The 71,068-nt window shown below is 48.5% G+C and overlaps 1 protein-coding gene across 1 annotated transcript; it reads right to left on the reverse strand.

The window, feature by feature from the left end:
* Positions 1–4,922: 4,922 nt before the first annotated feature.
* ERICH6B (glutamate rich 6B) lies at positions 4,923–47,159 on the reverse strand. Its single transcript, XM_024755631.1, has 8 exons — positions 46,847–47,159; positions 32,123–32,178; positions 23,004–23,140; positions 20,646–20,754; positions 11,902–11,987; positions 11,598–11,750; positions 5,881–6,106; positions 4,923–5,231 (listed from the first exon to the last, which is right to left on the reverse strand). Exons 1-8 carry the CDS (start codon positions 47,157–47,159, stop codon positions 4,923–4,925), a joined length of 1,389 nt encoding a protein of 462 aa, XP_024611399.1.
* Positions 47,160–71,068: the final 23,909 nt, after the last annotated feature.

Consider the following 71,068-nt stretch of genomic DNA (forward strand, 5'->3'; position numbering starts at 1 on the left):
TTAATCAGGTGAGTTTATTGATTGATTGATTGATTGATTGATTGGCTGTGCCACACGGCTTGCAGGATCTTAGTTCCCCTACCAGGAATTGAACCTGGGCCCCGGCAGTAAAACCGAGTCCTAACCACTGGACCACCAGGGAATTCCCAGTCAGGTGAGTTTTAATTATCATTGCTTAGACACACACTCATTTGCTGAACTATTTGAAGTAAGTTGCAGGCATCATGACATTTTACCCCTAAATACTTCAGCATCCATCTCCAAACAGTAACCCTAATACCATTATCACACCTAAAAGAAAAAAAAAAATCAGTGATATCTACTGTGTAGCCCATATTCCACTTTCCTCGATTGTTCCCCAAAATGTTTCATAGCTTTTTCTTTTCCAGGTTCATACGTGTTAACTTGGTTGTTCCATCTCTTTAGTCTCTTTTAATTTAGACAATTCGTAAAGTTTTTGTTTGCTTGTTTTCATGGCAATGACTTTTTTTTTTTTAAATAATGTGTGGACTCCTTATAGAATGGACCAGAGTCTGCAGAATGCATTCTTTTCAAGTACATGGAACATTTGCCAAGACAGATAAATGCTGGGCCGTAAAACAACAAAACAACCCAAATGTGATATACAACAGTAGTTCTCAACAAGGGATGACCCCTGCCCCCTGCTACCAAGGGCGCGTTTGGCAACGCCTGTAGACATTTTTGGTTGTCATGAGTGGAGTGTGTGGGGTATTACTGGCTTCTAGTTGGTAGAAGCAACTAGAACTGCCAAATGTGCACAGGCTAGCCTCCCACTACACGTAATTATCCAGTCCAAAATGTGGATGGTGGCAAGGTTGCAGAACCCTGTGATATATACAGCAACCCCCAGTTCCTAGCACTTGCTATCCCCTCACCTGGCTTAGTTGTGTTCATACCAACAAATGATGTCTTTTACTTACTTGGTTTTTTTTTTTTGGCTGCGTCGGGTCTTAGTTGTGGCGTGCAAACTCTTGGTTCCCTGACCAGGGATCGAGCCCGGGCCCCCTGCATTGGGAGCGAAGAGTCTTAGCCACTTGGCCACCAGGGAAGTCCCTACTTGTTTTTTTTCTGCCTCCCCCAGTCTGGATTGTAAGCTGCCCGGGGGAGGAGTTTTGCTGTGTTTACAGCTGTATACCTAGTGCCTAGAACAGTGCCTGAGGTAGATGCTCAGTATCTGTTGAAAGAATCCACTTGGGCCCAAGTCATACAGCCTTCCTCCCCATCCCATTCCCACCAAGTCCCACCTGTTCTCTACCCCCTCCTGCCCCCTCTATTTCCTCCCCTCCACTATTTCCAATGCCATTGCCCTGGGTCGAGGCCCTCGTTTTCAGTATTCCTTGCTGGGAATATTGAAGTATCCTTACTACAAGAACCTAGTCTTGTTTTTTTTTTTAATATTTGTTTATGTATTTATTTACTTATTTGGCTGCATCAGGTCTTAGTTGCGGCACGTGGGATCTTCGTTGCCGTGTGCGGGATCTTTCGTTGCAGCATGTGATTAGTTGCAGCATATGGGATCTAGTGCCCTGACTAGGGATCGAACCCAGGCCCCCTTCATTGGTAGCGTGGAGTCTTGGCCTCTGAACCACCAGGGAAGTCCTAGTCTTAGTAACACTCTCCTTCCCCTTTGCTAAAACTTTCAACTCCTGATGCACACGGGCTGTTCAGACTCCTGCATATCTATCTGCCCACACTTGTCTCCTTACTACTCATCCTTTGTATCTCTCAGGGTCCTTGAGGGTAAGCAACAGAAGGCATCGTGTCGAACTGGAGCAGAAAAGGGCTTTATTGGAAGGAAATGGGAGCGCAGGGGACAGACCAGAAGCAGGAGGACCAGAGGAAGGAGAACAAGGAAGCATTACAGATGCAGGTTTTTATTTTTTCAAAGCAGGAAGTGTCGGTCCACTGCTGTGGCAGTGTGCTAGACTTGGCATCACTGCAACTGCTCTCATCTTGGCCAAGCTGACTTCCTGTGTGTGTGTGATTTTTCCATGCTTCACTGAGTGCTGGGGCAGGGAGGAGGAAGAAGCTCTGTGCCAGTTATCGATATAGTGCCCCTCAGCTCCAAATCCACCCTTTTGGGCCCTGCTTTGAGATTCTGGAGCTGGACCCTGAGAACATTTCTCCGTTGCCAGCTGGTGCAGAGTTAGGCTTGGTAGGGTGCTGGCGCTACACTGCAAGGCACAGGGGAAGGGCGTCTCTTTCCGTTTCTGGTGTGGGTTTTGCTTTCTGCACCGCGCTGGCAGCCGTGTGTTGGGGGGTGTCTGGTGGCACTTGTTCTCCAGTGAGTTTTCCTGGTATCCAAGCAGGAAGCGTCTTGTGAACCAGCTTGTTGTTGCAGGTGCAATTGGTTAAGATACTGGAGTTGGGTGGGCCCCTCACCCAGTATGACTGGTGTTCATATAAAAAGGGGAAATTTGATACAGGGACATGCACACAGGGAGAGCGCCATGTGAAAACTGCCAAAGACAAAGGAACTACTAGAAGCTGGGAGACGGGCCTGGGCCACATCCTTCCCACGCTCTTGATCTCGGACTTAGGGCTTCCAGAACTGTGAGATGATACAGTTTTGTTGTGTAAGCCACCCAGTGTGTGGTCCTTTTTGTTACAGCAGCTCTAGCAAACTAATACAGAGGGTGGGGGCTGGATTTTTATAGTTCCCGGTCATCTGGCTACTTTCGCTATTTCCTTCACAATCTGTGAGGTAACTCCGTTTTCCTTATGAAACAGTCCCTGGGTGCTGGGTAATTGTGTCCGGCCGGTGATAACACTCAAACAGAGCAGCAGCTACGAGAGAGGCTGGAAATGCCTAAAATCTACGTGAAATACTGTGTCTCTATAGACGTTGGCAATAGAATATTGAAAACAGGGAGCTGACCGAGCACAATGCCTCTGCGAGGCCACCTGCTGACAGTCTCTGTGTTAATGGGGTGAGTCATGTCTTCAGGTTTTGGGGAAGGAGAAAGACCGGGGAGAGGCACTGACGGATGATAATGAAGTGCCCACATCTGTGAAGCGCCACGCTGAGCGCTCCACTGACGCCGCCTGCTTTCATTCTCACTCCAGCTCTGTAAGGTGTGTTGCTGATTGCCCTCCTGTTCCAGAGGAGGAAACGGAGTCCCAGAGGGGCTCACTGCCATGGCCAAGGTCGCACAGCTAGCGGGCGGTGGCACCGAGACCCCCACCAGGGCTGTCTGCTTCCCGGGCACACGAGGGAGGAACGTCGGGGCTCTGAGATGCACGCAGGCTCGGGAGGATTTGTTTGCTGCGAGACGCGACTCCGGAGCTCCTTGTCTCCAGGGCCTGGTAAGAGAAGGGACCTCTGCCCACACCAGCGGAGGTGTAAACCAACAAGGTCCCTAGAATGGCTGTGTCCTGAGTCAACCCAAGTACTGTGCGGCCTGTGACGGTCTGCTCCCCAGCGGTCACTACCTGGCAACAAAGTACCTGTTGTCTTAGCTGATGACGCTACTTGCCGACAAGGTGTGATGGTCGCACGGGGGAAGTGACCGTGCAGCACCCCACTACTGCCAGCCTGACCACCCTGGTCCCACCCCAGGTGCGCAGTTGTCGGGATTTGGGGTGAGGACAGGACTTTGGTGAGGGCAGTGTGGGATTGGCTGGAGAGCGGGGCCGCGAAGGTGGGGCTGGGCTGTCTGTTCACAGCCGGGATCAGCTGGTTAATTGCTAGGCTGAGCCGGGAAGGAGGTGTTTCCTATACTCTTTTGGTTCAGGCTGTAGTTGAGGCCAACCTGGGAAGTTTGCAGTGTCCCAGGGACGTATAAAAGGCACGCTATCGGGGATTGCCCAGCTCCTGAGTCCCCCTTTTCTAGAAACTACTGCCCCTCTCCATGCTTGACATCGACTAGGAGCCTAAGACGTAACCCCACCCTCTCTTACCACACTGCATCATACCAAGGGTGGCCTCCTGATCAAGCCAGGCCAATAGAGACCACTGGGATCTTTTGAGAAAGACTAGGAGACAAAGCCATGTGAACTGAGATACATAGAAAACACGTCTTTGGGCTTCCCTGGTGGCGCAGTGGTTGGGAGTCTGCCTGCCGATGCAGGGGACGCGGGTTCGTGCCCCGGTCCAGGGAGATCCCACATGCCGCGGAGCGGCTGGGCCCGTGAGCCATGGCCGCTGAGCCTGCGCGTCCGGAGCCTGTGCTCCGCAACGGGAGAGGCCACAGCAGTGAGAGGCCCACGTACCGCAAAAAAAAACCACATCTTTGGAACAAGACCAGTGTCGCAGAGCTGAGAACAAAAGTCCTCCTGGCTCCTGGAGCCTTCCCACGTGCCAGTCCTTTATGAGACCCATTGCATCTTCCATCCAGATTACACGTTTCCCATTTTGCTTTACCTATTTGAGTTGGTGAATGTAACCAGTGACCAAAAGGGGCCTAGCTATTGAAGAGAGTTTAAGGGTGGGTCCTTTTGGGCTCCTGGTTTGGGGGACTGGCTGCAGGCTGGTGCGGCTTTGCTGACTGGGTGTCCCTCTGTCTTGGCGGGGGTGTTTGTGAAGCTACTATTTCTAGACCCATTTTACAGATCAGAAAACGGAGGCAGAGAGCTACTTGCCCAAGGTCACACAGCCAACAGCGGGCAGAGCTAGGCTTTGAGATAGTCTGTGTCCTGAGTCAACCCAAGCATGGGAAAGTCACAAAAGAACATCTGCATTCATACGGTCAGTAGAAGCAAGCGGGACAGGTGTTGACATGTATTGTCTACTGAAACAGTTTGCTTCTAATGCTGGCAGGACGCATGATTAAGTCTCTTCTGTGCCCAGCCACAGACTCTGTCAGCCCCTCTCTGCCCCTGAAAAGCTTTTTTTTTTTTTTCTCCAAATCAAGGAGCTGTGATAGGTCCCAAATTACAAACCAGCTCCCATAAGATATGAACTAGGGCTTTGGGGGTTTCCTCGGGGCTTTGGACACCTCCACCTTCCCGAAACGTTCCGCACGTGCCGAAGCAGCACAGTTTGGTGACTGCCCCGGCTTGGAAGACGAGAGTTCCTCCTCCAACTCATATTGTCTTGTTGGCAAGATCTTGCTGCCCTGTATGAAGCATTCCAAATCACAGGTGGTCAGTGTACTCAGGATCGTCCTCATTTTCCCTAGAAGGATCTGGATCTTCCGAGCCGTTGAACTGAGTTCCATCTCCAGGACTGCTTTCTTTTTCATTTCGCTCAGCACCGCCGGGGTAATGTACTGTGGGAATTCACAGGCGGCTCGTGAGGATTAATGCTACCTGGGCACCAAGCTCCCCCCGCGTCAGGATTAGGACCCTGTGGCCATGACTGAGCCTTCCCTGGAAACGTCACTCTCTAGGGCGAATCTGTGAACCCAGCCCTACCACCGGCAACCTTGCTGCTGCTTCCCCAAGACACTCACTTGGCCTGTGCCCATGGCCACATCCCAACCTGACCCCCCAAACCAAAGGGTGGCCAGCTGCTGGGCCCTGGTGTGACCTGCCTTCCAAAGGCTGTACCCTCCTGGGGGTGTCCAGCTTCTCCCCTTGGATTCCCTAGCACAGCAGGAAAGTGAGGCCCTCACGGTGTCTGCCTACCAGCCCCACATCCATCTGGGGCTCCCTTGGAGCGTGTCTGGGTCTTGCTGGGATGCGAATGTCAGTTTCCTCAGCTCCGAATCTTACGTTAAATGATAAGTGTTCGGAAGTTAAATGATTGCTTTGTATATGGTCAAGCCTCGAGTCAGGGAAGGGGGCCTCGTTTCCCTAGGGGTTGGAGTGTTGAGAAACATGGCCTGGAGGCCTGAGCATGGACCAGTTCAAGCCAGCAGTGGCCTGCGTGCAGGTAGTTCCCCACCTGGCAAGAGACGTGGGGAGTTGAGACCTTACCTTGTACTTGGTGCCTAGGTTTAAACAAATGTGCTGCTTCTTGTGGATGAAGCGGAAGATGATCTTATCCTGGCTCCTTATTTGTACCTTGATGTACTGGTTGATTTTCAAGGAGATGGGCTGGACGGGGGGTGCATGGACGTGGCGGTTCAGATCCCACCAGTTCCAGGCCTTCTGGTACTTGTCTCTGGTGAAGTAGTATCCCAGGTTTGGGCTCAGGTTCAACCTAGACCAAGAAGGCATCAGGCAGCCACAGCAGTGGGCCCCGGGGGTGAGGGCACAGCCTCTCCCAGGGCTGCAAGCCCGCCCCTCCTTCCTCCCCTCCCGCCCGTGCTCTTTCCCCCCAACATGGGGCCTTGGCAGGTGGGAGAAATGCCAACAAGGAGGTGAACCATCTAGGCGCAGCCCTTCGGCCCTGCCCTGTCCATGTTGTCTCCTCTGGTGCTCCTGGCCCCTCACACCCAATTGCTCCTTTCAGTTCCCGGGTCACGCATGCTCTCGAACTCCTCATGGCTTTGCCGTGCTGTTCCCTCTGCCTGGAGAGGTCTCCCCACCCTGCTTGGCGTGGTTTCCTCCTGCTTATGCTGTAAGCCCCGGCTTAAATGTCACCTCCTCAGAGAGGCCCTTCCTGAAGCCCCGAGTCCCGATATGACTATCTCCATCTCTTTGTTAATTTCCTTCCTATAATTTACTAATACACATTGATTCTCTTTATTTGGTGTAGTTGGGTTCTGTAAAGTTGCCTCAAACAGAGTTAGCGAATACTGAACCGCTGCTCCCTGGGGAAATAGGTGTGTGTATCTATCACACATAGATAACCGTACATACTAGAAACAACCCATCCTGGTAGATTCCAGCCGGCGGCCCCAGAGCTGAAGCTGCTGGCACCACGTGCCCTGCTCCTCCTGGCTCCATCCTCTGGTTCCCTCGTCAAGAGCTGAATTAGGAAGGCAAAGCAGCTGGGAATGTGCGCACCAGGCAACTCAGATCCTTCAGTGCTCTGTGCGTGTTTGTGACTCTGTGAAATGCGTGCATTTGCATCCTTCCCCTGGGAGCGATGGTTCAGGGTTTGCTCGTCCATGTTCTGCAGATCTTATAGAACAGAACTATCTCGAATAATGAGAATCGACTGGGTTTGCTTATCATCCGTCTGGCCCACTAAAATGGAAATGTAACTTGTGGTCCGGAGGGAAGGGTCCACCTCTGTCTGGCTCCCGGGTGGCCCCTGCCCCGCACTGCGCCTGGCGCCCGCGGAAACAGCTGTGGGTGAGTGAGGGGTGGTGGGCTCCTCCCTCTTTCAGCCCAGGCCCTGCTCTCCTTTGAGCCGTCCCTTCCTGGCATTTCAAGCCCACCATACCCCTCTGCCCTGGCTTCTGCTTTTTGAATCCCGCCAGGGCCGTCTTGAGAACTGGTGCTGATGGGCAGCAACTTCTCTCGGGAACCAAATGCAGAAGGGAAGAGAATCTGGGACCTGGGTTAGTCAGGAGAACGTAGGGTTTGGGGGAGCCCGGATTACTCAGGCCACCCGCCAGGCCTTGTCTGGGGGTGTTCAGGGGCCTTGTAGGACGCTGGGAGGGAGAGGCCAGCTCAGGCCTGCTAACGGCTGCCTTGTTCACTTCCAATAAGGAGAACTTCTTCTGGTCACTCCCCAACGCTAGGTCCTCCTGTTGCTTCCCACTGCCCATCGAGCCGAGTGCAAACTGTTAAGTCCCTTCACCACGGGGCCCAGCCTGTCCAACCACATCCCTCTTTACCTAGACAAGAGGCTGTGATGCATGTAATGAATTAAAAACTCAGGGGCCGAGTCCCTCTGCGGTGGGAGCAGTCTTCTCGGGTGCCGCCACCCGCTCTGCCCCGTGGTGTGAAGTTTCAGGTGTGATGGGTGTGAGGCTTTACACAGAGACAGTCCCTCTCCCATCCAGGTCTCTGATGCCTGAAATGCCATCCGTGGCGCCACTTTGGTTGAAGTCACATGAGATGAGAGCTTGACCCAGAGAGGGAAGATGCAGTTGCCCTTGGGAGAGGCAGTAAGAAAGCCTTGGCAATGAACTGCTTACAGCTGAGCACGGGGGGCCGCCTGGGGCCTCCCGGCCGGCCGGGCCCTGCCAGAGAAGCCGGGGTCGGAGCGCTTCTCTTCTCCCACTCAGTCTGCCCGGCCAGCAGCAAGAAGGAAGGGCAAGAAAAAGCAACAGTGACACGTCTGTGGAGGCTTTCCTGCCATGGGGGCCCCTGACGGGCGGCGGGTGAGAGCGGAGGCCCTCGGGGGCCCGGGCCCTGGCCTGTGGCCCTGGGGGCAGGATGCTGCCCAGGCCCCTTGCTAAGATTTTCGGAGCCCACTCTGAGCAGAACCGATTCTCTTTCAACATCCCACAGCCTCTTGGTTGTAAGCGGCCCAGTTTCCCCGTGAGGGAGGAGTCCAGGGTTAGAAAGAGAGGTATGTGTCCCGCTCTGGAGAATCAGGAGCTGTGAAGTGGTCAACACAGTCTCCGAAAAACTTCCAAGGCAAGAGGTCTGCAGGTCCCAAGGAAAGAGACAGGAGATGAGAAGTTAGGGGCTCCTGGGCCGGGAGGGGACCACGAGGCGAGTGCCTGGGCCTGGAAGCTGGGCTGCCCAGAGGAAGAGAGGTTGAACCACTGGTCACTGCTCTCCCCCAGGACAGGACCTCTGGGCCCATTTCCTCGTGGAGTTGAGGCTTTCCTGGAGTCCCAGGAACGGTCTGTGGTGTCACACAGCAGCCGCCCCCTGGAGGGGACGGGATGTATTGCCTCGGAGTCCCCTGTCTTTATCTTACAGCCCCGAGTGGGTGCCACAGCCCTGGGAGACGGGTGGGCACACCGGCCTGGGCTCCAGCACCAGCCAACCCCTACAATCCCCCGGGAAGCTTTTAAAGAATGCAGAGATCTCCAGGCCCCGCCCCAGACCTACAGAATCAGAATCTCGAGACGGGGGGCAGCCGTTCCCCAGCTCCGAGCACCATCGTTCCCCTTGGGTTTTTTTTTTTTTTTTTTTTCCCCTTGGGTTTTGATGTGCTGGAATAAGATGTTGTTTGTCTCGCAAGCTTCATTTGATAATTTAAAAGAATGCTTTACTTCAGGCTGAGTCAAAATTCCATAAAACTGCTCGCCTGTGATTTTATGTATGGCTTGGGGCGAACGACTCATCATTTTCTCTGTCCCTAAGTTTCCTCAACAAGAATGTGAAAGTAGATTTTCCCTAGGTCTCTTGTGGCCATAAAATTTAAGTGTCGTTAGGGAGAAGAGGCCCTACTGTATGTAGCAGATGCTATTGGAGATAACTGACTGAGTTTCTGGTCCCCACTCCCAGATGCTTCTTGTATCCAGTGCTTTCTTCCCCCTTTTAGACATCAATTTCCTTCTTTAAAAAAATTTTTTTCATTGACATAGAGTTGATTTACAATATTGTGTTAGTTTCAGGTGTACAGCAAAGTGATTCCGTTTTATATATATATTTTCAGATTCTTTTCCATTATAGGTTATTACAAGATATTGAATATAGTTCCCTGGGCTATACAGTAAATCCTTGTTGTTTATCTATTCTATATATAGTAGTGTGTATCTGTTAATACAATACTCCTAATTCGTCCCTCCCCCTACCCTTTCCCCTTTGGTAACCATACATTTGTTTTTTTTGTCTGTTTCTGTCTTGTAAATAAATTCATTTGTATTATTTTTTAGATTCCATATATAAGTGATATCATATAATATTTGTCTTTGTCTGACTTACTTCACTTGGTATGATAATCTCTAGGTCCATCCATGTTGCTGCAGATGGAATTATTTCATTCTTTTCTATGTCTGAGTAATATTCCATTGTATAAATATGACACATCTTCTTTATCTATTCATCTGTTGATGGGCACTTGGTTTGCTTCCATGTCTTGGCTATTGTAAACAGTGCTGCTATGAACATTGGGCTACATATTTCTTTTTGGATTAGAGTTTTCGTCTTTTACGGATATATGCCCAGGAGCAGGATTGCTGAGTCATATGGTAGCTCTATTTTTAGTTTCTTAAGGAACCTCCATACTGTTCTCCATAGTGGCTGCACCAGTGTACATTCCCACCAACAGTGCAGGAGGGTTCCCTTTTCTCCACACCCTCTCCAGCATTTACTGTTTTTAGATTTTTTAATGATGGCCATTCTGACTGGTGTGAGGTGATACCTCATTGTAGCTTCGATTTGCATTTCTCTAATAATTAGTGATGTTGAGCATCTTTTCATGTGCCTATTGGCCATCTGCATGTCTTCTTTACAGAAATGTCTATTTAAGTCTTCTTCTTTTGATTGGGTTTTTTATTTTTTTGATATTGAATTGTATGAGCTGTTTGTATATTTTAGATATTAAGCCCTTGTCGGTTGCATCATTTGCAAGTATTTTCTCCCAGTCTGTAGGCTGTCATTTCATTTTGTTTATGGTTTCCTTTGCTGTGCAAAGGCTTATAAGTTTGATTAGGTGCCATTTGTTTATTTTGGCTTTTATTTCTTTTGCCTTGGGAGACTGATCTAAGAAAATATTGCTATGATTTATGTCAGAGAATGTTTTGCCTATGTTCTCTTCTAGGAGTTTAGTGGTGTCGTGTCTTATATATAGGTCTTTAAGCCATTTTGAGTTTATTTTGTGTGTATGGTGTGAAGGTGTGTTCTAACTTCATTGATTTACATGAGGCTGTCCAGCTTTCCCAACACCACTTGCTGAAGAGACTGTCTTTTCTCCATTGTATATTCTTGCCTCCTTTGTTGAAGATTAATTGACCATAGGTGTGTGGGTTTATTTCTGGGCTCTCTATTCTGTTCCATTGATCCATATGTCTGTTTTTGTGCCAATACCACACTGTTTTGATTACTGTAGCTTTGTAGTATTTCAGACATCAATTTCTATACAAAGTGCCCTCCAGGAAGGGCAGATACCCCTGAGAACAAAGTAGTCAACTAGGAAATGGTGTTGAAAAACCTCATAGCAGAGAAAATATTCTTAAAAACCAAAGCCTGGAGAATGAAAATCTTTTTTCGGAATTAAAAAAATTTTGGCTTTGACTATCAAGAAGTATAAAGTTGGTTCAAGACAATATGCATTTCCCACTCCATGACCAATTAGAGCAGAAGGCAAGGGAGAAATCCTGAAAAGACAGAGTTCTTACACCAAAGAGGTGGAGAAAAATTCTGAAGCGACTGAATTACCTCGAATTGGTAAGATGAGGTTTCCCACCATTACCAGAAATGGGAACATAACAACTAAGCTAGTTACAATGAAATATTTAGAAGTTATGTTTTTAAAATACAATACACGCCCCTCCAAAGCACTCACCATACCCTCCTCTTCGAGGCACCTGGAACAGAGGGTCATTGGGTCTTTCTAAGGTAATTCTCATGAAGTTTGATTCTTAAATGATATAGAGAGCTGAAACCAAAAGGGTCCCACCTTACTCCAGCTTTGAGTCCGTGATTGCTATTTCCTGGCGGGGAAGCAATGGTGCGAAAAGGATAGTGTGTCATCTGAGGTCAGGGACCTGTCTTACTGGCCCATCGTGATACCCATCTCCCCATGTGTGAGTCGGATGAATGAATTCATAAGTGAATGAGAGACAGAAAGAGAGGCTTAGCCAGAGAGAGGACAGCTGGGCAGACTGGGAATCGAAACCTTAATCACACTGCTTCTCCTCGGGGAGGGGTGTTTGAGACTCATGACTCAAGCTTACCAGATGTTTCCATTTTCATCATAGAAGGTGGCATGGCCAGAGTTGTTGATAAGGGCCCGGACACACATATGTTCACTGTCTTCCAGAACGATGTATGTGAACTTTCCCTCTTTTATACTGAGGATGAGCATAGCCAGGTGTCCTGATGGATAACTGGGAGATGGTTAAGGCACAAGTAGTCCCTTGGGGTCCCCTGGAGAGGGCAGAGCCCTGCGGAGGACGCAGACCCCAGTAAAACCCATGCCCCAGCCCCGAATCACAGACTTTTCAGACATCATATGTGTCCCTGTGCTCCAGTGGATACTATATCTGGCCTGATCCATCAGGAAAGAGAATTTGGAAGACAGTCTCACTGGGGTAGAGAATGATTTTTCCATCACCTTGATGTACCTAGGAAGAAGAGACAAGCCTGTGAAAAGTTCGCAGGGGCTGATTGTCCCTAATCAGAGCATGGTGGTGTCACTAGAAGGCTTGAGATCAGTCTACTTACTCTCTGATTCCCGTATGCCACCCACCCATCACTCCCCCACCCATAACCACCACCAACTTGCTGGGGATTCCAGGTGGGAATCTTCTCAGGGCCTCGGTTTACCTGTCTATGTGACAAGCAGGCTGAGATGGATCGCTCTGTGCACGTGTGTGTGCAGATTTTATTTTATTTTTAAAAATTTATTTATTCATTATTTATTTTTGGCTGTGTTGGGTCTTTGCTGCTGCGCGCGGGCTTTCTCTAGTTGCAGCGAGCGGGGGCTACTCTTCGTTGTGGTGTGCAGGCTTCTCACTGCGGTGGCTTCTCTTGTTGTGGAGCACAGGCTCTAGGCACGCGGGCTTCAGTAGCTGTGGCACGTGGGCTTAGTAGTTGTGGCTCGTGGGCTCTAGAGCACAGGCTCAGTAGCTGTAGCGCAGGGGCTTAGTTGCTCCACGGCATGTGGGATCTTCCCGGACCAGGGCTCGAACCCGTGTCCCCTGCATTGGCAGGTGGATTCTCAACCACTGTGCCACCAGGGAAGTCCCGATATAATGTTTTAAAAAAACCTCTACTGTCTCTTAGTCCTGTCTTTGTCTTCATTCTTTTTTTTTTTTTTTTGCCGTACGCGGGCCTCTCACTGTTGTGGCCTCTCCCGTTGCGGAAAACAGGCTCCGGACACGCAGGCTCAGCGGCCATGGCTCACGGGCCCAGCGGCTCCGCGGCATGTGGGATCTTCCTGGACCGGGGCACGAACCCGTGTCCCTGCATCGGCAGGGGGACTCTCAACCATTGCGCCACCAGGGAAGCCCTGTCTTCATTCTTTATAGTATTTATATCTTTTCTTTTTTGTTTTTCTGGATCAACCTTGCCTAGAGATTTGCCTGTTTAGTCTTTTTAAAGAGCCAGCCTTTTGGTGTGCTTATTCTATTTCTTTGCTTTCTAGAGTATCAGTTTCTGTTCCTATCATTTTCTACACACGTCTTCTTTCTGTGCGTCTTCTATATTAGTCTATTTTTCTTCTAATTCCTTGAATTGAACATTGAGCTCGTCGATTTCCATCTTTCTTCTTCTTCACAATCCTCTTCCTTGTCTTTAATATAAGCATTTAAAGCTGTAACATTTCTCTCAAAATACTGTTTTAGCTCTTTCTTCCAAGTGTAGATACTTACCTTTCATTTCATTCTGACTCCTTTCAAGTTTTCGATATGATTTCTTCTTTGACACACAGGTTATTTACAAGAGTGTTTTAAAATTTGCACATGTACCAGTTGCTTTTGGCTATGTTATTATTATTACCAATTAAAATCCACAGGGTTGAGAGCAGAGTCTATGTGGTATCAGCTCTTTAGTGTTTTCTGTGACTTGTTTTGTGGCCGAGTGTCGTCACTTATTGTAGCTGTTTCACTTGTGCTTGAGAAGGATGCCTGTCCTCCGACTCCCTCGTGTCCCCATCAGGCATTAAAACCCAAGCCCTTGGGTTATCAGGACAGTTCTTCTGCTTCCCACCCCTCCCCTCCACCAGGACACACCCACCTCACCCACACTCTTCTCGCTCTCACTCTTCTCGTTTTCCAGTTTCTATTTCTGGTATTACCTCCCGCACTTTCTTATACACTCTGCTTTTCAAAGGATGCTTTTTACGTTTTGTCTAAGTTTCCCAAGTGTTTGTAGCAGGACGCCTTTTGAAGTCATCTTGTGCCCCGTGTTACTCTAACTAGATGTCAGGTCAGTGGTTTTAGAGCTTTTATTATTATTATTTTTTTTTTGCGGTACACGGGCCTCTCACTGTTGTGGCCTCTCCCGTTGCGGAGCACAGGCTCCGGATGCGCAGGCTCAGCGGCCATGGCTCACGGGCCCAGCCGCTCCGCGGCATGTGGGATCTTCCCGGACCGGCGCACGAACCCGTGTCCCCTGCATCGGCAGGTGGACTCTCAACCACTGCGCCACCAGGGAAGCCCTAGAGCTCTTATTTTTAACAGTTGAAGAATCCTTTGTTCAAGAGAGCTCACAACAGGATGCCAAAATCCGAGACAATGAAAGAAAGAGGGGCAGCTGGTTGTGGAGCTGCTATGGGCTCTGCAGGGCGTGGCCTTTAAACGCCCAGGAATCTCTCTGTGAGGTGATGATGATGATCCTGGAACCGACTTTTGTCCCTACCCAGCACTGCGCTCAGCGCTTTACTTCCAAGACACAGTGACCCAATGGAGGAGACGCTGTCATTAATCCCTGTGTAAGAGAGGCTACCTGACTTACACAAGCCTATCCAGTGAGAGGGGAGCCAGACTCCCACAGTCTGCCTCCCATCCCTTCCCCGCGCACCCATGGAAACACACTGCCTCTAGCCATTAAGCTCCCAGCCACCTGGCACATTTACTCTGCAAATCACTGCTCTCCCTCTCTTTTTTTTTAAACCTAAAAAAAAGTGCTTTATAAGGACATCCATGGTTGGTTTCTTCCTTATCGATAGCTCGTACGAAGCTTCTAGATAATGTTCGCGGGAGAGGATTTTGTATTTTAGGTCTTATTTTCAAAAGCCACCTGAAAGCCAGAATTTCTCAAGATGCTTCCTTCTTGTCAAATTCACTTGTCATGGAATGACATTTTCCTAATGATAAGGACCCCGTGGGCAAAGAAAAATCTCTGACACAGAGGTAGAGTTGTCACATTTTCTCTCACTGGGAAATATATCATAAATAGCACATCTAAAAGCCCAAATCTCATCACTGTTGGCTTGGGGACAAAGTATGAGGTTAAGAGCTAAAAGTTAATAGAGAAGAGACTACATCTCTGGCCTTCCTTCAGTTCTACTAGAGGGAAAACAGTGCCTTATAGGCAGGACCCTGAGCTATGAGACAGCTGTCGTCTGTCTGTGAGTTCTCCCTACTGCTGTCTCTCTGTCTGCCCCTGAGCTCTCCCTGGCTCCTGTCTGTCTGTGATCTCTCCCTGACTGCTGCAGAGATGCTGGCTGCGCTGGATTTTGCCTGAACACCAGCACACACTTACAAACAGTGCTACCTGACTCAGCAAACGACTTGGAATTTATCGCCCATTTGTAAAAACAAAAAACAACCAAATGTCCCACTCCTCATGGGCCTTTTGGGCAGCCTACGTGAATGGTGGGTTAGGCAGGATCCTTTGCTTAGAGATCTCGGGGAGGACATTCCCCCTGGCTGCAGGAAGGACATTTAAAATTGGTTAGGAGACAGATGCTCCAGGAACAAAAGCTCCAGGGCAGGACAGAGTAGGGAATGGGGCTCTAGGCACATGGGCTTCAGTAGTTGTGGCATACAGGCGCACAGGCTTAGTTGCTCCGTGGCATGCGGGATCTTCCCGGACCAGGGCTCGAACCTGTGACCCCTGCATTAGCAGGCGGATTCTTAACCACTGCACCACCAGGGAAGTCCCTCTGTGATTGCTTTTTCGATATAGATTTTAAATTTGTTAGGGGAGGGACCTATATATTACAATATGTTTCCTTTCCTCTACTCCCAACCCCACCCAATTGCTTAACGTAGGCCCTACAAGGAGAAGAGTCTCAACAACCCCTAGTACAAGTCCTAGTCAGTCTGTGATAACCCATACACTCAGGAGTGCCTCTATACATGGGACATATTTTTCTTGTTTGTATTCATGTTGTGTATTGGTCCTGACAGCTCCCTGATGGTGTGTGTATATGTCTTACCTGGGCCAAAAAAAAGCCCTGTGCAAAGTGCAAACGCCAACTGCCACACTTACCTTAATCTTACTCTTTATCCAGTCTGTGTGTATTTCTAACGTCTTCTTACGGCGAACAAGACAAGGAGATTGTTTGACTACTTTCTCAGACTCATCTTGTGGTGGTAGATTACATACATGGAATGTGAAAGTAGTCTCTCTAGCCCTTTGGTTAAATAAGTCTTTGGTAGAAAAGAGAAAGAAAAAACTTAGATCTGTTTCTCTCAGGGCACCAAAGAGAGCTTGAGGATTTGGGATATTGGCCATATTTCCCCAAGCTCTCTTATTTTTTTTCATTCATTCATTCAGCAGACATTTATTAGGGGCTTGTGATGTGCCAGCTTAGTGCCAGATGCCAGACACCATTGTGAAGACCACCCGGTCCAGGCTTGGGGATGTGAGGGGTGACACACCAGCCACATGCCAGTAACAAGTGTGGCTGCTGATTCTGTTAATGGGAAAAAAATAGGCTAAAGTGGGGAGTCATTAAAAAAAAAAGGAAACATGCTTGTTTTAACTTAAAACAGAAATGTGTACTAACACATTTTTTTTTTTTTTTTCAGTGCGCGGGCCTCTCACTGTTGTGGCCTCTCCCGTCGCGGAGCACAGGCTCCGGACGCGCAGGCTCAGCGGCCATGGCTCACGGACCCAGCCGCTCCGCGGCATGTGGGATCCTCCCAGACCGGGGCACGAACCCATGTCCCCTGCACCGGCAGGCGGACTCTCAACCACTGTGCCACCAGGGAAGCCCCAACACATCATTTTTAAGTGCAGGGCTCTGTGGTCATTTTTGCTTAAACCCCATTCATAATTTATTATCTGTAACTTTCAGTTTTGGCAATTTCTACATAGTCTGAGTGCAGAATTGTAGACTTCAAAAAATTTCTGTATATGCTCCAATCTTCTGTGTATGTTTGGTCCACATCTTGTTCAAAGCAGTTTTTTTTTAAGCTATTTTCTTATTGAGTCATCTTAAAAGCATTGCACTTAGTTTTCACAGCAACAGCAAGTTTCTTTTTATCTTCATTTTGGTCCAGTTTTATAACAATTGAATTTGGGGAGTAAACCCGTAAGGACCACCTGGGGGAACAATCCCCGCTCCCAGGGACCCTTGGCGGGTGTCTGACCACCAGGGGGCGCAGCGGTAGGAGGAGCTTCCGGCGCGGTCGGTATCAGCCGGTATGCTCTTCCCCGGAAGAGGGCTCGGTTCCCTCGGCAACTAGGTTTGGGGGAGGTCAGTTAAAAGAGGTTGGTCGTCCCACCACTGGGGCCAAGACAGTGTTGGAGGAGGTCTCGGAGAGAACGTGACCGCCTCTCGGCCAGCGAGCTGGCCAGGGCAATGGAAGGCTCCCCACCCCTTCCCCGTCCTTGGAATGTACGTTCTGCCCACGGTTCCCACAGTGCGAGCCCTTTTCAAGGACGCAGCGTTGCGAGCAGTGCGCTGTTGAGCCCATCTGGAGGGATACGTGCCTGAAGCCAGGTAAGGCCTCCATCTAAACGTTAAGGTTCTCGTGGGCGGGGGTGGAAATCTGCAAGTCTTGCGCCGTCCAAGACAAGCGTCGAATGTTAAGTTCTCTTGCTTATTAAACCTGCCACCTACCAATCTGGAGCGGGCTGCCTCTTTCTTCGGTCTCTCCTTGCCCTCTGCTTACGGGGGCTAATTTCGAATTTCACCCGGGGGACCCCGAGGTTGCGAACCAACACAGAGGGTGCCATGAGAGCTCACAGGGACCGTATCCAGGCCTGGCGGTCGAGGACACTCCTGGTGGAAGTTTTCTCTAGTGTGCCAGGCAGAATTCCTAGTGTAAGCATGACATGGCTGAAGGCTAGTCTGGGACCGGCTTAGTGATGACTGGCGACTCAGGAGAGGCAGGCAGGGCTAGAGCATTCCTTTATTCGCTCAGTAAATATCTGTTGTGTACTCATGTGCCAGAAACTGTCCTAGGTATCGGGGATGCCACATTCCCTGCTGCCTGTTCTAGTAGGGGAGATGGTGTTAAACAAGTGAACAGATAAAAACTTCACGTGCCAGTGGCTAGGAGTGCCCTGAAGAAACATTAAGCAGGTGAGAAGGATGGAAAATGATGTGTGTGTGTGCGCGCGCACGTGCAAGCGTGTGCACTGGTTTGTAAAGGGTAGCCAAGGAAACTGTTTCTGAGAAAGTAACATTTAAGCAGAGACCTGAATAAAGTTAGGGAGCAAATTACAAGGATATTGGAATGAAGAGTGCTCTAGGCAGAGGACAGCATGTCCAAAGGCCCTGGGGCAGGGATGCCTGGCCCTGATGAATAACCAAAAAGCCAGTGTGTCTGGAGAGGAAAAAGTGAGGGCCTTCTAAGCCACATGGGGAATGTGGGATTTTCCTGGAGGCAATGGAGGGCCAGTGAAGAGTTTTTAAAAGATTTTGCTGGAAACAATATGGAGAAAGGACTGAGAAAGGAGAGGATAGGAGTCAGGGACACTGGGGAGATGAGGGTGTCTGAGGTGGTGTCAGTGAGGATGGAGAGGTGGGGGTGGGGAAGGAGAACCACACCTGTGTGCACCTGAGGAACTAAAGGGGCCGCTCATTAGAGCTCACAGGGGGAGCTTTTCCTCAGGAAAGTGAGAGTGAGGTGGGCGGGGGCAGAGTCAATGAAAGACCTTTGTGGGAAGCTTGGAAGCGGACCTCAGTCTCCCTCCGAGGAGTCCTCCTCCAGTGCTTGCTTCCAGAGTGGAAATGATTTGTCCAGGGGAAAAAGCAGATGTGAGCCCAGCTGCTGTTTCTGAGTATCAATTAGAAATTAATACAAAGCATTTCTGAACTGTAATGATAAAAGAGGACATGGACGAGCTTATGTTTTTCTCCTGTCAGAATGCTAAAATCATGGATTTTCTGGTTTGTGCCATTTATCCGGCTCTGTCTTTATTAGCGGGGAGGCTTTAGGCTGCCTTTCTGAGCCTCAGTTTTCTTACAGTGGGATCATGCTGCCTGCAGAGACCCATCAGGTTACTCTGAAATGATGCTTCATGGAGCCCGCTGCCCCACAGAAGGGCAACAGACCTGTGTCCTCCACACGGGGAGCTTTGCATTCTGATGGCTCATGACATGAGCTGTGTAGTCATCGCCTTCTTTTCACCAGGCGAGCTGTCTCTGAATAGGAGAGGCTACCTAATCTGAGGGTCTCCGTGCAAAATGAAAATGCAGGGATCCTTGTTCTAAAATTGTTAAGGATTTCAAGACAGTGACAGCAGAGCATTAAAAGCAAGCGCAGGGCCTTAAGTGTGAGGTCCTGTGTGCCTGCAGGTCATGTGCCTGCGACGCCAGCCTTGGCTTGGAAATCGGAGAGTTCAGAGACGTGGGGCTGGGGTGTCAGATAGTGGTCTGGATCCTGGAAGTAAATGAGTTTGTATCTCAAAGGAGGCTGCGGGATTTCTTTGGGACTGGCTACAACCTGAACACGGAGGGGATGCCTCTTATCAATTAGAAATGTGTTGCTTTTCTGCATAAAAAGCTCAAACCTTGTAGGCCTCAGGTGTTCAGAGGAGCAGGGAGTGGGGCAGGGGTGATGGTGAGGCACAAATGGGGAATCTGGTCACGTCAAATTTCACTCTCTGGTTAGAAGTCCTACACGGGGCATGTGACGTAGAGTATCCTGAAAGGCCTTCATTTCCCCAAAGGAGCAAAAATTCATACATACCTGCATCCATTTCAAAAACACTTATTGAGTGCCTACTGTGTGCCTTGCCAAGGAATGAAAGACACAGGTGTCTTTGGTCCAAAGGGAACAGAAATAACATAATAACAGGTATTTGTTGTGTTTCTGGCTGTTGAACATCTGAAACCCCCTCCTTGTTTGGGGGGTACCCCATTGTGTGAGTCTTGGTGGGAGGTAGGCCTGCTCATTCTAAAAACTGAAGGTGGTAATTCCTTCTTCTGCCTGCCTTCTAACTCCAGTGGGGACATGAGACTCAGGCTTAGAAGGCCCTTTACTTCCCCAGACACACTTGCCTTTTGTCGCTCATTGAACATGTCATGGGGATGAGCCCTGGGTCTGACCTGAGGGGTCTTGGGCCTGAGTGTGGTCCACGCCCACACAATGGCTGGGTGATCTCAGGGAAGTCACTTATTCTCTTGGCCTAAGTTTCTTTACCCAACTTCACATGGTTTTGGAGATTAATTTGAATCCGATAACTGGCCCGCAGCAGTTATTCCATAGGAATTAGGTCAGGGGCCTACACTGGTATGGGGACAGGAGCTCTTCCTTGAGAGGGAATCTGGGGCTGTGTCCTGGCTCAGCAAGAAAAAGCACCATGATTGATTAGGTGTGTCTGCCGTGGGTGTTGCTGCCATTTCTACGTTAGTTGGATCTGGTCATCTGAAAGATGTTCCATATGGTGGTTTTGAGTTTCTGAATTAAGTAGCCTGATGGCTTAGGCTCTTGGCTCAAACTTTTTTTGATTAGACCCAAAAAACTGGCTACCTCCATGATTGGCACATCTTAACAGCTGGTCCTCAAATGCCTTCAGTATCTGGTAAAGGGGCTCTTTCCTAAACTTTGTGTTAATGACTTCTTGGACACCCCCCCTCCCCCCACCCCCGGCAAATCTAGGTCAGATCCTTTCTTGTGTGGTCCCATAGTATCCCCTTCCGACGGTACCATTAACTGTTTTATATGCAAATTCCCTGATTTCTTGGCTGTCTTCACCTCCTACCCTCCCTCTCGCCCCCAGCACAATCAAAGGATGAACCCCTCGAGGTTTATCCTTTGTCTGGCTTGCTCTGTATTTTATCCCCAGCAGCTGAGACCGTACTAGCCCAGTAGACGCTCAGGTGAGGAAACAAGCATTTACGGACACGGCAGAAGGTGGGAGACAGCGAGACGCACCCAGGAGAGCCGGGCAGCGGGGGTGGAAGGCGGGAGAGGGTTCTTACTTTCACGTTTCTTCATAATCCAGAGGATTGTTTCCTTATATTTTCCAAAATTTTTCTTCATCCTAAAAGGAATGTGACTCATCTTTAGAAGCTGAGACTGAATGCATGTTTCCATGTCATGCTGCACAGTAGACCGTGCTAGGGCCTGCTCAGCCTTTTCATAGGTGGAGGGCTGGCTGGCTCTGCCTTTGGACCCAGCTTTCTTCCAGTCTGTACTCAGGAATTAAGGGCCAGCACACGGTGCTGTGCGTCCCTCCTGGCCTCTGACTGGCCTTCAACTTGGGCACCTGGGCTGACCCCCAGACCTTTCAAAACGAATTCAGTGGGGGTCCTCCTGGGAGCGAGGCCAGGGCTGGGAGGTCCAAACGCACGGCTGGCTCTGTGAGTTAAGCTCGTGCAGCTTGCTTTCTCTGCGGCTTGTGCCTATTTCAGCGAAGGCTATTTGGAAATAGCTTAGAGAAACAGCATTGTCTGCGAACCGGACAGAGCCACCTGAAACCCCTTTGCATTTAGTAGGAAAATTTCAAATAAACTCACTCAAAAATGACTTATCATGAAAGCCACATTAAGGCACAGCTCTTCAAAATGATCAAGCCCTCAATCCCCCTCTCATGTCAATAGACAAAAGGAGTCATCCTGGCATTAAAGTGGCTTGGACTGTTTTACTTCCAAGTAAGGGTGGTCTCCAGAGGCAGCTGCCTTTCCTGGTTCTCAGATCAGAGCCCTTTTGGAAGGGAATCTGCCGGAAGGAGTGAGCCTCCCAGGCTTAATTGGATCAGAGAAGAAGGCCTTTGACAAGACAGATTTTAAGTTCTCAGTTCAGAGTCCTTGAAGAGAGCATAATAATTTAACCCCAAGCAGCCTTAGGAAGCACATACCCCTTGCTGGAAAGGGCTGGACTCTTTTGTCTGGGGGAAAATAGAGGTTTGCTCTTTGTACTTTAGGAGCAACTGCGGAACTGGAGAATGAGCTCTTCATGGCCCATTTGTACCAAGTGTTATTTATTTGCAAGCACTTTGAATGGAATTGAAGCAGTTACCTTGCCTACCGTCACCTGTGAAAGAGTAAGGACGGAGGAGGGGGTGGGGTGAACGATGCCACGTGCATACAAGAGTTAAATTCCAGTGAGGGGATCCAGCCATGAGGCATCCAGGGCCCTTTGGGGAAGTTTCCTCCCTTAGCTCTTTGCCCACCTTTGCAAGCTAGTGGAATCCTTACTAGCTAGCTCCTCAGTGGTAGAGACTGGGTTACACACTACTGTACAGACCGGCACACAGGAGGTGCTCATGAAATATTCATTGAGTGCAATTAGGTTAGAATGAGCCTCCGTTATGGGCTTAAATGGGAAAGAAGGGGAGAAAATGTAACATATGAGAGAGGGTAACTTACACGGATGTTATTTGGGATTTGTTTTTTGCTGCTGTATGAGGATCTGAAAGCTTGGATGTTCTTTGTGTTTTGCATTGTGTATTTTGCCGTCCCTTTTCCTAGAGAAGCCTTAGGGTTCTCTGGCCCTAGGACTCTGCTGAGCCCAGAGCAGAAGTTGCTGGCAGTCAGCCTCTCCCTGATTTTTGTGAGAGTCTCCATTCACCAAGGAGGTTATGCAGGGCACCCCATCCTCACAGCCTCATCCTCAGCCACTGCTGCAGAGTCTGCCATAGACCCCCTGGATGTCTGACCATGTACCTTGTTCACCAAGGTTTCTGACAGCTGGATAAGTGAAAGTCCAGGCTTCCATGTACCGCAGTCTGGATGTACAAATGGGGTTCTGGAACACTGAGACCTGGAGTCATGCCAACTAGAAAGATTTGGTGCCAGCAGCAGTCTGCAATCAACTTATCATCCCCCATTCCCAACAGGGGCTCTTGCCATGAATCCCAGGGCAGTGAGGCTCAGGGCTTTTCCCCCTCAGGGAACATGAACTTGATCCCCCATTGTCCCCTCACTTCAAAGGCCCAGGGGTCTGAGCCTTGCTTCCCAGACTTGCGTACAATTCACGGTCCCTTCAAGACTTTTCCTGCCCTGGATTTCCAGCGTCTGTCACTGCTCATCTTTGATCCCGTCCTGCACATCCCCTGCTCATAGATTTCTTTGCTCCTGAGTTTCGGCAGGCAGCTGGACCACCCTGTCCCCATGACCCCTAATCTTACCCTTGTCCTTGTGCATGGCTTGTGCCTGCCCTTTGACTCAGGGGACCTGTCCAACCCTGGCCTTACTCTATTCTCTGATGACCCAATTTACACTTTCCCTGCTGCTACCACTGGCCTACCTGCACCTACTGACCGATAGCTCCATCTCTCCAGTCACTTACAGAATTCCCAGTTTCCTTCTGGTCTCACTCTCCAGATGACCAGTCAGGGGAATGTTAATATCCTCCTCCAGTTCATTGCCAGCTGCCATTTCTTTGAGCATGGTCCCGAACACTGACTGATAGGAGCTGGTCACAACCTGCAAAAGGACCACAGAATGAAGTAGCCAGAAAATGGGAATTAACAGTTAGTTAATGATCACTTTTGTGACTCTCTAAGCTGCCAGAGGAGATTGCAACAGGTTATTCGAAAAAGACAAGCAGTGGGAACAGTAGGGTGGCTAGCAAGGTTTGTTCCAAAGACTCTTTCCGTTAAGGTCACACCCTCTTCTCATTCTCCAATTCCCTCAAGAATTCTTTTTAAATAGTAGCATACCAAGAAATCGTTTGAGAGCATAAAATTACCCTCTTCTGACAAATGTAGAGATGGCTCTAAAGCGTAAAAGTGCTTCCACGCCTTAAGAGCATAACAGCCTTTTTGAGTTCCAGGAATGGCCAAGCTCTCAGCGGTTGGTTATTTATTCATTGTGAAGGATAACAGTCTTCAGGAAAGCAGGGTAGCACCTGGCACGTTCTCGTAGAGGATGATTCTACCTTTAAAGATTCTTCCAAAGTAATGACATTGCAAGCTCCTTTTTTATTTTGTAAATTTGATCATTCTATCCCAAGTCCATGCTGCTAACCAGGACTGACCCATAGGTGGGTCCTCACAAGAGTTTCTCCTTTTGGATCCCTTTTGGTAGAAGGTGAAGTTTGACTTGCCGTCCAGGAGAACCATGGGTCTGTCATGTTGCCCTGCTCACCTACGGGTCGAGGTTGTTATGGTGGTGGTTTTGCATCTGATAATGTGCGGTCTGCCATTCACTTACAAGCCTTCTATCGTAAGTGGAAGACCACAGATCCGAAGTTGCATGTGACCTGGGGCAGATACAAGAATGGAGCTTGTGATTGGCTGGGTTTTCTAGGTTGGGGAAAAGCTGGGGTGTCTCAGGTCTGCCTTGTCTGACTCCCAGCCTCTGTGTGCTCCTTTCCGCATTGCTGATGTTCAGGTAATGAAACACGGAGGCCATCAGACTGAAGAGGCTGGAAGGCCGTGGTGCCCTAAGTAAGCAAACCAAAGCCTAAGGCCATAAATGCCTCAAGGTTAGGAAATCAAAACCCGAGGACAACCAATCAGAAGCAGCAGGCTTTAAGCTACGGCCAATCAATAACTTCCTTGCTTTGCTTCTGCATTTTCCCTGTAAGTCTCTCCCCAGCTCCTGTTGGTGGAGGGCTCTTAACCACTTCCGGTTTGGTGCTGCCCGATTTGAATCCACACAGGCTCAAATAAACTCTTCACATTTTTTTTTTTTTTTTCGGTACGTGGGCCTCTCACTGTTGTGGCCTCTCCCGTTGCGGAACACAGGCTCCGGACGCGCAGGCCCAGCGGCCATGGCTCACGGGCCCAGCTGCTCCGCGGCATGCGGGATCCTCCCGGACCGGGGCACGAACCCGTGTCCCCTGCATCGGCAGGCGGACTCTCAACCACTGCGCCACCAGGGAAGCCCTCTTCAAATTTTTAATAGGCTTCAGTTTATCTTTTCATACGGGAATGAGTCAGTGCTTCAGGGCAGACTGAGGTTAAGGCTCTGGTGTGGCTGCCCCTGCCTCTAAGTTCTTCATTGTTGACCATCCCTCCCTTGAGGTGGAGTGATGGCCTGCTTGCCCAGGCCAGTGGTCTCTCACCAGCCCCTTTGGATTCCATGATTTGTTCACCAGAAGATATGGTTCCCGCTATGGTTCACCAGACAGCAGACCCGCTGGCGGGGCCTGGTCGAAGTTCTCGTCCCAACCAGGCTGTGCTACCCCGCTCCAGCACATGTGCCCTCCTAGGAGGCTCATCCCGTTTGCTTCCCCAGCCTCTGGAGAGCTATCCTCATGGTCATGATCGGGGTATTGGGCGCCCAGGTGATGACTTCTCCCATGCCCTGTGACTGCTCCTGGGTGAGTCTCTGGTTTTTCCAACCAAGAGAGTTTGCACCGCAGGTGTGTGATGCCCGTGTGTATCCTATCAACAGTTCAGACATGTATAGGGAACTCAGAGCAGCCGAGAGATTGAATTGTCGGAATAACCAAAGTCTCGGGTGATAGCCCCATCCGGATCCAAGGGCCTCAGCTGCCTCTCCCAGTGGCTTGTGGTGTCCCCCGCCCAGCTGCAGGTGCCACGTGGCGTTGACTCCATTCCTTCTGTCCTGCTCTCTGGCCCCACTTGTCCACATCGGCCGCCTATGGCGTTGCTTAGAGAAGCAGTGCTTCCCAAGCTGGACAGCTGCCTATCCGCGGATTGCCACTAGCTGGGCCGCGGGTGCTGCCTCCTTATCCTCCTAAGCATCGGATCCTTGGAAGCAGAGTGGTATAGACAGCAAGGGGGAAAGTATCCCCCTAACTCTTTGCCTTACTTTGTCACCTGGGCAAAGCCCCTGAGACGGCAAGGAATGGTGCTTGTGACCAGGGCTCCCCTGCACGGGCTGCCTGTCACACGGAACCCTCCCAGCGTCTGGTCTCATCCAGAACCTTGCGCAGCTCCGTGGGAGATGTTCCCTCTGCCTGGGGCTGCAGCTCCGCCAGACACAGCAGAACCTCAACTGACAGGCGCGCTGAAGGTTTCCAAATAATTTGTGTCTAATTAAAACAATTCCTTTCAATTTCAACTCTTGCTGAAAAATCTTTCTAAAATTCCTGAGCTTACTTTCCTGTCTTAGTAAATCCAGTGCGGTGAATCAAAGTTCAAGTAATCATTTTTCCTCCCTTTGACATGGTATTTCAATATTTGAAAAGCAGTTCTTATTAATATAATGTGTATAGGAGCATGTCTGGAAAGTAAGGAATTTAGGCCTAAATAGGAACTGAGACCAGAGAATTTTTCCAATTAAAATAAAAGCAAAAACTGTATAAATGCCTAGGGGTTCCCCCCCCCTTTTCTTTTGTAAGTTTAGAAAAATGTATCTGCTTAATCTTGAGTTCCAGGGACACAAGATTTCACTCTTGTGTTTGTAGTGAATACCTACAGTCCTGAGAAAGTATGTTAGTTGTAGGGGAAAGGATGTATAACCTGAATCAACATGCGTTGGAAGTCTTAGAGGTAAGTTGGCACAGGAAATTAGAGCTACAAGCCTGTACAGGCAGGCAAAAAATTGTGCAGTAGGGCTTCCCGGGTGGTGCAGTGGTTGAGAGTCCGCCTGCCGATGCAGGGGACACGGGTTCGTGCCCTGGTCCAGGAAGATCCCACATGCCGCGGAGCGACTGGGCCCGTGAGCCATGGCCGCTGAGTCTGCGCGTCCGGAGCCTGTGCTCCGCAACGGGAGAGGCCACAACAGTGAGAGGCCTGCGTACTGCAAAAAAAAAAAAAAAAAAATTGTGCAGTAAAGACAATGCAACATGCTGTAGATGTAGGCTTATTCAAACAATTGGGACTTCCCATGGTGTCTCTGGTTATTGGATACAGCTGGGAAAGGACAGCCATTAAACTTCTGGGGCTGGTTCTGTGCCCCCCTGAAGAGTGTGGGAGTAGGACTCCGAGTTGGGGGAGATGCTCCACTGCTCTTTGTTGTGGTGTTTGCACTGCAGACGCTGTTGTCCAAAGTTTCTGTCCTGCTGGGCTGCCCCAGGCCTGGTCCTTTAGTTGGAGACAGCAGGCTTTTCTTGGGGCTTTTGTTTGTGCTTGTTGGGGTTTCTGGTCGCTGTCTTTTCCAGCACCCAGTCAGGGGTAAATGAAGCAAAAAGAAAACTCGGGAAACTCACCGCCATGTCGTTCCTTGGGCCCCAAGGTCCCTAGCCAGTCTGCCTTCTTCTCTCCGTCTTTTAGAAGCTTCTTGTGTTTGTTTTTATATATAATGTATAGGGTTTTAAGCTGTACTTAGTGGGAAAATTACATTTAGTCCACCTTTCCAGAATCCAACTTCATTTTTTTTTTTTGGCTGTGTTGGGTCTTCGCTGCTGCGTGTGGGCTTTCTCTAGTTGCAGTGCGCGGGCTTCTCATTGTGGTGGTTTCTCTTGTTGCGGAGCACGGGCTCTAGGCACGCGGGCTCAGTAGTTGTGGCTTGTGGGCTCAGTAGTTGTGGCTCACGGGCTTAATTGCTCCACGGCACGTGGGATCTTCCGGAACCAGGGCTCGAATCTGTGTCCCTTGCATGGGCAGGCGGATTCTTAACCACTGCGCCACCAGGGAAGTCCCAACTTTATTTTTACATAGGGTTTCTGCAAAGGACGATTTGCCTTGATATCTAGGTATCTAGGTAGCCTACATGATTTGTTTTTAGCTGCCTTCAAAATCAATCTTGAGGGTTTTTTATTCATATTACTGAAAGCAGGACCTTGTGGTGCCATACTTGGCTTTCTTCTGACCCTCTTTGGTTTAATGTGTGTCATTTACACTTAGGCCTGTTCTAAGAAAAGCTCACTTCTGCTGTGCTAACAGTGTAGTGAAGCTGTGAATCCCAGGGCTCAAAAGGCAGTGTCCGGCTGGCCCTGGGCCACTCTGCTCTGACATTCAGAGCCAGGTGTTCTCCAGTTTTTATCCAACTTACATTGGCTTTGAAGTCTTCGGCTTCCAGTGTGCCAGTGGGATCACTTAACGTACGATCGCAAAAGCTCTCTTTAGAGACAGACTCCTCGGCTTTCAATTTTGGAAGGCACAGCAAAAGGAGAGGCATTTGGAAAAGGAACCAAAACAAGAAACAAACAAAAACAAAAAGAGAAATAGATTTATGGCATTTACACTTGCGCTTTTGAATAAAAATGCATATGTCATCAATAAGACTTTAAATAAATTCATCAAATCACTTAAAATTTGACTTGGGGATATTAATAAAATCGGAATAAAAAGGTCAGTTTCAGTGGCAGACTTAAAGTGAGTGTGTGTTTCTGGTGGCCAGTGAAGATTCATCTGACAAAGTGACATTTGAGTGAGTCCTGCATGAAGCAAGGGAGAGAGCAGGCAGATGGCTGGGGAAGAGCATCCCTGCCAGGAGCAAAGGAGGTGCAAAGGCCCTGAGGCGAGAGAGAGTGGGAGCATGTTGACATATCTGACAAACTGCAAGAGGCACAATATGCCCGGAGAGGAGGGAGAGGGGAAGGGGCAGGGCCAGCTCACCGAGGACCTTGTAGGCCACGGGAAGGAATTTAGATTTTATTCCGAGACAGATCTATCCTGAGTGTGATTTTTCTCTTGGAAATCCTGAGAAATATCCCTAGCGCCCGTCAGTTTTGTCAAAAATTGCCCATTTCCAGAATTGCACATGGTTCGTAATTGCTAATCAAAGCCTAAGAGATGAATCGCCAAGCCAGTGAGCTAAAAAAAAAAAAAAAAAAAAATCTCTCGGAGAGAGCAGATGCCTTTGTTCTCAAGGTCAGCCACAGCCTGGTGACCCTGGGCCAGGAGAGGGCTGGAAACCTCCAGTGTCGACGGGGTGCAGACGGAATGGAGGAGTTGATAATTACAACTTGGGCCTGGAGTCCCTGCTCCCGGGAAGGTGTGGCTCCCGAGGCAGAGCTGGGGGGAAAGGGCTCCCACACAGTAATTGGGCCCCGGGGGAAATTACGGTGGCCTTTGTCTCAGCTTCAGGATGACACCAGCCCCTCCACGCTGGGCCATCCCGAGAGCCCTGAAAATCCACCGGGTTGGCACTGGGCCGACCGATTCTGTCTGATGTGTGTCCCTGTTGGGCCTCGGGGGGCAGAGAAGGGGTATTCTTTGTGATCTCCATACACGCACGTTATTTTTGCACTTCTTTCCAACTTTGGTTCAGTAATGAAAATGCTGACTCTTTTGGGCCCCTGGGGGGATGGAGAACTCCACTCAGCTGCATCTGCCTGTACTGACACCAGGCCCAGGGGCCTCTCTGCCTGCAGACCTCCTACCCCAGCCTTGGCTTGTTCCTGGTGTAAACCTGCCTCCTTTCGGTGGCCCCTGTGTGGTGGGAGTCCCCCCACAGTTCCTTCCCGCCAGTTCCACCCGCCAGGCACTCATCACCCCGCTGGGGTGCTCACAACTGGCAAAGGCACCAGGCCCTTTCCGTTCATTCCAAAACACTGTGTGTCACTAGGCTGTCTGCCAGGGATGCGGCCTAGAGGTTTTAAAACTTCTTGTTGGGATAACCCCACAAGAATCCTTGGGAATTCAGGCAAGAACCTCAGGAAGCTCCGTTTGGTTGTCACTGGAGAGAAATGGAGGAACTGGTAGAACAGGGGTCTGGGGAGACCGGGTGGCAGAGCCTCCCTGTAAGGGTCTCTGAGGATGTGCCGGCCCAACATGGAGGAGTCCAGTTCTGGTCCTAATAGCTTAGCAAATCCCCATGGTTTGTGAGTGCTGTATTTTAGTAAGCTTTATTGAATAATAGATAGTTAATGCGAGGGAAAAAAAGAAGTAGATGTTTGTCAAAGGAAGAAGGGGAGTTGGCAGGAGTGAATGAACACAGAGCAGCAGTGTTCAGAGGCATTCGGTCCCACATAATCATTAACCTTAACATCAACAGGCACTGTCTGCGTGTCAGGAGGCGCCCAGTAAATCCGCAGGAACACAGCCGCAACTGGGGCAGAATGAGCAGGGAGAGCTTTTTTCCTAATTAACTTTCCCTTTGGGGATTTCTGTCAACCTCTACCTTTGTTCTAGTGAGATCATTATTTTCCCCTGAAGTTGCTTTATGGGGGGACTCAGGGAGGGGGCAGGTGTCAGGCCAGGTTCCTAAGTGGCGGCCCTGTTACCCAGGACCCAGGCCCCTCCCAGCTTGTCACTCAGTCCCCTCGCACCCAGGCCCCGTCATCTGTGTAATGGGGACCATAAGGCTTTTCTTCAGGGTGGCTGAGGGGACCGGCGCTAATGCAGTGAACGCCGGGCACACAGCATTCCCTGAAGAGGAGTGTGCCTGTCCCGGACTGATGAAGAACACATCTAAATTCTCCCCGATCCGATCAGTGGCTCTCCTGTAACGATTTTTTCTTGCCAGAAGCATACTTCCTGAATTGGGGTAGATGTCTGCGTCCGGTGTATTTGCCCTGCAGGGCAGATCCCCACGTTATAAATGAGGAAAGGGAGGGGACAAGCAGTAGACGACTAGCCCTGGGTGGGCTCTGAGAAAGGAGCACACAGGTGAAACTCGGTCCTGTTTTCACCTCCTCCACCCTGCACGTACTGAATCCCTTGTTGTCCTTAAATCAAGGATAAACGATGGGCAGGTCTGGCAGCTGCTGTGGGCACAAATCTGTAATCTGTTCTGAAGCCACTCAGTGTGCTTCATGGATCAGCGGCCCGAGCTGCTGCCAGGAGCTTCTGAGAAATGCAGAGTCTTAGAGCCACGCAATCAGAATCTGCATTTTAACAAGATGCCCGGGTGATCGCTCTGCACATTAAAGTCCGAGCAGCAGTGCTCTACCCCGACCGCCCCCCACCCCGGAAATGAAATAAGATGAAGAAAATTTTAGAGTCTAGAGTTGGGAGGAGTTTGATAAGCCACCTGTGTAGGTAACCCTCATCCTCCCCTCTTCCCCCGCCCCCATGCTGACAGACAGCAAGCACATCATCATCCCTACGTTGTTTCTGATAGGATGGGTCTGGTTAATCGCAGGGCTTTTGTGGAGTGACGTGTGCAGGTTGGGATTCTGCCGCCAAAAGGCTTCTCCCCTGTCCTTCCCCTTCATAGAATTCAACTATCCCCTCCTTAATAAAAATTTAATCAGGCTTTAAGGGTACCATCTGAGGGGCTCTAATTCATTCCCTATCAAGCTACCATCGAATGAGTCTGTCTGGAGGGGCCCATGCATCCCAGTCAAGCCCTGCTGACCAGACTTCAGGGAACCTAGCAACTGACCGACTGGACCCTCTTTAAATGTGGGGGTCCCTATACAGGGCTTGAGTAGAGAGATGGACCTCTGGGCCGTTCCCAAGTCATTCTGTCTCGCTCCCGAGACCCTCTCTCTGTTTCTTGTTCTAGCGCCCTTCTTCAGTGAAGGACAGAGAAACATATCCAGGTTCAGGGACTGTGTGCCCAGCATGTCCCTCGGTCCTCTCTAGGACTCAGCACCGGCTGGACCAGCAAGGCACCCACCTGCCCGGGGCGCTATCCCTGGCCCCGGCTGCTCTGCGGGGAGCAGGGATCTTTGGATAGGTTATGTGGGACTCTCACCATTTCCTGCCTTCTGCGGTTCTTCAGTGGGAACAAAGACTGAAAACAAATAGGAAAAATGATGAATAGGATGTGGTTCGGTGAACTGTTAACCCTTAAATGTCTGGGAGACCAGGGTGGAGACTGCGTATTGTAGGGTAAGGGGCTCCCATGACGGTCAGCGGTTGGAGGCCTGTAGCTTATGCTCAGCACACATTGATTCCCCTCCGTCTGTTCATAGTTCATCTTTCCCGCTAGATTTTAAGTTCTGAGAGGGTAGGATGGCTTTGTCCGTATAAAGATGGACAAACTACTGCCCAGTACACAGTAGGTATACAGTAAATATCAGTAGATGCACAGTAAATGTCACGGAATGAACTGAGTATGGATAATCCATTATCTCCCCTCCTAACTCCAGTGGTAGATATTATTTCCTCCCCTTTCAAAACTCAATTTTAATTCAAAATTAAAAGCATTTTACCCTTTGGCCAAGTTTCTTCCCTGAGCCTTGACCCCTGACACCACGTTCTAGAAATAATGCCTTGGCCACTGGCCTTAATGAAGGCTACCATAATCTACAATGGTCAGAAGAGGACTCTCTCTGGCTCAGGGTGTGCTAATTCTGTGCTTCTTCCCGTCTCAAAGATGGATTCGTACCTTCCGGGAGTCATTTAAAATCATCGTAGAACTATAAAATTAAAATGATACCTTGTGAATCAGACTTTAAGGGGGTTAGCATCGTTGTTGAGTCTTCCTCTGTTTGAAATTTTGATTTTAAAGGTACTGTTAAAAGACAGAAGAGGGTGGCCGTTAACAATTTCAACCTTACACTTTCCAGGGGGTTCATGTTGGACGCTTAGGGTCTGAGGTTCTTTCTTGGCACCCAAGGCTGATCCACAGAGGAGAAAACGGGCTGGAGGGCACTGCTGGCGTCTACTGGACGCTCCCTCTGCCAGCCTCCTCCTCTTAGCTTTGCTGACTTACTCTGGGGCTGCAGTGAACAGTGACTGGGAAATGTGGGCCCTCGGTGGCCTTCTTCTCTGGTCCCAGGACAGGGAGGATGGCTGGGATTGAGGGGAGACTTTAGGGATATTCCTCTTTCTGTAGGAGGAAGAGCTGTAGGAACCGTAGAGCCAAGTGGCTTCAAGGCCATGTAGACTCATAATGGCGTCTGCCTATCGCTGTAGGAAGTGGGCATCTCTGGTGCTCTGTTGTCAAGAGCTCCCGGAGAGGTGCGTAATGGGGGCTGGCGGGGAAGCATGGGGGCTGGCGAGTACAGATACACTGGGTTATGCTACGAGAGGCTACTGTGGTTGTTGAGAACTTTTGTGAAGTTCTTGGTTACCCATGTTTTATATTTTCTAGAATTTTGTGATCCCTGCTCCTTTTTGCTCCCTCACCCCTACCTGTCCTTCTCCCTACTCCCAAACACATGCGTGGGTGCCCACGCGCACACACGCACGCACACACGCACGCATGCACACTCCATTCCTAATGGCAAGGAAGCAGAGGCGAGCTGCCCCCTCCCCTCTCATGGGAGCGGCAGGATTTGAGCTCGGTCTGTGATGAGAAGCCTCCCTGGGCAGGATCAGTGCTGCCAGTGCATCAGCTGAGCCCGAGCCCTCCACAGCCAGGGAGCCCTCCATCTTCTAAGGACGCGCATCCTACCATAAATGGCTCCGACTGTTGGGAATCACGTCTATTTCTTAACTAATTTTCCTCAAGCTGGCCCTGTTCTAGCCCTTCCGTGCAGATGGAGAGGTCAGGTCTTGGTTTTGTGTGTCAGATCATCAGGTGTTTGAAGGCAGTTATCCTGTCTCAGAGTCACGTGTCTTCCAGACTTAACGCCCTCATTTGCTTCAGCAGTTCTTTGTACGGTGTGCTCTCCAGGTTGGCCTAACACCACCCTCTCCTTGAGCCCCGGCCAGTCTGCCTCTAACCCTCATAGAGTGTGGGATCCCCCAAAGTGAACAGCGGCCCCAGGGTTGCTTCTGCAGTGCAGGCTAGAGCAGGACCCGTCTCCCTCTACATAACCTTTTAATTGTTCTTGGTTATATTAACTATTCTGGCAGTCACACCAGTCATACCATTCACTTATTGAGCCTGTGGTTGAGTAAATCATCTACAACAGACAGGGCATTCCCCCCTTGTCCTTCTCCATCCTGTTTTTGTGGGCCTAAGAGCAGGGTCTAATCTAAATTACCATTCTGTTTTATCTAGCCAGTCCCCATCCAGTGTTTCTCCCTGTCAAGAACTTTTAGAATCTGATCACATTATTGGCATCACCCAACAGCTGCCACTCATGTACGGATATAAATATTCCTCCTACATCTGTATCTGAGTCTGTGGATACAGACTGGACAGAGCCCTGTGGCTCCTGACTGGAAATTGGGTTGACTCTGATCCTTAAACAGTATCTCTGGATGGTTATTCAATAGCGATCATGCCATTGTCTTGCACTAGCATCTACCTGGTATTTGTCTATGTCATCCATAGGAACATGAGGAAGGCTTTGAAAAAGAAATGTGTTTTGGAATTCGGGCCTCCGAATTCCACAGTTCCCTGATCTAATAACCTTGTCAAAAAGTGACCTAAAAGCCAGTATTACTTGATCTGTTCTTATTGATCCTATGCTGGTTCCTTGTGGTCATTTTGCTCTCAGTTATTTGCCCCAGATTGGTCACAGACTCATTTCCCCAGTTCTTCAAAAACCATAAACATGATTAAACTCTTCTCTCTCTGTAGATATTCTGGGGTAAACTATCTCGGTCAGGACACAGCAGTTACCATTCTTTTCTGATCTTCTCACCAATCTTTTGCTATTTTTTTTTTTTTTTGATGTTGGGGGTAGGAGTTTATTAATTAATTTATTTTTGCTGTGTTGTGTCTTCGTTTCTGTGCGAGGGCTTTCTCTAGTTGCGGCGAGTGGGGGCCACTCTTCATCATGGTGCGCGGGCCTCTCACTATCGCGGCCTCTCTTGTTGCGGAGCCCAGGCTCCAGACGTGCAGGCTCAGTACTTGTGGCTCACGGGCCCAGATGCTCCGCGGCATGTGGGATCCTCCCAGACCAGGGCTCGAACCCGTGTCCCCTGCATTAGCAGGCGGATTCTCAACCACTGCGCCACCAGGGAAGCCCTCCCGGTGTCTGCTATTTCTTGCCTAACTTTGCTGTACCCTTTTCAATCTGAAGATCATCTTCTTTCACAGAGAAGTCAGAATTCAATAGCGATGGAAGAACATGATTTTCTTTGAATCGTTCCTCAGCAGGCACTAAACAGTGGCTCTGTGTGCCTTGATCTACTTTTTGCCCGAATCATATTTGAAAAGGACCCCCCTTCTTTTGTTGCTGTCTGCAGTATTATCATTATTACTTTTGGGTAAGAATACGTTTACCCTGGGCTTCAGCTCTCCTGACACTTTTCTCAAAGTTCGAGACATTTTCCTACTTTTATCGTAGGTAACAATCATATCTTTTTTAACCTCTGCATGTGATCTTTCAAAATCCGAGTCCACTGAAAGGAGCTCTGTGCAAACACTACTTTGCACTTTTTTTTTTTTTTTTTTTTTTGCGGTATGCGGGCCTCTCACTGCTGTGGCCTTTCCCGTTGTGGGGCACAGGCTCTGGACGCGCAGGCTCAGCGGCCATGGCTCACGGGCCCAGCTGCTCCGCGGCATGTGGGATCCTCCCGGACCAGGTCACGAACCCGCGTCCCCTGCATCGGCAGGTGGACTCTCAACCACTGCGCCACCAGGGAAGTCCCACAGCTCCTTTCTAACCAAGACTGTCTCTTCATCATCTACCTTCTCATCACCATAGCTGATCTTGAGCCTGATGAGAATTCAGCAGCAGTTTCGCAAGTAGGTAACAAATATTTATAGGCGCTTAACTGTGTGCAGGACGCCAAGTCTTGAGGATTTCTACAAGCAGGGTTATAATGCTCTGTGTTAGAATTTCTGGTGTACTTTGTTCATGACCCTGCTCTGTGCCTGGCTGGGTGGACACCTGAGACCCTAAATAGTCTTTCTGGCCTTCCACCTGCTTCCTCCCACGAGCCACGAGACATTCTCGGTGCCTTTAGCCTTCCTTCCATGTCAGACCTGCCACTCTCTGTAGTAATAGGTTTCAGGGATTTATTTATCTGGGTGTTACACCTCCATATTTGGTTCAAAGTGCTGTTTGTAGAGTCCATGTAAAATGCTGTTTCTGGCGCACTGGAGTTGAATAGTCCCGTAATAAAAAATGCTTTAGAAATAGGAAACTAGCACCCATGAAATCTGTTCTACCCTAGAGGTTCTCTGGTTCTCCACCATTCCTGTGCCTGGAATCCTCTGGGATCTTGTTAAGGATGAGGCAGGGATGTTGATGAGAAAGCCTGGGAATCTGTTTCTTTACAGGCAGCGGGGGCTGGGGATGCACAGTCCTGGACCCAGAGGAGTAACACTGCTAACACTCTCACTTCCGCTCACTCCTGGGGGCCCTCAGTCAGCACTTTGAATTGCTTTTGCCTTGATTGACTGTGTTTCTCCAACAAGTGGATGGGTGGCTTCTGCCCTGGGCTAGAAGCAGATTCTCTTTTGCATCCACCGTGCTCGGGAACCCTTAGTGTTCTGTCCTCCACCTGCAAAAGGACTGGCTTTTCTTCGTGGCAGGGGCCCTCTGCCTCCTCTTACCTCGATTTTGAGCTCCTTCCTGGGGCTCCATGCTTCCTGGATTCCCCTTGCATTCGTGCCCCGGTTACCTCCTCTTTCAGCGGTTCACTCTTCCAGAGGAGTCTCTTAATGAGCCTCTTTGCCCCATTCCACTGTCCAGACACAATCAGTTACGTGTTGCCAGCAAATTCTGCCCAATTATTATGAACACTCTCCAAAAGATTGATTGTAAACCATAGGCAGAAGGGAAAAGAAAAACCTTCACGAATTCTAGGGAGTTGCTTACTTCTCCTTGTGTTCCAATCTCTGCTGTAGCCACCATCCCCTCATGTCTCTGCAGGAGCCTGGGGTATGACATTGACCCTGGCTTTAGTTGCTGCAACAGTGTCCACACCTTTGGTCCAGGCCACCAACATCACAGGATCTGATCAGTAGGTATTGCTGTGGGTGGCTAGACTTTCGCTAAACACTAAATACATGTCGGCTTTAAGGAACTCAGTCCTGGAAAAGACTTAGCTACGAAACATGCCCCTACAGACCAAATAGGCAGAGCGCTTAAAACCTAAATTAGATCCAGACGTGACTGGCTCTGTAAATGAAGCTTGGGGACCAAAAGGATCGTGAATGAACACGGCAAATGAAGCGGTGATTTCCGGAGGGTCTCTCTCTGGAGGTGGGCGCATAGTGGTATGAACAGGCTCTGGTGACTCCCTTTCCACACCCCAGGCTTCTCCTATCTCTTTCTCCTCTCCCACATCCTTTCAAGCTTAGCATTGGCACTTTTCAGGTGATTACCCAGTAAATGACTTCGAGAATCCTGCTTATGAATATTTAGATGAACGCTCAGATTTTTTCCAGCTGTCATACTTACTGACTCTGAAATGGTTCCTGTTTTCAGGGCTCTGTCGGAGCACACACACTAATAAAAATCCCACGTGAACCGATTTAGCCTGTAAAAGGCTCCTCGTCACGTGCTGGCAGCCGGCACCATGGAACTCCTGGCTTGTGTGGGCCTGCCTCTGCCGCACCATTCTCCCTCACAGAGTTTCTGACTCTTAATTTCATTTAACCACATTTGAGCTACAAAATTTAGCAGGCACGGATGGGGGCAGGGGAGTGAGGTGCTGGTAGGGAATCTAATTTACCGCTGCCACGACTACAGATGCGAAACGCATGTGTGAATCTGTGATGGATCAGTCTCACTAAGGCTGGGTTTAAATTATTGCTAATGGCGAGAAATGCCATTCAGTGTTGCACCCCCAGGGTCCTAGGGCGAGGAACCTTTGGGCTTCATTGGGCAGAGGATTAAGATCCTCAGTGCAGTCTTGCCCAGCTGTCTCTTGAGTGTCTCCTAGTTGTGGCCACAGAAGTTCCCCCTGTGGATGGTCTTGGCTCGTTCTGAATCAGGGCTGGCTTTGACTGCACGCTGAGATGGAGAGTCTGGGGTGGGTCCCAGTCCCTTCACCATGTGATTGTTCGGAGATGGCCTCTCTCCGCAGGGAATCAGCCTGTAATCTGGGAAGGAAATGGCCTGTGTCCCCGAGGGAAATAGGGCCTGTGTTCATGTAGAACAAGAACAAGAAAACTGGGCTTCCCTGGTGGCGCAGTGGTTGAGAGTCCGCCTGCCCGTGCAGGGGACGCGGGTTCGTGCCCCGGTCCGGGAAGAAGACGAGGGGAAGATCGCAGAGGTGTTTGTCTTAGCACTTTGCAGAGGCTCTTCCTCTGAGGGGCGTCTGGGATGAGGAAGGGGGTCCCAGGGTTAGGGCGGCACAGGAAGCATCATGCATCATCAGCCCGATGGCGACCACTCCAGCCTCCGTATTCCACATCCGCGGAACGCCCGCAAGGCCACATCTCCCCAAGCCCCCAGGAGCCCGGCCGCGAGGTGGATGCCGGCTGTGGGGTCCCTTACCCTGCTGGCTTTCACAGCTCCACTCCGTCTGCGTGCTCTTGTCCTGCAAGTCCAGGAACTCTCCGTCGTGCTTCACCAAGGATGTAGACGGCATCGTGTCACCGAGGAGAAGCCTGCTGCTGGCAGGTTCAGGGGGTGGGAGGAGGGACAGCAAAGAAGGTGGTCACCCGAGGGACGCCAGCAGCAGAGGGGAGCAAGGGGTCGGTCCACCTCCAGACAGGGGCCGGGTTAGGAACCCAGAGCTGTGGCCTGCGGAGAGGTTGTGGTGGCGGCGGTTGCTTCCCGGTCCCCGCGGACTTCGGCCTGTCGTTGGTGGTGGCTGTCACCGGTTGGAAGGGACCACCTTGTGGACCGTGGAAAATAGGCCTGTGTGCCATTCTGGGTGCCAAGCGTAGCTTCACTTAGAGTGACAGGCTCTGGGGGTGCCTTCAAAGGCCAATCAACGGGCCAGACCTCCGTGCCGGACAGTCTAACCTTCCAGAACATTCTGTGTCCCTGCTGGCTCACCACCCTGCTCATTCCAGTCGTCCTTCTTGCCTCAGAGCTACCTCAGGCAGAGCGGAAAAAATCAGCAGCCGCTTCAAACCAAGCACCGACGTCTGTCCCCGCTAGTCTGCCCACTGCACACACCACCATCTTTGAGAAAGGTTTCCGCGGGGCCTGATGACAGGGCGCTGGGTGTGAGGCGCAGGCCCTGCTACCCGGGAGCTCAGGATCAAAAGGGGTGACCCAGCACCCCGACCTACATCGTGTCCTTCCTCAGGAATCTCTGCCTTTTAACTGGGACAAGAACCTGTGATTCAGAGGGATGAGAGGGGCTTTTGGCCCTGAAGCCATCTCGTGGAAACTGGCCCAACTGGCAGAGACAGGCCTGAGGGGAGATGCCCGGCCTGTCAGGGGGCAGAGACTGTGGCGGCAGAAAGAACGTAGACTTTGGTGTCAGGCGGTCCGAGCTGAAGTGTTGGCGTTTGCGCTAGAGTGGAGTAACCTTGGGTGAGCCACCTAACTTCTCTGTGCCTCGGTTTCCGCACCTTTTCGGTAATTGTACCCCCTCCCCCAGGTCCGCACAGGTGAGGACAAAACGAGAGTGGGCAGTGTTGGCTGTCATTGTTCGTAGAGGGAAAATGAGAAGTTCAGTGGCCCTTCATGAGACGGGCCTGTTCCCTGTCGGGTTCCCTGATGCAGGGATCAGGGGTGGGGGGCAGAGGGGCCGCAGTCTGAGGCTGGGGGCGAAGAGTTGAGGAAGAGAAGAGGAGGTAGCTTGCTCTAGCCAGAAAGCTGTTCTCCCTTCAGCATTGCTGGGAGTGCCAGGCAGATCTGTGCCAGTTCTAGGGGACCCGGGGGAGGGTCCGTGCCAGCCTGTGGGCCGGGGCAGAGCAGCTGTGTTCTCAGGATGCACCACTAGCAAGGGGCCCCGGGGGCAAGTGGCAAGATGCTCTGGTCTTAGGTCAGGTGACCACAGGGCTCAAGAACCAGTGGAGAAAGGTGAGCTTTTTAGGCAAGTGTCAATCCTTGCCCTGCTCCAGGCCTCAAGGCCACATCAGGAGACCCCCCGGGGCTCAGTTTCCTTATCCTTCTGCTGGGATAATGCCTGTCCTACCTCACTCACCAGGTGCCCACGGGGACCCAAGGAGATAATGCAGGTCCCCATGGATGGACTTTGACAAATCAAAGCTGTCGACAAACACAGGGATTATACTTAAGGTCATGGAGGGCCGCTCTGGTCATTTCCATGCTCATGTACACTTGCCCAGCACTCTCCTTGCCACGCCTGCCCCAGGCTGGGACGTTGCAGGGCTTCTGGGGTGCCTGCCAGAGCTCTGCTGTGGCCTCAGCACCCGGAAAGCAGGACTGGGGCTCCAGCCTGCGTGGCCAAACACCACCTCCCTGCCCCATCGGCAATGCGGAGATGTTGCAAGCAGGAGCCCCTGTCCCGAGATCCCAGGCCTGCTCCTGCAGCCGCTTCAGAGCGGGGAAGGGGCCTGGCATGCGCCTGGGGACCTCGGGGACGCATGTGGAAGAGGGGGCCTTCCCGTTTACAAGGGACCCATGAAACACCTGACCTGAATCTGCTCCCTTCTCATCCCCCCTGCCTTAGCAAAGAAACACGAGTGGGACCCTTCTTGCCCAAAGGGGTTTGTAGAGGGTTTGGTCTCTCAGCACCCTTGTGTGAGGAAAATCCAGGGCCTCTCTGAGCACCCCCAGGCCCAGACCTGGACTCGGGGGAGGCGAGCCGAATTGCTCAGGGACAGACCCAGGTCAGGCCCCAGGCTCCCCGCAGGGCCCCGGGAAAGAACAGGAAACAAACTCAGCTGCGATACGAATAAAAGATTGGACAGGTGCTTGTGTTTGGAATAAAGCTGACCAGGAATCAAGCTCCTTGTTCAGCATGTGCTAAATTTTCCACGTGGTGGCTCGTGGGAGCAGAATGAAGGATAACAGCGATCCACAGCCCTCACCGCACGTGCCCCGTGTGCTAACCTCTGCTCCACGTGCGCCCTGTCAGTTAGTACCTTTAATCCTCACCACAGCCCCGGGAGTCGGAACCTCTTCCTGTCCCCATTTTACAGGTGGGAAAACTGAGGCAGAAGATTAGGTGGCTGCCCTGTGGCACACAGCTGACTGGGTGGAGCAGCTGCGATTCACACCCAGGCAGGTGTGGGTCCCTGGCTCCAGGGTCCCTGTTCTCCATCACAGCCTTCCAGAGGGTCACTTCACCATCAGGCCCCTTCAGTACCACGTTGCTTGCTTCTCTGTGAGTGTCAGTAGCTGAGGTGCAGGGGCCTCGGGAAAGCACTCCCTCTTAGGGGTTGCCTTAGTAGGGCTGGACCTGGCAGATACACGGTGCTGAGCCTCTGGAAGCGTGAAGCGTGGAACGGAGGGGCCGGTAGAGGGCGGGAGTGGGGAGCTGGCCTCACCAGGTGGAGGGGAGCCCCGTGCAGAGTACTGTACCCTCAGATCGTAGCCTGTGTCTTTCCTGCGCAGAAGAGCTGGGGTTTCGTTCCTGCTTCTCAGCGAAACCCAGCTGGCCTTGGGCTTTCTTTGTAGCTAGTGTCAACCCACTTCACCGGTGGAGGCCAATGACTGCCTTCCCCCAGTCATCCTTTGGGGCAGATGTAGGGGACGAGGACTGTGAATCAGAGGTCTTGTGCCCCCTGCCCCACATGGGTTTCCACAGAGCTGAGCACACAGAGGCTTCTGTCCACAGCTGTGTCAGTGACCGTCTAGCGTGGGCTGAGTCCCGTGGTGGGAGTTTCATGAACACTCACTGCGCGATTACTTAGAGCTTGGAATATGCCTGAGCAAAAGGAAGACGGCAACTGCCTTGTGGGTGTTCACTTGTCTCTTCACTGCGACCACTGCCCGGGGCCCTTGGCCATTTCTCCCCAGCTCAGCCTTCCCTCCAGACTCAGCTGTCCCCTGCCCTTTCCTCTCCGTAGTTCTGGGCGCCCAGGACCCTGATCCTGGGACTCGTCCCTCAGCTTGTGAGTGGCTGAACAGCAGAGGGGAGCTGTATCGGGAGGTCCTTTGTGTGTGACTTCTAGGAGACCCCCGCCTGAACTGCGCCTTCCTCGGGGGTCCTGCTCCCTGCGGCCCACCCCACTCTCACCCCCACTTTCCACCTTTGGGACTGCAAAGGCTCCTGAAGCATCATCCCTAAGCATGAACTTCCACCTGACTTATCAGAAAAAAAAAAATCAAAAACTTTTACCTTGCTTTAAGACTAGGCAGGGTTTGCGATGAACGAGCCTTGAATTCTGTTGGAAAAAAGAACAGAAAGACAATGTTGAAAAAAAAAAAAGACTCTTTCTATTAAAAAATCTGTTGTTAAGTATGTGATGCTGGGATTGGGGTAGAGAGGCCCTGATTTACAGAATTTTTCTATTTTTGCTTTTCGTTAGCATTGTCTCTCTTAATGGTTTCCTTTAGAAATTATGAGGTTGGAATTTGATAAAATTAGAGAGAACTCGAGAAGGTAATTTTCGTGAAATCATGGATTTGGGACATTTAGGTTTGCTTTGTTAATCTTTTGAGTTATTACAGAGGCCTCCCTCTGTCACAGGATGAAGGACATCTATCTATACAGGAGAGGTGGCTGAGGTTCAGAGGATATAAATGTTTTAAAAATTATTTTTCCTGTGTTTGTTGGCAATCTGTATGTCTTCTTTGGAGAAATGTCTATTTAGGTCTTCTGCCCGTTTTTGGATTGGGTTGTTTGTTTTTTTGATATTGAGCTGCATGAGTTGCTTGTAAAGACTCTATTTGTGTCATTTAATCACCTGACCGTTGGCTTTGAATGATATGACATCAAGAATTTCAGGTACAATTGGGATAAAATAGAGTATAGATTCTAGAGAATGGCACAGTGGAAGTAGTAAAGAGATGATGGTCAGAAAATTTGAACTTGAATCTTGAATGTTCAACACTTATCCATAGTTTACCCATGAGACAGACTATTATCGAGGAATATCACTTGGCTATTAAAATGACGTCTACAAAAATTAAGCAATACGGGCAAATATGGAAGTCACAATACTAAGTTACAAAAGTAAAATACAGACTTCTTTTATATACAGCATATTTAAAGTGGTAAAAACAGGACAAAACAAGGACCACAACCACCAAACACACAAAAAATGAGGGCGGGAGGAGCAGAGTAAAAATGATAAAATGTGAATCAGCTTTACTTATATTTGGATGTTGGTAGGTTGGGCGTTATTTTTCTACTTTTCAAATTTTCCACTAAAAAAATGAACAAAAGTAGATTTTGCTTCTTTTTATGTTACTCTTCTCAAATTAAAACATGCATGTAATTTATTAAAAAGCAGAAACAAAGGGTGAAAGGAGGGAAGAAAGGAGAAAAGAAAGAGAAGTGACTAGAAGAGAAAGAAGAGAAGGCTTGGGAGGCTGTCTTGGCCCCTCTAATTATTTTCCATGACCTTGGAGAAGTCACATACCCTCTCTCAAACTCCAGGATCCGCATCTGTGAAGGGGGCAGGGGGTAAAGAGTGGCTGGAAAATTGAAGGAAACAGATTGCGAAATACACACTGTACACCCTATGCCACTGGACTGTGCTCCCCACCTTCAGGGCAAGACACACACAGAAAGTGATACTGTTTGTACAGGAGCAGAGTGGAGCCTGGGGCGACTGGTCTTGGGGCTCAGCATCTCCCCCCAGTAGTGGCCGACTCATGGCACCCTGATGGGGAAGCTCTGCCACTATCTGTGAACTTCCTGCTGGACAGGTTGTCTGGCTCTCCCATCTCTGCCTTATCGGTGTATCTCAAACCTTTCTTATTAAATACACAGAATTGCTAGGTTCCCCCTTTGGAAATGGTCCTCGGGGCACCACCTCTCAACTGGAAATGGCGACCAAATTATAGCATTTCGGCCAAATAGCATTCAGAGCCACCAAAGAGGAGCTAGCAAGGGGAAAGAAAATCAAATCCAGCCGAGTATATGCATCAAAATACCATTAGGTAAGAACATTACGAATCAAAATGAATATACTGTGACACCTCTACGGCCTTATTTGCCACAGAGCAGAATTCATCTTTAGGAAGGTCTTGGGTTCAAAATAAACAAAAGAGGCCTCATTGTGGGGTGGTTTCCTGTTCTGTGACAGCATGACAGAAATGTAGATCGTACTTCTTCCTTCCTGCACCTTGTGAGATCAGAAAAACATTTTTACACCTGACAGTTGTATGGGGTGGGAGAGCTTTCACAGCATTTCCAGAATGTTCTTTCATTTAATTGCCACAATCACAAGGAATTTTTTCACGTGGGGAAAGGGAGACTTGGAGCAGGTAGTTGACATGCCCAAGGTCAAAGGCCCACCCTTGTGCTGGGTCTTCTGACTCTGACACCACAGGGTTTACACCCATGTTTCACAGAGATGATCTGGAACCTCCCAGTTCCAATCCACCCTTGTGCTGGGTCTTCTGACTCTGACATCACAGGGTTTACACCCATGTTTCACAGAGGTGATCTGGAACCTCCCAGTTCCAATCGGGGGAGATCAGTCACATGTGGTATTGATTATTCAGTGACAGTCGATGCTGCATTTACATTCAAGTTGCTCATCTAATTTTATTGGGTTTTCTCACAAATCATGGAGAAGATCATCCCTTCTTTTAAAGAAGAGAGGGGGTGAGGGTTGTTAGTCTGACGTACCCTGATTGGTCCAGGGCAATGGGAGACTCTGACGTTGCTGCAGAGTAGCTGGGTGGGGGCCCTAGATTCCTCCCACACCCTAGTTCATTGCATCTTCTCTTGTGTTTTTGTTCTGTCCATTTCACAAAAGAGGAAAATGTGGCCAGGGGATGTAATTTACCCTTCACAAGTCAATGGTAAGGAAATAATAAAATCTAATATTATAATAATAATAACAATAATAGCTAACACCTACATAGTCTTAAAATGCTATATGCCTGGCATAGCTCAAAATGCTTTACGTAATTAAACCCCTTTCATCCTCACAAACATCCTATAAGGTAGGCCTACTGTTATTCCTAATTTACAGCTAAGAAAACTAAGACACAGAGAGGTTAAGTGACTTGCCCAAGCTCATGCAACTAATAAGTGGGAGAGAGCTGGTGTTCAAACCTATGCAGTCAAGGTCTTGAGAGAGGAAGAAAAAAAAGTGTTCTCTGTGACAGGTTCATGTCTGCCACCAAATAGGCAAGTAAATAGCGTGCATGCTCCTTTCTCCTCTCCTGCCCCTGTGACAGACATCACTGGTGGATCGTGGCACACTTTCCTGCTGAGCCCAAACGAGGTGTCAAAATCCTTCTCATTGCAGTGCTTCACCACTAACCTCTAATAATTAATCCGTCAGCATGTGAGATGGAAGCCCATTTGTCATTTTATAGGCGCCGATTAATTCATAATGCTGTTTTAAAAAATAAGTATGGGTGATTGGGATTGACATATACACACTACTATATATAAAATAGATAATTAATAAGGACCTACTGTATAGCACAGGGAACTCTCACTCAATACTCTGTAATGGCCTATATGGGGAAAGAATCTAAAAAAGAGTGGACATATGTGTATGTATGACTGATTCACTTTGTGGTACACCTGAAACTAACACAACGTCGTAAATCAACTTTACTCCAATAAAAATTAAAAAAAAAAACAACAAAAAACAAAACCAAGAAAAAAGGTGTGTGTGTGTGTGTGTGTGTGTGTGTGTGTGTGTGTCTATATATATGCCTGGCTTTGTGAAATGAATGAAACTGAATTTGATTCAGTTTGCATTTACTGAGGATCTGAGTCAGGAAAGCGCTCTTGTTAGGCTCTGAGGTTCAAAACAAGAGATAAACAAAGTTACATCATAAAGGTATTGGGGAGAAATTATACATAAAGAAATTGTGATGTAAATTCTTTTGAAGATTTAAGATCCTCTTGTAAACCCCTTCTTAACTTAATCTGTTGTGTACAGTCTGGCTTGGCACCCTGGGTTTTCGTAGACTAAGACACGCTTCCATGTGCCTTCAAAGGCGTTTTAGTATTCCCCTACAGGTTTTTCAGTGCCTCTCCAATTTTTGCTAGCAGGGCATTTATTTTCAAAGCTTTTGCTTTTATAAACAGTTCCATTCACTTGACAGCACTGTATTTGCCCTATTCTAGTGGGTAATATATTTACAAAGGTCCGACACATAGCAGGGACATGTTAAGAATGCTTGATTCATACTGTGCAGAAGAAATGGCTTGAATGCTAGTTTTCAGTGTTAGAATCACACTTGGTCCTTGAACAGCAGGGTTATTAGGATTCTGAAAGGGAGCTCAGTGGTAGAGGCGCACAGAAAAGAGAATTTCCCAGCAACAGAGGAATGAGCTCTCCAACGTACTAACTTCTGTGAGGGCAGTAGGAATGTAGGATGATACATCTGATTTGATGCAGAGGAGGTAAAGGCACAACACCTGTGTGGCTGCCGAATCCACCCAGCTTTCAGGATGTAGGCAGTGTGCAATCAGACTGGGATTTAAAAATTCAAGCTCCCTGAGATGCTTGCGGTTGGTAACAGGACGGGATCCAGAAAAAATAGTTTAGTTCTGTTTCTAGGTCAACATTAAGACGATGCAGATGACCTGGATTTTTAACTTTCCGTTCCCGGTTGGATATGTCCATTCAGTCATAACGTCGAGGGAAGACACTGTGTGGGCCTGTGAATAAATGCATATCAGCCACTTGGAGTGACAGCACAAGGAGACCACTGCCAAATAATAAAACCCAGCTTAAGGAAAAGTTGCCAGTTGCAGAAACAGTATTGGAAAAATGTCAGCTCTAGGATGAGAGAAATCACTGCAAAGTTAAATACCCTCCAGCAGGGTAAGATGATGCCTTCCAGGGGCTGAACGGGCACCCTGGGAAGCATACTAGTCTCTGCTGACTTAGTAACAGATTGTGGAAATGTATTCTAGGAAATAATTAGAGCCCATTAATAAAATTTAGCTCTAAGGGTGTTTATCAAAGTGCTGTTTTAAAGAGTAACCAAAAAATCAGAAGCAATAAATGATCAGTAATAGGAAATCAATTAAAATGTTACGGTTTGAAAATATACAATGTGATGCAGCCATTAAAATGACTTGTAGAAAATTGAAAGCATGAAATGATATTCCTATAAGTATGTAATATTTATATGTAATTATAATACAGAAATATAGAAATAAATATACCTTAAAGGGCAGGTTGCAAGCACTATATAGTGTCTGGGGAGGACATAACCAAAGTGTAAAAGCGATTATCATCTCTGAATGGGAGTGATCTTTGCTTTCTTCTTTTTATGAATATACGGTTTCTCAAACATCTACCATGCACATGTATTACTTGTGCAACAAGGAAAAAGAAAAGATACAAGTTAGGGGGTGTTTTCTGTTTGTCTTATTTTGTTTTTTATGAATAGGCGCTTCCCGTTCATCAGGTCTCCTTGTCTGCTCCGTAGGCTCAGTGCTTGGGGGGCGCAGCTCTTGAAGTTGTGAGTAGAACTTGGTCAGAAATGATTCACGAGCATGCCAGCGCAGTGTGTAGGGTCGATCATTTGCGCTTTGGCTGTATCTCAAGCCTGTTCTTTTTTCCCCGACATTGTGATGAACTAGAACTACCATCTATGGGATGTTCGCCCCAGATACTCACCCTCTTCCAGAAACTTTTCATACAGAAACATTTTTCCTTCCAGCAGCTCTTTCTTCTGTAGATACTTTTCCTCCTTCAGATACTCCTTTTCATCCAGATACTCCTTTCCTTTCAGATAATTTTCCTCCTCCTCCAGGTACTGGTCTTCCTCCGGGCTCTCTAACTCTTGAAGAAATAAAACTTCTTCCACTGAACTCTCCTCATCTCCTTCAGTACCTTCTTCCTGTGAAGACAAGGTCTGCGTGGAGTGGTGGAAACTTGTGGAAGGGTGAGGAGGTGATGCTCCCGATGGCTGGAGATTTCTAGCAGACATGCTGGGAGGCATTTAGCAGAGGAAAGCCTTCTGCAGCAGGCGGAGTCACTACTTCGTCATCCTGGTAACCGAGAAAGGAATAAGACCCCATTAGTCAGGAATTACCTACTGCATGTCGTTCACTCATTGCATTCCGTGGTCTTGGGATGGCCCTTTGAGTACGCATATCAGTACATGGTGGCCTGTGAAAAGGCACAAAAAGAGAAGGCAGAGGTTTTACACCTCCAGGAGCTGGTTGGAGAGACCACATCTGAAGGCAGCGCCTTTGAAATGACCGCACAACATGAAGTCAGTGAGGAGAGCTGGAAAGTGAAGGAGCCATTGGTGTTTAGTGGTGCAGTCATTAGAGAAGACTTTGACTTACTCATCAAGAACTATTTATTGCTACAGTGATCAGGACATAGACTGTCTTCCAGGAGCTTCAAACTGGGGAGAGAAACAGACATTCAAACAGATTTCTGTACACAGAGTGGCAAGCACAATGCAAGAGGTCCAGGCAGGGTGGTACAGACACAGCTTGTGGGGCCTTGGTCAGTGAAGGTCCCTGTGGTTGGACGTCTGCCAGGCACGTGCTCCTGGCCACGCCCCCTGCTGGAAGCACCACCCACCCCCTCGGCAAAGTGTTAGTTCACTTAGCAAACACCTATTTTTACTCCCCAGATTTAGCACAGCTGTGAGCACCTACCTCCCCCCGGGGCGTCTTCCATGTTCCACCCTATGCTCCATCTGTACCTTCTATATTTTCATTAAAGTAACGATTTTGCTATATTACATAGTTTGTTTGCACATCTGTCTTTCCAACAGAGTGTGAACTTCTCGATGGCGGGAAGGATTGATTCTCGTTTGCAAATCTATTTCAGATCCTTCCTCTCTTCTCTGCTCTACTGTGACTACCCGCAGTGAACTGTACCATCTCTAGTCTGGATTATTGCTACATGCTCTTAACTGGCCTTCCCGTCACCACTGCTGCTGTCCTGTAGTCGTTCTCCACGAGGAGTGTTCTTGGGAAAATATAAATCACATCAGGATATGCATTGCTTAACAATCCCCCGATGGCTTTCTCTGGCACGGAGAATAAAATGTGAACCCCACTCCAGGGCTCCCAGGGCCCTGGAGATGTGGCACCTGCCGGTCTCTCTGACTTCCTGTCTTATTGTTCCTTCTCTGTTCTCCCACTCTGTTATTCTCTCCTAGAGCACTTACCCTGTTTCTAGTTATGGTTCTGTTTCCATGTTTACTTGTTCAATATTTCTTTTCCACTATATCTACGTGTCTCAATGACAGTGACCTTATGTGGCCTGTTCCCCGCTCTCTCTCCCATGGTTGGCTCAGTGCCTGGTGCATCATAAAGACACCCAGAGTAAACGATCAGTGACTGAATGAAGGACCAAGAATCGATGGCTCTAGAGCAGGGCATCCCAAAGCTTTAAAAATGATAAGTTATTCTGCACAATGGGATAAACTGCAGATAACTGGCCCAGAATCGTCCTGTTTGCTCTGAGGGCTTAAGAGGTAAATCTCCTGGCCTTCCTTTTCCCAGATCTCTGATTGGGAAGCTCTGTTCTAGGGAACCAGCCAGGTGAGGTCATGAGGATCACTCTCTAGCATATGTGCACCCTGATGCCTGAGATGACGGGTGTGAGGTCAAAGCATTCATAATGAGACAGCCTGGGACCTGGGACCTGGGACCCTTTACTGCAGTGCTTACACCTGGACAAACGTCTCCTCAAGCAACAGAATATGAAGGAACTATAAGGGACTAAAAATAATTGCACGCATGTGCAGTTGGGGCAAATTATGAACAGCAAAGCTACGAAAAGGTCAAAACCCAGCTGCCACTGCTGAGGAGCCGGGAATAAAAGGAGGGAACCGCACAGGATCCCTACAGGCAGCACCACCAAGGGGGCGGGCACCGTATGTCGGGTCTGAGAACGCTCAACCCTGTGGGCTCTGTTAAGGCTTTCTGAGCACCCACTCCAAAGGGCCAGGTCGTTCCTTTCTCCTCTAACTGGGACTTCACATTTTCTCCAGCTCCTCCCAATAAGTTTTGATTGGACAGCCAGCCATTTCCGATTAACTGGGTCCTCATCCAAATCATAGATATAAATGTCAAGCCAGAGAGCCCTGGGGACATGGCCCTGAGACCCCTCCCCTCTGCTCTGTGAGACCCTCCCTCTCAGCTCCCTGAGGCTCCTCCTTCTTGGCTCTCAGAGCCCCGCCCTCTTGACACTGAGGCCCCTCCCCCTCTGCTCGCTGAGACCCCTCCCCCCTCACTTTTCTGCGGCCCCTCCTCTTTGGCTCCCTGAGACTTGTGTCCCCCTCAAGGTTTACCCGCTTCTCTAAGGCAGGGGTTTCCCCCTCCCCCACAGCAGTTTGCTGCCTTTTAGGAACCGGGCCGCACAGTAGGAGGTGAGCATCGCGCCAGCCAGCGAAGCTTCATCTGCCACTCCGCATCGACCCCGCATGGCTCGCATTACTGCCTGGACCATTCCCCGCCCCCCTGCCCCCCAAAATGGTCTTCCACCAAAGCAGTCCCTGGTGCCAAAAAGGTTGGGGACCGCTGCTCTAAGGGGTGGATGGAGAAGTCCCACCCTATATGACCTGCCCTTCCAGGAGTCCATGCAGCCTGTCACCTCTCCCAAGTACTCCCAAACCATCACAGGAAATGTCCTGGAATTCTGCACGGCACCAATATCAAACTCACTGGGTTATAAGTTTCCACATCTGCCTTCTCTTCTCCTTTTATTTAAATCAGGAAAGTGTTCTCCTGTTTCCAGATTTGGGGTCCAACTCTCAGTCTTCTCTAGGCTTCAGCAATTTGTATAATACTTTGAGTTGTAAAACAATTAAATGTGCCCTATTGAATGTATGCATCATAGCCGTCTTGTGCAGCAAACACTGTTCACTTCAATTTACAGATGACAACACTGAGTTTCAGAGAAATCAAATGTCTTGGTTAAAGTCAGACAGTTACTAAGTGGCCAAGCTGGGACTTGGACCCAGGTCTGCTGTCCTCAAGAACAGTGTTCTTTCCCAACACCGGCTACTGAGAGGGTGGGCTGAGAGGCTGGCATTGTTTGGAGGGGAGCTCTTAGGGCACTAGCCTCTTCTTCACACTCTAGTTAAACATGCTTTCTCCATGATGAAGGAAGGAGGGTGAGGAAAGGGAGGGAGAGGAAAGTTGGGCTTCTGTCATTTACTGAGCATTTACTATGTACCTAGAACAAAGCATGTTACTTTTTTTTTTTTAAACTTTAAAGATTCACAAAAGTCTCGTAAAGTATTATCATCCTCTTTTTCAATGAAGAAAACCAGGGCTCATAGAAATTGGATAACTGGCCTTAGGCAATGGCTACTAAGCACCATATTTGGGATTCAGACCAGGACTGTTCCAGTTCCAAGTCTAGACCACCCTGTAACAGAGGGGATGGGCAAGAGGTGTCATCCTTCCAGCCTTTACAACTCAAGTTCTTAGTGATTCCTTCAAATATTCCGCGAACAAAGAAACTATTTAAAAGAACAAAGAAATAATATTTAGAGTTTCTAATTGCTAAAAGGAAATTCATTCAGATGAAAATACATCGCTAGTTAAAAGTTTACTGCGCTAATTTTCAAGAGTCATATAGAATGGCTTTGAATTAACCTCCTTCAAACCTTCAATATTGTCTGAAACAAAGCAGGTAATTGTTATAACCGATGACATATTCATTTTCAGATGGCTCAGTTGAGCATTTCAGTAGAAGCGTGTATCTTGGGTGTGCCTGTCGACACTAACGGTGCGCTGAGGCACCTGTGTTCTTAACACGTACGAGCACACGCACAGGCTGCCTTCAGGGGCAGCAGGTGGCAGGAGAAATAGCACTGTCTTGGCTGAGCTCCAAACTGAATATGTGATTTTGAACACGTTCCCAGCTCCTCCCACACATTTGTCTAGGCTTCTTTTCTCACTTCTAATATTAATGGATTGACCTAGAAGAGATCCGGATTCCTTCCTGCACTGTGTTTCTAAAGATGAACTTATCACTTATTCAAAACGCCTGGGGCCAGTGTTGCGGAATTCAGATTTTGCCCTGATTTAGACTGGCCTTGTGGTGAATATATCATAGATATATAACAACCCTAGAGGGGTCTGAGGCAGCACCCTGTAGTGAATCTTATTAGTGTTTCTGCAGCAAAACACATAACTGTTCGCAATAAGTGGGATAAAGAGAAACTTTAAATAGTCTCCGTCAGTTTAGGCCGGATTTTGCTTCCAGCTGAGTTCTAGCAGGTCAGGTTTTGTGTCCAAATGAGTTTGCCACAGACTTCTCATGAAGACTTTCAGTTTTTAGAACTTTGTGGCTTACAGGTTTTGTGCATCCGGGATTGTAATCCTACGTCTGTGTTTCTCTGGATGCCCTTTTGGTGGTCACATCTAGTATTTATCTAATGTTATGCTCTTGATGAGCAACAATGCATCTAAAATAAAGTTCATGGAGATCCGTTTTGCCATTGCTGTTTCTGGGATCACAGTGTGGGATCACAGGGAGGGCAGTAAGGACTATTTGCAGTCATGACTGTGCAGCCTTCAAGACCTGGAAGATGCAGCAGCAGTTACGTCCAGTTACGCTCATGGGGCAATACTTAAAATGTCAGGGAGTGAACTGAGTCCAAGCCAAGAGATTCTTCCACAATAACAGCTGAAAAAAAAAAGTTTCCTGGTTAGCTCTTAGTGACCCAGAAAATTAGCCAGAGAACTCCTCATTTCCTGAGAATACTGGATAATGGATATTTTTTCTAGGCTAAGATTAAATGGAATTTTTTTTTTTGTAGTAGATGTTTCTTCCTTAACCTTCCTTGGTCAGTAGGTCTCCCTGAACATCCACCATGGAAATCCAACCCAAGCAGCCCTCGCTTATATAACTCTCCTGCCATTCCACACCCCTGTCCTGTCACTAAATGGTCTGACCAGTCTGAGCACCGTGGCTCCCCGGGTACCGCAGAGAACTCACAGGGATGCTGCAGTGGACTTAAAATTTTTGAGGAAAACAGCCATACTCAGCATCTGTTGGATATTGTATGAACTGCTAATTTAGATTACACTGCCTCCCTTTCAACAGATGGCATATTTTGCAAAGTTGGATTTTTGGCAGTTGTTGAGATAAAAAGCAAGTCCCGTGCAAAAATCAGTGTGGAACAGGAAACAGGGGTGGCTGTGTGCAATCTGATTCCAAGACTGAAGTTGTGCAATGCCCAATGGACACACACATTCCGATAGTAACTAATTGTGGCTATTTAAGAATGAAGTAAAAGCATCATTTTTTCTTTCATTTTTATGTATTAAGTTGTGACATAAATATATGACATAAGGATGCAACACAAGTGTTTATTAAGTTATTTGGATACAACTAATAAATGAAAACCATTGCGGATTTCTTTTCGCTTAGGGGACACCATGAAAAATTCACTGAGATACTGAGAGTGCCATGAGCTGAGAAAGTTTGGGACCCCGTGGTATAATTCATGAAGTGGCTCAGACGTAGAAACTTGGAGCCATCCTTGATTCCTCTCTCTTTCATCCTCCCAAGCCTGCTAGTCAGTAAGTCCTCTCCACGCTATCTTCCAAAAATTGTCCTGAGTGCATTCTTCTTTCCGTCACCACTGTGATCACTCTTGTCTAATTTACCATCTTCTACAATAGCCTCCCTGCTTTGGCTCTTGCATTCTAATCATTCTTCAGAGGTAACCTTTTTTACACATAAATTAGATCGTGTCTTAATGACCTTGCATGAAACCCTCCAGTGGTTTCCACTTCACTTTGAAAGGCCTCCAAGTCCTGCCATGTTGGCTTCTTTCTGGCCCTCCTGGAATCCCACTCCTCCCCTTGAGTCCCAAACTACAGCCTGTTCCCGCCTCCGGGTTCTTCCATTAGTCCTTCCCGTTGTCTGCAAAGTTCTTCATCTGGATCTTCAGATGCCTGGCTTCTCCTCCTCAAGTGTTAGTTCAAATGTCACCTCCTCCCCGTGAGGCCCTAATTGATCTAAAATAGCCCCTCACCCCCTAGGCACTATATATTTCATTATGTTGCTTTATTTTCATCGTAACATTTGTATCACATTCATTGATCTGTGTACCTGAGAATAGGAACTTTGCTCTCTTGTTTGCCATTGTATTCCTGCCACCTAGAATAATGCCTGGCACATAGTAGGAGGTCATAACTATGTGTTGAAATTAATAAATGCATAATTATTTCATATGGCTGCATGTTTGGATCACTCACTGATGGCTCCTAATGGAGAAGATCCAGAAGTCTGTTGGGAGAGAGGAAGTTGTAATTTCATTTGACTGATACATATGTGTGTGTGTGTACATATATATACATTATATATATATATACACACATACTGATATATAGGTGTATAAAATATACATTTATATGGAAACATACATTGTACAAACTAGGCGGTCTAATCAGCGGTGTCCTGTACTCTTGGGGAAGAGACAACAGATAGTAACCTTATATGAACTCCATTTTTCTTAGCAATATTAGCAGCGCTGGTTTATCATATGTAATTATATTGAATTGGTCAATGCGGCGTCTCATTATTCCATTTTGTTATTCTTCACAACAGGCAAGTCCTCTGACCCCTTCCTTTTCTTTCATTAAGAAATTGAGATAAAGTTGTATAAAGGAACATTTCTACAACTACAGCACTAAACTCAAAGTGGGAATGCCATTGTCCAGCCTAAACTCGCAGATGTGTTCTCTTGGACGACACTAAATCCTGGAAGGGGGCGTGGCAAAGCGGCAGTAGGTGTGGAATTATTCAGCATCTCCGGCAAAGAGCAATGGGGATTAAACAGAGCTTTCTTTAATAAGATTAATTCTGGAACACTACCAGCGATTTGGCATATCCCCAAAGATACAAGGCATTTGTATCTATATAAGATTAAAGGAGCTGTCACAAAAAGCAATTTTATTTTTCAACATCGAAGAGATGCTTCGAGGGATTGCTGGAAGGAGGCACACTGCAACAGATGCAGGCACTGCAAAAGCTTCTTTGTATAAAAGACAGTTTGCTCAGCCGGGAATTGTATCTACCCACGACATACTGTTCCTCCAGTCACAGGATTACGGAGAAGGTGAGGCCAGGGGTTAGGAATCAGGTCGACAAACTCCCCAGACAGGTGGCTACCCAGCGATAACCTTGGATTTCCATGGAAGAGAGATCAGTGCTTCTTGAGGCAGACTGTTGGACAGCTCTTATAAATAATAAATAATGATGATGCTGGTAATAATAATGATAAGAAAGATCACCACAATAAGTGTGGAATCATTCAGCCACCATTTCTACATGCCAGGGACTGTATTTAGCACGTAACAAATTACACAGACTTCTGCTGCTAAATCTTCCTCCTTCGGGCTTTTAACCAGCACCCCCAGGTCTGCTGTCTGGAGCTACACACAACAGATTTGCTCCACAGCGGCTGCAAATATTTGAAGGTAGCTTTTATGTTCTTTACATTTTTTTTTTTTTTTAGTGCTAAACTTCGGTTTAGTTTTGGAACCCGATGCAGGAATTTATATGGATCAGTATTACGTTTCAGCTTGCTGCCTTTGCCTCCCCCTTCCAGGCTGCTCAGATATTTGTGAATCTGATTCTGTCATTCCGTGCATTAACCAGACCTTATAAAGCTTGCTGCTGAAAAGGGTAAGCTTGCAAGGCTCCCTCCTATCCTTTTCCCTTTCTTGTTTTCCTCTTTCTTTCTGCAGACACTTGTTGAGGACTTTCTATGTGCCAGACACTGTCGGGCACGGGGGCTGCAACGTTGCAGAAGACACACCTATAGACCTCAAGAAAGCTGCTTGCTTAAGCAGGCAGACTACGGTACAGTATAGTGTGCTTGTGTCATGAATGAAAGGGGGAGGGAATTTTAGCAGGTGTCGGAAGAGGAATCATCGGTAAGGGGGGAAGTAGGGAGCTAGGAAGATGCCAGCACCACCTCTGGCTTCTGGGGTGTGGGACCCGTCAGGGACAGGGACCGTCCCCATGTAATTCAAAGCTAGCCAGAGGATGTCCCAGGGCTGGGGGAGCGGGGGAGGCTTTAGCCACCATGAGGAACTGGAAAGAGAATTGAAATGGAAAGGAATGGAACGAGGATGGAGGTGAGGGGCGCCTACTTACAGAGGGGGCTGGGCTCTTACTGCCTGCTGTTACAGCCTTTGCTCCTCTCTGCTACCTGCCTGCCCAGTGGGGCTCCCTAAAGAATCAAGTTCAGCTGCCTTGGCTAGCGGGGCTAAGTTTTCACATGGTGGACTAGAGAATCAGGGGGCATTTTATTTGATTTTTTTTAACCTTTTTATTTATTTATTTTATTTTTGGCTGTGTTGGGTCTTCGTTGCTGCTCGCGGGCTTTCTCTAGTTGCGGCGAGCTGGGGCTACTCTTCATTGTGGTGCGCGGGCTTCTCATTGCGGTGGCTTCTTGTTGTGGAGCATGGGCTCTAGGCGTGTGGGCTTCAGTAGGTGCAGCATGTGGGCTCAGTAGTTGTGGCTCGCGGGTTCTAGAGCGTAGGCTCAGTAGCTGTGGTGCATGGTCTTTAGTTGCTCCGTGGCATGTGGGATCTTCCCGGACCAGGGCTCGAACCCATGTCCCCTGCATTGGCAGGCGAATTCTTAACCACTGCGCCACCAGGGAAGCCCCTTAACTTTTTATTTTATGTCGGAGTATGTAGTTGATTAACAATGTTGTGATAGTTTCAGGTGTACAGCAAAGTGATTCAGTTATACGTATACATGTATCTATTCTTTTGCAAATTCTTTTCCCGTTAAGGTTGTTACATAATATTGAGCAGAGTTCTCAGAGGGCATTTTGGATTTCAATGAGAGAGGGACACAATGAGAGAGGAAGGGGGTCACTTGTGATCTGAAAATGCCCAGTTACTCACTGGGAAGGCTGATAAGACCAAGAGCAAAGGGACTTTTTGTTACAACCGCTCGTGGGGTTCTTCCAAGAGGAATTCTCCTGTCATTTAGAGGCCGACCTCCATGTCAAGACTGGAATCCTCAGGTGTCCAGGCAGAAGGGCTCATCTGCCCACATTGCAGACCCCAGGATGGTGCTGGGAGCCTGCAGGTTCCCAGGTGTTAGGAATTTTGTAGGACAGAGAATAGGTGACCTTGGTAGACCCGTCATCCCATGTTGGACCCGCGTCTTTGTTCAAAGAGGGATACCTCGAGGCAGTGAGCCCCTCCTAAGGGAAGAAATCTCTGTAGCCAAGAGGCGACAGAGTCCTGGGAATGAGTGGGTTCTGCGCCCGTGCTACCCGCCGCCTGGGAACTGGCCCTGCACCCCTCCTCAGGCTTCCTAGAATTCCTGAAAGCCTCTTGCCGCACACTGATTTGATTAGGGCTGCTGGGGTCCACCTGTTGCCGGGAGTTCAGAAAATCATGATCTGGGTGAGGAGTGCTGATCGTATTTATTTCCTTACAGAGCGTGACCATGAACATGGTCAGGGGTAGCGCCCGGGGCACTGAGTGTGTGGCCATGAGTGGGTGCAAACCGCACACATATAGCTGAGCTCCAAAAGCACGGCTCATAGCTGGGAACCAACATGAAGCTGAAGTTGATCACAGCCACTGGTGGAAACAGGACTGGTCTTCAATGATTTGGGGCTGAGAGGCAGGCTCAGGACTTGGGGTGTACTGCCTGAACACCCCTTTCTTCTAAAAGGCTACGACATCAGTCTAAAATGGCACAGGTGCCTGGCTCCACATTTGGAGTTTGGAGGGATTAAATATGAAAACCGCATAAACTGTGTTATTAAACTAGCACCTCCTATTATTGGCGGGACAGGAAGAGCATGGGCAAATATTTCTAGACCACGAGATTGTGAGCTACGTGAGACCAAAGTGAAGAGGCCAGGTAAAGCCCTAAGATCCAGGAGGAGACCAGCAGGTGCTGGGTGGGGGACTAGTGGATGCAGTCGTTGGCTGAGGACTGTAAAGAGTGAGGAATTTGCTGCTGAAGCCCTACCTAACAGTACACATTAACCCCAAAACACATCAGCAAAGATAGGACGGCAGGGCTCCACTGTCTCATGGTTCAAGAGAAGCCTGGAGATTTGGTAGACAGCAGGTAGATAGTTTCCTTCCAATAAGAGACTGGAGAGAAGTTTGATTTTAGAACAGGCCAGTGTATTCAAAACTCTACCTGTAGGACTCATGTCTTTCCTGTCAATCCTTCATGTGCCCAGGAGGAGGCCCTGTTAACAGTTACATTGCTTAACATTAGGGGTCAGTTTACAAAGAGGCCAGGCCTTTGGGCTAGTCATGGAGTAGCTGGTCAGCTCAGGTGCTGCAGGCCTCTCGCAGAGCCAAGGCCAGGGATGTGTCTACTGAGCAGCCCTCCTGCCTGGGCTTCCTCCTGGCCCGTGTTTCGAGCCCCTTCTTGGTTTGCTAGTCACAGCCCTGCTTTATTTTCTGGAGAATGTTGTATACATTTTCACCAGCCCTTCCAGAGGGGGATTTCTTTTTGGGATGCCGGCCTTGCTTTTGAATTTTCTTATCACTTGAAAGCGAGTCTATTCATCATTTAAAACCTAACTCCAAGTCACCTCCTCCGTGAGGACGTGCAAGCTTTTCTGGAAGGAGTCTGTCCTCTTTCTCCCACAGCTCTTTCTTTTCCTGCACCGTGCGTGTGTGTTTGCATGTCTAGCGTGATGCCTGACATGTAGCAGGATTTCAGCTGGAGCCTGTGGACCGGATGGATGATCCATAGGAAGAAAGGCACACAGGAGACTGCATATCAAGTTTCTGATTTGGACTTTTCAGGCCCCCATCCACTTATCTTTCTTTTGTGTTATGGAGGAAAAACCCAAGACATGGGTTGTGGGAGGGCTCAGACAACAAAGATGTAGCTGATGAAGAGGACAGGACCCTTGGATGTAGCTCGGGTGCTGCCAGCGCAGGCTTGGAAACCCTAGCTGGAGCTCTGGGAGAAGCCTCACTTCTGTAAAGGATCCGGGGTATTCCCTGGTGCTCTGCAAACGCAAGGCCTTCTGGTTGCTGTTGTTATCGTCCTCAGTAGCTGTTTATAATCTCTCTAACTGACTGGCAGGATTCTTGGCTGGTAGCCTCCTTCAGTGAGATTCCTGGTGCCGTGCCTGTGCTGATCGGGATCCACGTCAAAAAAGGCCAGGGGGCAAACACTGAAGTCAAAAAGTTACGTTCATTGGGGCTTCCCTGGTGGCGCTGTGGTTGAGAGTCTGCCTGCTGATGCAGGGGACACGGGTTCGTGCCCCGGTCCGGGAAGATCCTACATGCCGCGGAGCGGCTGGGCCCGTGAGCCATGGACCCTTAGACCAATCAGTGCAATTTTTAGCAGTATAGACACCCCAGTGCGCTCATTAGAACATAATTTCCTACGGCCTTTTTAAAAATAAATAGAATTTCAGATGTATTCAGGTTTGAACTCTCAAGGAGGGTGACCTTGAGCCGTCGCGTGGCAGGAGCATCTGTGGGGTACTAGCACTGGCCACTCGGTGCCATCGCCCTGGAAGGTTGGGGCCTCTTTTTTGGTCCCATTTTAGAGGGGGTGGGGGTGGGAGCGGGGGGGAAGAAACACAGATAAACTGAGTCATTCGCTTTGGGTCACAGCAGCCGGTGTGTGCCCAAGGCTGGAACTTGGGATGCGCGGGATCCTTTTCCTGCATAATTGACTGCTCTGTGCCGGCTGAAAAGGAAGAAGTCATACTGTCACACCCAGAGTATTTCCTTGAACTCAGGGCCAGGGCTGTCTGGAGTGGAAGGGGCCCAGTCCTGCTTTATTTGCAGAAGTATGGACCCGACACCGCGCTTCACGAAGGGGAGAAGCGCGGCACGGTCGGGAACACGAAGGCCAAGGGAGGAAGAGCGGAGAAAGGGAGAGAAACAAAGATGTCTGCGTGGTGTCGCTTCTTTGTTCCCCAGTCCCTTGATCTGCTCCCCACTCCCTGGCGGGTCTGGAGGAGGAGTCGGGTCTCCCCGCGCGCGCGGCGTTGGTTGCCCGCAGCTCTTACCGAAGCTCGGCGGCCGCGCGGCTCCAGCGCGGGGTCCTGGCGCCCGAGTTTGTTTGTCTGTCGGTTACCGCGGGAAGGGAGCCCCGCCCTCCCCGGTTTCCAGAGAAGCTGCGCCTCGGCGCCGCCGGGAGTTCCAAGCCTCTGGACCTGCCCTCGGCTTCCTTTTCCCACCTTGTCTCCTGGCCGGGGAGATCTTGGGGCCAAGCGGCAGTGGCTGGGCAACACGTTTTCTCACTATGGCGTCAGGGCTACCTGCGTCCGGGCGTTCCCCCAAATGGGGACGGTGGACCACAGACAGCCACGACCTGGAGGCAGCTGGCGCCTGCCGGGCCAGACAGGGCTCCCAGGCAGAGGAGGGGCGGCAAAGACCGGGCGGATTTTTATTTTGTTTTATTATTTATTTAATGGTATGTAATTTTTGTAACTTTTTCTGATTAGAAAATCACGCAGCATCTCCTTTCCGGAATCCTGGGGCGCAGCGCTGAGCTTGTTGGGTGGGCGGCTGCTAAGATGGAGAGACAGGTCTGAGGCCCCCAGAGCTGAGCCCCTTTAGCTGGTCAGGTGTGTGAGGCTGCAAGGTGGCTTGGCCCGGTGGTAACACATGAGGCACCCTGAGTGGACTCACTCGGGCTGGCCCCCAGGACAGAGACCCCTAAGCATCCTGGAGGGCCAGCCCTTTGCCCCCTCTGGAGTACTCTTGGAGGGGGGAGGGGGCCTAAGAAGCCGCCCTGAGGGGACAGAGTCCAGGTGCACGGGCTTGGTCTGGGGTCAAGGGTAGGAGGAAGCCAGCGAAGCTCATATGCTCTGACTTCTCTGACTGGCCTCGCTGGATGTGCAGAGAGGCCCAGGTGGGCCAGGAGGCCAGGTTGAAATCCATTTCTGTGTAGGCATTTCTGGCCAATTATCACAGAGAACCAGAAGAAAAGAACTCATATCTCTGAGGTGCCAGTAATTTTCTGTGATATCTTTCCCCATTTTAAATAAATATTCACTTCTGCACCTAAATTCATATTTATAATGTTTTTTTAATAAATTTTTTTAAAGCAGAGGTCTTCTTAGAAGCCCATATGATTTAAATTTATTTATTTATTTATTTATGGTTGTGTTGGGTCTTCGTTTCTGTGCGAGGGCTTTCTCTAGTTGTGGCAAGAGGGGGCCACTCTTCATTGCGGTGCGTGGGCCTCTCACTATCGCGGCCTCTCTTGTTGCAGAGCACAGGCTCCAGACGCGCAGGCTCGGTAGTTGTGGCTCACGGGCCCAGTTGCTCCACGGCATGTGGGATCTTCCCAGACCAGGGCTCGAACCCGTGTCCCCTGCATTGGCAGGCGGACTCTCAACCACTCACTGCGCCACCGGGGAAGCCCATATTTATAATGTTTTATCCTTTTTCTCAAAGAGGGTCCACTAGATTGTATAAGCCCTAGGTATCCACAAAACCTGAAGAATCCTGAGTACCACATGCATACCAGGAGTGTGTGCCACTGGGGTTCTTCATATTGCCTCTCCGGGCCCTGTGCCAGGCTCTTGGGAAGGGAGTGGGAATGACAGACAAGGGCGCTCCAGTGGGAGACAGAGACACAGAGAACCTTGGTGATTGTCGGTGGTTCCACCTGTGTTTGGTGGTCCCATAGGAGGTAAGCAAGTGGAAGATGACCAGATAGCGATTACTGGCCCCCCCTTCCCCCCATGTGGAGAAAGAGGAAGAAAAGCAGAGAGAAGCCAAGCCCATACTACTACGAAGGGGTGACAGCAGGAGCCTCAGTGAGTTGGGGAGGGGTGTAGGAAGGAAATAGGAAGACAGACAATGTTACCACGTGTCCAGAGAGCTCTTTGAATATTTGGTTCCCAAGGATCTCTTGAAGGACACAGGGAAAATTTGAGGCTAGGTTATCACAACAGTTTTTGCTCTGTGTGTGTGTGTGTGTGTATGTGTATGTGGCGGGGGAACTGGTCCAAGGCTACTTTAGAAATTTCTCTCTCTCATTTATACTCCGGCAGTGTCAAGGCTTGGCTTGGGGGAACTTTTGTAGCCCTCCTGCCCCCATAATCTCCATTACCTCACCTGAATCTAAGTCAAAAGTGTGCATGGTTTGCAAACACAGCTTCAAGACAAGTTTCCTAGCCTAGCACTCCCAACAGTCTGTGGCCCCTCAGGCCCTGTCATACAGAAATTTCAGCGTCTGTTCCCCAGCCTGGGGACTGGAACCTTGGATACATCATGGTAAGGCCTTCCACAAGATGGCACTGATGGGTTTTGTTTTCACTTTATTTTGTAATGTTGATTCATTCCTTGGTCAGTGTTTGATTGAATGCCTACTATGTGCTAGTATTGTTCTAGGAGGTGCTGGGGATACAGACTGAACAAAACAGACGAAGTCCCAGGTTTCAAGGAATTTTAAAAGGTTATGATTCTTACACTTTCAGAGGCAAAACGCAACTGCGATGTCAGTTTCCCCATTTATGTTGCTGGTATATACTCTTGATAGTTTTGTTTCATTTCTGACAGTTGCACACTTTTTTTTTCCCCTCCAGGCTGGGTGTGGCCTGGAGGAACTATAGACACTTTTCTTATTTGGCTGGGGACAGGATTAACTTTTATCTGTCTGTGTATTAACTTTGTGTGTCTGTCTGTGTATCCTTTTTGCCAGGAAAACACTACGTTTTAACTTGGATGATTCCACCTTGTTGCCAAACACCAGCTTATCATTCCGAGGCCTCGACTTGTGATTCGTCTGCCCATTTGAGTAAATTCACAGCTCCTTTTTAAAGAAAAATTCTGGCAGGTCTTTCAGATATCCTGGTGACCTGCCCCCAGATAAAGTGAGGTGGGCCTTGATCTGGGTAGAATTTATCAGACACTTCCGCTTTTCATAGTGAAACGTCAACTCTGCTCCTTGACCATCTACCCCAGAGAATAAGTACAGTCAAAGAGCTCCCTCTTGCTAAAGGCAAATCTGAAATCAGAGTTGAGAGAGGCCGGCTGAGGTCCTCGGGAACTGCCCATTCCTTCAGCTTCGTAAGCTCTACCTTTGCTCTAAGTTAGATTCCCAAAGGCAGCATCTTTGAGGACATTTACTCCACTAACTTGGCTTCTTCTGGAAATACCTTCACTTAGCTATGATTGAAGATCTTGACTTTTATTGCCGACTGATATAAAAATGGTCATAAAACAAATGTTTCTGTACTTTTGGCAAAAATAACTGTACACTTTACCACTCCATGTCCTTTAAGTAAGGATTCACAAGAGCCCCAGACTCATCTGACCACCTGCTTGACTTGACCTTTCTACTTGGGTGTCCAGCAGGTGTATCCCATTTAACAAGGTCAGCACCAAACTCCCGTCCTCCCCCACGATCTGCTCCTCCCTCAGTCTGTCTGCTCCGCAAACAGCAGCCCCACTGCTCAGCCAAGCGTCTCGGAACCGTCTTGGCCACTTTCTTCCTGTGTCACCTCACTTGTAACCCGTTATCACATCCTGCCTCTACCTTTAACACACATCCAGAATCTGATCATTTCTCACCACCTTCTGTTGTATGGAAAATTTCACAAGCTTCTTGACTGGTCTCTCTAGTTCTGTGTTTTGTTCCCTTCCATCCATACTCGACATACCATCCGGAATGATCCTTTAAAATATTAGGTCATGGCACTTCTCTGCTCAAAATCTTCCCAGGTCTTTCTGTCTTATCAGAAGGAAAAGAGCCCAAGATCTCCACTTCCTGTCCCTGCCTTCCCAGCTCTGACCTGACGTCCTCATAATGTCCTGATTTACGTCACGGGGCTCACACTGGCCCCATGTACTCCTATCGCAGGGTCTCTATCTGGAAGACTCCTCTCCAGATAGTGACGTGACCCCTCGCTCTTCCCCTTCATGTCTTTCCTCAAATGTCGCTTTCTCAGTGAGGGGTTTCCTAACCACCCTATTAAAACTGCAGGTCACTGTCTGAGCTCTCTCTTCTCTGTTCCAGCTTCATTTTTCTCCATAGCACCTATCACTGTCTGACACACTCTATGTGATATTTAATGTCTGTCTCAACCTACTGGAACGTAAGCTCACTGAGGATAAGGACTTTTGCCTGTTTTTTCTGCTTTGTTCACTTCTGTATCCCACCCAGTGAACACCGCCTGGGACATAGGAGGTAGTCAGTAAATATTTATTGAATGAATGATTAATTTCTTTCAGTGTCAGAGAAAAAGCATCTTTTGCATCAAAGGTGTATTTCCTTAGGCAATATGATAGCTGTTACTCATTGTACTTTACTTTTTGGTTTTACTACCAGGTAGTTCAAAGTCAAATATAGAGGGAGTTACAATGACTGTTGCATCTGTGGTCTCTGACTCAGTGATCTTCCCCCTCTACGTGGTTTCTCATTGCCTTCACTTTTAACTTTTTTTTAAAAAATGAATTTATTTATTTAATAAATTTATTTTTGGCTGCCTTGGGTCTTCGTTGCTGCACGTGGGCTTTCTCTAGTTGCGGGAGTGGGGGCTACTCTTTGTTGCGATGCGCGGGCTTCTCATTGTGGTGGCTTCTCTTGTTGCGGAGCACGGGCTCTAGGTGTACAGGCTTCAGTAGTCGTGGCGCACGGGCTTAGTTGCTCCGCGGCATGTGGGATCTTCCCGGACTAGGGCTTGAACCCGTGTCCCCTGCACTGGCAGGCGGTTTCTTAACCACTGCGCCACCAGGGAAGCCCCACTTTTAACTTTTATTTGAACAACTTTATATGTATCTGTATCCTCAGGGAGTATTCGTGGAACTTTTCGGCTTCCAGTAAATATTTGTTGAGTGAATGTACTGTATGCCATTTTAATCCTGTTGGGAAGTAAGTGAGATATGAGTAGTAAATTATTTATGATCTCTGGTATGACTAAAAAGTAATGGGCTAGAGAGAAACCAGTGCTTATTGGGAGAGGATGGACTGGTTGAGAAAGAAGCACTGCACGTGCCCCACGGCTGGGGTGAGTGTAGCACTGATCATCCTGACTGGGACAGTGAGAGAGGAGAGATGAGTAATTTTCCTGGGACAGCAGGCATAAGCTGGGACTGTCCTAGCAAACTAGGACAAATGATCACTTTAGCAATGGTTAATATTTATTAAATAGTAAATATTTAATATAGGCTCAAGTTCAGAAAAGTAAGCATAAGTAAAGTGGATTCCTTTGGCAGGATCAACAAAAGCCACCGCCAGCACCAATGAGGACACGTTCCTCTGTGTTAGAAAAGAGTTCGATCAACAGGTTGACTTTTGTTGTTACTTCTCTCCTCAACATTAACTTTGGCAGAGCAGTTTTAAAACCTGGAAAAGAGGAAGCAGCAAATACAGCAGGATATACAGAGGGATGAAGCAGAGGGAACCAAATAGAGAGAAACCCTGGACCCCGGAGAAATCCAGCTGCTTTTGCCGACAGCCCCCTGAATTCCTGTCAGACCTGGGTCTGTTTTTTGTCCATCCCTGAAGCAGGATGGAGGTGAACTGACCTCTCTTCTGCCTGATGGGGAGACCCCTGTCTTCTGTCCCCCTTCAATCCCCAAACCCGGCTTTCTGCCCTCTCCAGCCACCAGCCCTCAGAATCACTCATTAAGGCCAATTCCTTAGGTTCTGGTGGCGATAAGAGAACCCAGAGCCTAGGTGAGGTTTTTTGGAGATAACATTTATTGCTTCCTGGCATCTACCATGGAGCCAGGAGAAGTTAGGCTAACAATTTGCTTTCCACAAAATCATGCCGGTGGCAGGTGATTGCAAATGGACTCATGGAGAATCCACTTTAACATCCCTCCAGACATCACAGTTCAAGGGAACACTCTGCAGTTGCCAAGGGCCCCTTTCCTTTGTAAAGCTGGGCACCACCTTCATCTTCTTTTAGAATCTAGGCATGGGGGCTTTGGTTGAGTAAGACCTCACCAGGGTCTTACTCATCACTGGGCCCTGTTTATCACACCCTGTTTAGTGATAGGTAGTAGTTCTTTTCTAATTTTTAAAAAATCTTTTCTTTTTTTCAAATAGTTTTTTAAAAATTTATTTTATTTATTTATTTTTGGCTGTGTTGGGTCTTCGTTGCTGCGTGCGGGCTTTCTCTAGTTGTGGCGAGCGGGGGCTACGCTTTGTTGCGGTGCGTGGGCTTCTCATTGCGGTGGCTTCTCTTGTTGCACACCATGGGCTCTAGGCGTGCGGGCTCCAGTAGTTGTGGCGTGCAGGCTCGCTAGTTGTGGCACGTGGGCTTCAGTAGTTGTGGCTCGCGGGCTCTAGAGCACAGGCTCAGTAGTTTTGGCGCATGGGCTTAGTTTCTCCGTGGCATGTGGGATCTTCCTGGACCAGGGCTCGAACCCATGTACCCTGCATTGTCAGGAGGATTCTTAACCACTGTGCCACCAGGGAAGCCCTCTTTTTAAATTTTTTTAATTGAAGTATAGTTGATTTACAGTGTTGTGTTAATTTTAAGTGTACAGCAAAATGATTCAGTTGTATACATATGTGTATATGTATTTAATATATATATATACACACACACATTCTTTTTCAGATTATTTTCCATGATAGGTTATTACACGTTCTTAATTTTTATGCTCATTTGGATTTCTACCTTCTCATTCCAAAGGTAGCTGGCTTCAACAATGGTAACTCTTTTTTTTTTTTTTTCCTGAAAGACAACAGGGGTAAAAAAAAATGTTTTGAAAATCCTGCCTCTCTATATATGGACAATCAACGTTTCCTCTCCCAGGGCGTTGTTTCCCTTGTTCCTTCTTTAACTGTAGAATGGAAGAGCATCCTCCAAGTCAAACAGCTCTCTCATGTGCCTTCTTATGCATTCCTGCTGTAGGGAATTGTATCCCAGGGGAGCAGAGGTCAGGGAGAGAGCTCCAGGCTTAGAAGCACAGGAAGAACAGACAAATCGGCATGTTGCTAACTTGGTTCTACTGTACAGAGCCCTTAACCACAGTTGAGGGTGTCACAAGAAAGAAGTAATCACTGAAGAATAGCTTAAAAAAGGGGAAAAAAAAAGGGAAAAGAAAAGAAATCAAGACCATGTAAGAGCCTCTCACTATGACAGGTCTAATTCTGCCATATATGGTGGCCCACCTGGAAGATTTTTCTTCTTGTGTTAGATCCCACCTGGGAAACTTCATACCTCTTAATAGACTGAGGGGTAACGAGGAACGTTCCAAGCCCCCTCATCTTCTTTTCACAGGGTGGCCACCTTGCATTCAGGACACTTGCAAGCTGTGGGGGTCTTTGCAGGGAGCCAACAAGCATGTATTTCTTGTGGACTGTGGGGATAGGGCCTTAGTGAAACACCACACCAGGGTCCCTTGAACAGGACAGACAAATGTCAACTCCAAGCACACTGCTTCTCTGTAGACAGACTCAATGGATGCCTGGTCTGAAGCAGGCTTGGCCACTGTCCCAGCCTCCCAGCCCTCTGCCGCCACTCTGGATGGACCAAGCCCCTTTGAAGACACAGATGACACCAAGGTGGCTAAGGAATATCCCAAGCTGCCACACTGCTGGGTGGCAGGTGCCAGCAAGCCTTCCTTACACTTCTTCCTCAGTCTTTTTGGAAAATCTCCCTGGAAACTGCTAGAAGAAGCTGCTTTTGGCTGCACCTGTTTGCTGCGGGGCTCCTGGTTCTCTGTAGTGATTTGGGGTCAGGGTGGACGTCACAGCATCTGCTTTATCGGCACAATTGATTTAACCGTATCCAGGAATTGAGAGAAATTTACAAAGATTTCCTTCCCGGGAAAAACTGAGAAAAGAAAATCTTATCTCTTAGGAATCGAGAAATGTCTGTATTTCAAAGCAAAGCTTTGCTGTAATGAAAGGACAATGTGGGCTTCCTGTAAAAATTCTTTCTTTTGATCCACAGTCAACAGGATTCCTAGCTATAAGGATCAGAGCTTTATATCTTGCACCACCATTGGATATAAAGTCTGTTAGAGCTCTCCTAAACTGAGGACAGTCCATTGCAGGGCTGAGTATGGATCTGATGGTGGTTCCTTCTGTCTACTTGCTCAGTTGGTCCACCTGGGTGAATAGTGAACCATGGTGTAAAAGAGCCTTTGAGTTATTATCTCAAAATATGAACAGGTTTTATAACCAGTTGGGTTGGGTTGATGGGTTGATGAACTCATCAAGGGAAGGGTTGATGAACTCATCAAGGGAAGAAAGTTGCCTGGCTTTGAGAGAGCTGGGCTGCAATAGGGTGCCCGTGTTCCAGTGATTTATAGTCCCTTTTACTGCAGTTGGGATTGGGAGCGAAGGTCAGAGTGGGTCTTTCAGTAGATGTATGAGAATGGATTTTAGATATAAATTATGCAACACTTGAAGTTCAGATACCAATTGAGCAGCTCTTTCATGGTGTTTGGGGAGTTATGACTGATTTGTGGTCTGCTTATGAATGGGGATAGGTCACCTTCCAGTTATGAAAGTATTTTTCACATTAGGACACCCATAATTAATTAGGGGTTCATGTGGTAAGATCATGAATGGGAAGGCTTGGTGTTTTGACCCCCTAAATCTGTGTTCCTGCCCACAGGGCCTCAGTGATAGATTTCGTTCATAGTTCACAAAGGAATTATGAGGTCTCGTCTCTGGGTCCAGCGCGAAAACACTTTTATGGCACCATTAAAATTGGAGCTTGTTCAAGTTGCAGCCGAGAAGCTGATTTTTCGAAGACAAATCATATAATATATTTTATTTCAATCCAAGATTTAACTTTGAGACTCCCGGGTGAGGCTTTTGTTTTCCAAATATTTTGGATAGAATTGGTTTACTTTTCCATTAGTGGGTAGGAAAGAATTCTAAGCAACTCAGCCTTTACCCAGTCGAGCTAATCAAATGAAAGAAAACTTGGATTCATTTGCCTCAAAGCTGTGTAGCAGCCAGAAATAATTCACCTCCTGGTTACTAATCTGCTCCCCTTTCTGACGATAGCGTGGATGCCCCGGAGCTGTAGCTTGAGCCGTCTTCTGAAATACCCGAGGAAGCCCCCGGAGCCAGGGTTGTTATTTTTGCCTGAGGTATTTGGTGCTAAACATAAATACTTTGAGTGTTGGGCTCCTGGGAAAGCAGAGATTTTATTTTGAAGCCCCGGAGGCTGGCTTTCCACATCCCATTAGAGAGAAGCCACCGCCGAGGGCTCTGTCAACACTTGTCTTCTGCTCCAGGCCTGTAGGATCTGGTGCTGTCACATCTTAGAGAACCTTTATTTCTAGGTCTCGGAGTGGCAGTGCCCACCTGTTCTGTTCATTTGTTCCTTAAATGTGAGATTTCATACTTAAGTGTCCCGGAGTGGACCGGCGTACACCAGGGCACAATCATCTAGTAACACGGTGGACTTCTTGTGATTTTCAGAGTCTGCCCTTAAGGTTTGCAGGTTCAGAGTGATCTAAAGCTTTTAAATCAAAATCTTATCTTCATGTGGTTGTCTTCCAGGAAATGCTGCACGATTTTTCTCCTCTGCATCAGAGGAATTTCTCTATCTCTTCTTTATAACCCATCCTCACCTCTACCTCTTGCCTCTTCTTGTCCACTTGCTCCCCTTCACTGGCTTCATGGCTCTTCTGAGCACTTTATCCTCCCTCCTCTATACAGTAGAAATGGGCAAGGTTGGGGAGAGCTGGAGGGAGGAATGCACAGAGAATAACAGCTCCTATCTACTGGGTGCTTTTAGGTGAGAGACACTGTGCTCAGCACTTCAGATATTTTGTCACTAAAATTTGATGAGAAGTGACCGCCATCCTTGCATTCAACAGGGAACCTGGAATCCTTTGAGGGTAACGCAGTGGAGAGTGAATTGGTTCAAGCTTGGCCAAGAATGACCTTGGGTCAGGCTGGGTGTCCAGCCAGATTGCGCCAGAGCGCCCGCTAGCTGACTCGAAACTGTCTTGAGCTTTAGGAAAGGAATGCACGTTCATTGAGAATCACCCCTGTGCCTGTCCCTGGGTGAGATGTTTTCTCTTATGTGATCTCACTTAATCTTCACAGCACATTCAAAGTGGGTGGTATCTCTTCCGTTTGACTAGTAAGAAATCTGATACTAAGGTAAAGTAAGTTGCCAGTGGCTAAGCTGTGACCACGTTTGAATGGAGAACACTGATGCCTCTAAACCATGCTGGCTGGTCCTCATTCTGGGTGAATGAATTCCCTGAGAAGTTGGGATTACCTTTTTGCTGGTCTTATGTGAATTTCTTCCCTGGGGGGGGGGCGGGTGGAGCATGTTCGTACCAAAACCTTTCCTAGGCTTTAGCTCTTAATCCTCTTTTTTGTGCCATCTCTTCCTGCCGCACCTCATAGGCAGCCAATTGTTAATATGCACAACTCTTCCTTGTGGTTTGGGATAACAGTCCCGGTGGAGGCGTTCCAATGGTAGGAATGGATGGAACAGTATGTGTGGCCTAAGCACTTTTTTATATTCCACTCAGATAGTCGCCATCTTTTATAAAAGTTAAGAGCTGGGGACTTTCCGGGAAGGTGGCGCCTGGATTGTGTCCCACCTGCCTTCTGTCTCTAGCTCGAGCTCTTTTTCCCTTTTTGATGGGGCAGGTCTGCAGCTCCGTGTGAGTGAGGCCTCAGTTGAGGGCCTGCAGAGTCTTCACAGCCCATTTATGACTGGGGGAGCGTCTCAGCACGAATCATTAATGACCGGGAAGGGACACGAGTACTGGGACCGTTGTGTAAAGATGTGTTGACACCTTCTGAAAAGATCAAGAAAATGCTGCGTGAAAGTTCGCAGAATGGGAGTTAGTAGCTTGGATGAAAATCTTGGAGATAACAATGGAGTGCTCTTTCAAGAACTTTCTTGATGGTAGAGAAAATAATATGTGGAAAAACATGGACGTTGACAATTCTGAGTTGACAAGTAGTTTGAGATCTATAAACTCTGTATGAGAAGAGGCCTTAGAAGTTTCTACCCAATTTAATGTGCTTATATATTCCTTTTTATTAATGCACAAGAGTAAAAAATGATTTAAAAATCTGTAAGCCTGAAAAAGCCCTTTCAATAAGTATAAAATAATATCATTCTAAGTTATAAAAAAGCATTACGTTATAGTTTAATTGGAAGTGTTTTTTTTCTTTCTAAGTGGTACATAAAATAATGGTGCATCTTACATAGATGGAATCGTAGATCCAGGGAAATATGGTCCCTATGCCGCCACGTGGGAGGAAAGACATTTACAAGTGTGCAAGTACGTGGTCACTCAGGGACTATATAACCTGCATCTGAAGAGCAGATTTGAATAAAAAACAACAAACAAAACAAGTGAAAAATCAGAATAGCAAGTTAGAAGGTAATGAGGAGAGAAAAAAATAGCAGTGAAACCTTCATCATATAGTTAAGGAAGTGCTACCTGTTGTAACAGTTAAACCCTCAGCGGCTCATACTGGAGGATCATATCGTGCTCTCGTAAAGCCACGTCATCGTGGTGGTGAGCAGGGGCAGGGAGGGTGCTCTGCTCCACTCAGTGTCCTGGCCTGGGCTGTGGGGACTTTGCTGGCTTCAATTTGTCGCTCCCGAGATTGCCCGGGGTGTCCAGACAGCAGATGGGGGAAGAGAGAGAATCCAGAAATTGGAGACTTTGCAGGTTTGGAAAAGTCTTCTACTTCTCGACTTAGATAAATCTAAGAAATATTTGAACAACTAATTTCCATTAAAATTCAGACCTTTGGAAAACATCAGATTATGGGGGTAGCTTTTCCGCCTCCTATTTCAGAGAAGTTGAGAGAGAGGCATGGAGGCCAAGGGCTGTGGAGAATGAGAGCAGGGAGTTCATCCTGGAAGCAGGATCAGGATTTCAGAAAGGAACTCCTCCAACCCCATGGCAGGGCCCTCAACATTCCTGATAAGCAGGCCTTCACAACCTCTGTGGACCGGTGACC

Source organism: Neophocaena asiaeorientalis, unplaced genomic scaffold, assembly GCF_003031525.2.
Source record: "Neophocaena asiaeorientalis asiaeorientalis breed wild unplaced genomic scaffold, Neophocaena_asiaeorientalis_V1.1 scaffold59, whole genome shotgun sequence".
Classification (NCBI taxonomy): Eukaryota; Metazoa; Chordata; class Mammalia; order Artiodactyla; family Phocoenidae; genus Neophocaena; species Neophocaena asiaeorientalis.

Coding starts and splice junctions, on each gene's coding strand:
- ERICH6B (XM_024755631.1), bottom strand. CDS start 47,159: ATGTCTGCTAGAAATCTCCAGCCATCGGGAGCATCACCTCCTCACCCT. Junction 32,179..46,846: donor TGAAAAGTTTCTGGAAGAGG/GTGAGTATCTGG, acceptor TCCTGGGACCAG/AGAAGAAGGCCACCGAGGGC. Junction 6,107..11,597: donor GATGAAAATGGAAACATCTG/GTAAGCTTGAGT, acceptor TTCTTGGTCTAG/GTTGAACCTGAGCCCAAACC.